We start from the raw sequence: 72089 nt of genomic DNA, 5'->3' as shown, positions 1-72089 counted from the left end.
ATATCAATATATTATTTCCCATCCGTTTTTCAATGAATTTCAGTTGAATTTTCAGGATCAATCACAAAATTCTTCTTGTTTTTGGAACCGCGGTCATCAATTATAAATTTACCGTAATTTTGAATTCATCGCGGGGAGTACTGAAGTAATCCCACTTGAAGAATCTGTAATCACTTTAATTTCTAGTCCATGGCTTGCGACAAATCAACTTTATGATTTAGCAAACCAAGTCTAACTAAAAATGGTTCGACCGTTTTAGGATGGCTTTACCACATGCTGGGTTGTTCCGAAGACCGGTTCACTGGTGGAAGTGGCCATTATATTGGCGAATCAGAAAACTTGGCTTGCGACATATCAATTTTCATGAATTTTCAAATTAAAAAGGTGGTTCAGATGTATTTGAATGACTTGACCACATGTCGGATTTTTTCGAATTCCCGGTTTCCTGGGGGAAATGGCCACTAAATTGTCGGTTCTGAAACTTAGCTGGTAACATCAAACTTCATAAGTTCCCAAACTTCATGAATTAGGAAATCAAGTCAAAATAAGAATAATTCAAGGGGTTTTGGATGACCTGGCCAAATACTGGGTTATTCTAGATAACTGGTCCTTCGGTGCAAGTGGCAAATATGTTGTCGGTTCTAAAACTTAATTTGTGATGATTTTGCAAACCAAGTCAAAAGAAATGTCAAATCGTGTGAAGATTTGTATCGTGAATTTTGAGTTGGATATTTACTCCGCTGAATAACCTTGAATTCGCCGACGAGTTTCTGTCAAGCCTGCAGCTGGAAGAGTCGATATAGGAATTTATTACATCTTATTTACTTTCTAACTTATTCATCCACTCTTTCTTTTACTAACTCCTACATTTTCTCATTATCACAAAAACAGAAAACTTTGCCTTCCGTCCCAAACCATAAAATCGTATATCTTCGCTTCCCCACACGTGGCTCCGTTTGGCACATCTAACTTGAGCCTTCATTAGGTGCCTTAATATAGTCTTGAGGATATACGTCCTCTACATTCGGTACAATATATACGTAAGAACGGTTATCTACAGCTGTATGCTTAGCACATAATTGGTCACTACTATCAGTGGGACTGTTATGCGTAGAAATTCACCGAAAACCTCGTAATTCTAGGCATAACAGTCCCACTATGAATTTCGCAGCTAAATTTACGTTTTTCCCATAACAAAAACTCTTGACTCTAATGAACATGCTATTCCTTATACTATTGTAAAGATTTTAATTTAATTTACGACACACCTGGTCAATACGAGGCCTTAATGTGTTAAAATCTTTAAACGCGTTTTTCTCGAATGCATATTTTGGAACATGGGACAGTGCAGCTTATACATAAAAACGACTGTTTCGCACAAACTTGATGTAGATTTTTTTTTCTGATAACAACGGTCTGGGGAGCACCGAGGCACCTGATGTTTAATTTTTGCTCTCGGTTTACGTTTTCCGTAATAAAAGATAAGTGAGAGGAAGCTATTCCGACTTTTGAACTGTACATCACAGCCGAACAGCCTTGATTTAGTTTGCATTGCGAAACTCCAGGCCTGTCGAGCGCATGGCCCCAGCAGAAGCAGCCGGAGATGGAATTTATGATTATTTTTATCGCTTTTGACAGCTTTTCTGAGCCATGTTCCGCAGATAATTGAGCCGTGTGAACAGCACAAATCGGGAAGCAGTTGCAGGCATGGCGAAACAATTCTCCAGTTTTCGTCTTCACCGCACGATTTTAGTTGTTTGTTTGCCTGTAAGACATCACGGTTTGTCTAAAACTGTTATAAAAGAAAAAAAAACCATCAATTCTGCACTCACCACCCGAATCATCTTAGTGAATTTGAAAAGGTTTCATCGAAGAAAATGAAAATAATAGTGATATTAAGGTTTTTAGACATTTCTATGTTTGTAAAAATTCCCGTACCTTGCATACTTCATCAGTCATGATCAAATTTAATATCTGTGAAGTTCACAAAATCACATTTTGTTATAATATCCTTGAGAATTGTGATATTATCTTCATAATTTCGACAAAGCCTTGGTCTTTATCAATGCATACAATAGATTTTTTATGAAATAATATTTATTTGACTTGAATATCAAAAAATTACATTGATCATCATGTAACAAAAATGTTTACGAATAATAAAACATCCTTGAAATTGGCCTCAAAATTTCAAATCAGTTCATCAATAGAACGTTTTTAAATTTACGGAGATGATGCTGGGCTACTATATCTTGTAAATGGTGGACTCGGGGATGATGAACATATTTTTCGTTGATTACGATTTCAGACACACCGTGACATAGGAACCTACATTTCCGAATAGACAAATAAAATAACAATAAAAGAAATTATATGCTATGTTTTGTCAACAGAGATCCAAACTAGAAGATAATTCGTAGTTGTAATTATGGTAATGAAAATACAAAAAAATCAAAGCAGAGGTCAAGTATTCGTAGCCACTCGAAGATGAGTTCGAACGGTTCAAGCCACTGTGATGTGTGCATGATTAAATCATTTAAATTTTAAACGAAGCGAAAATGAAGAAGCCTGTTGAGGTGATTCGAATCATGTGTTGAAGGTTAAAGTGAAGATGAATTGAAGCCAAACCTCAAATTTTCAAGAGCACAAATCTGGAGAACCGAACACCCGTTTGAGCTGAAAACTTAATCGATTGGTCACTGGCTGGTGGTGATCAATCGATTAGGTTTTCAGCTTAAACGGATGTTTGGTTCTCCAGATTTGTTCTCTTGAAAATTTGAGGTTTGGCTTCGATTCATCTTCACCTTAACAAAACTATGAATGGTTTGTCAGTAACGTAATCAATAAAACACGCTAATTTATTGCAAAAGCGAACGACCACGCTTTCTGGCGAATGGTAATGGTCTTGATAACAGATCAGAAAATAAATTCAACAATAAAAAAGTTACATCGTTCATTTATGCGAATAGACCATTTGGTAAATTGAAATGTGTTGGAGCTTTCAACTCCATGGCCCCGGGCCCCCACATTTTAGGGACCCCACAAATCTCGACAAACATATTTGTGATTAAACATTAACAAATGTCTAGAATAGGGTGATTCAAATTTTAAAAATGTTTGAAAATCCAATCACATATATGCTTCTTACCATTCTTATCATAAAAATAGTGTTCTGTGAAATTTTCACTTTTCTAGGTGGCCCAAAGACAATGTGGGTTTATATAGAAATACTATGGTGGAACATTTCTCAACATTTCTCCACGCTAGTACTGTAATGTAAGTAGAAACTTATCATCCCATTTTGAAAACTTATTCTTCAAACCTTAATGAAGGACGTTGATGAAGAAACAAATCCCTTTTGAGCTAATTTTGTTTGGGTTTTTTGTACATGTTTGCAGAGCTATAATCCCATATTAAGCTAAATAATAGCTAACAAACTCATGAATATCTCTTCGGATTGAATTTCAGCAAATTTCTTTATTATGGTTTGAAGAATGAGCTTTAACTATTGGATAATAAGTTTGTACTTACATTACAGTACTAGAGTGTTTGGAACATATCTCAAAATTTCTCTATAGTAAATTCCATATAAACTTATATTGTCTTTGGGACACCTTTAAATCATCGCCTAGAAAGCTGAAGATTTCACAGAACACTATTTTTTATGGTAAGGGTGGTGAGGAGCATATGGCAGATTGTACTCTCAAACATTTCTAAATTTTGAACCGCCCTAGTCTAGAATCAAAGCAATAGTACATACTTCTTTTTTAATCGCATCATATGATTTGAAATATTTTATTTTATTTAAAGAAATACGGAATGATGGGCGAAATTAATGTAAATAAACTCAAATGAAATTATTAAAACTAAAATTCAGAAAATTCAGAATTTGTTTTGTTGACTTCATGAAAAACAAGAAGATTAAGAACATTCAAAAATGATTTGGGTAAACAAGTAGAGTGCAAATTCCTAACGATTTTTCGTGACTTTTCCAACTGTAACGAAAGCTTTCTTAATAAATTTTAAGACTAGATTTGAATGCAATTTATGAATCTGCAGATCAAGTAATGGTTCTTAAATATTGAAATATCAATTTTAAAAATGACTATCGATCACACTGCAAGGCTAGTAGTTTTTAAGGTGAAGATGAATCGAAGCCGAAGTTCAAATTTTCAAGAGCACAAATCTGGAGAACCAAACATCCGTTTAAGCTGAAAACCTATTCGATTGATCACCACCAGCTAGTGACCAATCGATTAAGTTTTCAGCTCAAACGGATGTTTGGTTCTCCAGATCCGTGCTCTTGAAAATTTGAACTTTGGCTTCGATCTTAAGTGCCTTGAATATAGGAACTTTTGAGATATCTAGTTTGAAGAAAGAGATCAAGAAGAGACCAGACAGGAAACAACAAAATGACTAAAAATGCAGCAAACTGGAAACAGAAAAAAACCCTAACTAAATAGGAACCAAAAGATAAGAGTATGATTTTTCATCATACAATCATACCAGACATTTCTGTTTTTTTTTGTAATGCCTCATGACTTTACGACAGTATTACTCATTGTTTTTTTATGTTTTTCTCTAGGAAATTCGTGACAATTTAAGTATTTTCCTGAAGATTCAAAGATTATTTCGAAGATTTTTCAAGAAGTTCATAAAGTAATTATTTCCCGCGGAATTCCTCCAAGAGTTTTCATAAAGAATTCCTGCATGAATTTTATTTCGGTATCTCAAGGATAAAGCCTAGATTTGTCTAAGGATAACCATAAACATTACCATAGAGATTCCATCAGGAATTTATCCAAAGATTATTTTATAATTTTTCAAGGAAGTCCCAAGTCCCCAAGGAGTTTGATTTCCTTTGCATATCCTCGAAGATTTACTTGTAGAACATCGTCAAAAAAATATTTGGATCTCTAACAGTAACAACTCGAGAATTCAGTTGTAGGATTCATCTAAAAATATCTAGAGGAACTCCTAGTATAGTCTTTGGAATAAAAAAATGGAGTAACCTCTAGGAAAATCCCTGACGGTAGTATCGATGGAGTGCTCAAGGATTTCCTTGAGAAAATTGAGGGGAAAATCCTCTTATCATCCTTTGAAAAAAAGGTAAAAATCGATTTTTTAGTTAGATCCCTGTATGAGTCCCTGTAAGTATTCCAGATGAAATCTCTGGACAAATCACTAGAAGATTTATTGAAATTTTCATCGAGACATGTGAGACGAAGAACCTGCTGAATAGAAGCGTTAAAGTGTTTGAATTTTTCTCTAGAGCCTGTACAATTTTGCATTAGGATTCCTGAATGAAGAAAAAAATAGACAACTTTAGAGACGTAGATAACCGGGTATTTTGAGGTGTATTCTCAAAAACAACTTTATTCCGCAGTGCCAGGGAGGTAATTTAGTTTTGTACAGCTTCATAATTTTTTTAACCGTATTTTATTCTGAAAAATGACCCTTAGTTGATCCATAACTGTGGGGTGACTGTAGTATAAAGTTTTCTTTGAAATATGTGACAAAAAAACATACAAAACCACAAGAGCGATATTTCAAAAACCCGAAATACGTAAAATGAAGAAAGACTTAAAAAACATCATTTAAACGAAGGTACACCAAAAGTTTGTTATTTGTGAACAGATATTGGGTCTTGATTTTTGTTGAAAAAACTTCGATTATTTTTGAAATCATATCATGCTCATAGCATGGTTTTCTCTGTTATTCCACATATTCGCACGTTGACATGGATTACGGAAAGGCAAATTATCGTAAAGCTGGTAAAAGTTAGTGAGACTTTCTTCTATTGTTGTTGCAAATTAAATGTCAACAGTCACAAAATTTTGTTGAGAATATCACGGTAGAGGTTTTTACGATGTAAAATCAAAAAAAAAAAAAAATAGTAAGTGCAAATAACTTTCACTCATGGTACAACAATTTTTAAGCATATACTCTTGAAGTCTGACTTGATGGGTGGAACTAAAGCTAAGAAAAAAATGCAGGACTTTGAATTTTCCTAGTTTAGTTCATAAGGACTGTGTTATATTGTTTTATTTTGTTTAAAGTGAAACTAATTTGTATGACGCGTAAGGAATCTCAAACTCCCCTCCTCCCATAATCCCTTACGTTATTAATGAGTTACCCCTGAGGAGCGATTTATGAAGCAAGATAGAACATCTTAATATATCAAACGTCGTACTTCTTATATCCAGTGAAAACTAGATGGTTTTTGATATCAAGAAAGCTTATTTAACGTAATATCAGCTCTAGTCTGAACATAGCATAAGAACATATGAAAAACTAGTAAATCCGAATTAACAAGTATTGAGAATCCAGAAGAATATGATATCAAGAAAGTCTCCAAGGTATTTTATCTGTTCAATCTCATTAATCTAATAGCAAAAAAACAAGCAAACCTGTGTAAAAATACTATAGATTTATTAGTTGAACCTATTCCAACACGATAGACACTATGACGAGTTACAGGCAAACATTTTGTTATTTCCCAGTTTTCTCCAATGAGTCGACAAATTTATGAAAACTTAAAAAACTCTTTTAGATTACTTTTACTAAGTTTGATACCACCTTTTGAATATCGCATCGCCGCTGCAATCTGTAACAAGGCTGCAACCTATGCCGAAAAAATAACAACAAATCGAAGGCTCTTCCTCCTCGACGAGGGGAAAAGAGTTTTCCGTAATGCTGCCAACACGGAGCTCCCCCTAGTGGCAAAAGTTCACTGGCATGGAGCCAAAGATTGGCAAGTTCCAACCCTAAAAGTTGACAACTCGATCAAAAATCATTTTAGAGCGGGAGAAAACTCATCGAAACTTCATCAGACGGTCCTGAATCTCCTCAACACCAAATACCGTGACTATCAGCATAGATATACGGACGGATCCCTTTCCCGTTATGGAATCGGGATTGGAATTCACGACAGCGAATCGGACATGAGTCTTAGACTTCCAAATCAATGCTCGATTTTTTCTACTGAGGCAGCTGCCATTGTGATAGCCGTTACCACACCTTCTACTAAACCACTTCTTATTCTGTCCGATTCCGCAAGTGTCCTAGCAGCTATACAGTCACAAGCACCTAAGCATGCATGGATCCAAGAGATTATTCGCCGTTCCCCTCCAGACACAGTTTTCATGTGGGTTCCTGGCCACTGTGGCATCGCCGGAAACAGCATTGCCGATAATCTAGCTGGTATAGGACACTCTGGATTACTTCACACCAATAAAACACCTCTACCCGATGTTAAAAAGTGGATCGAAAAAGTTATTCTCAACAAATGGCAGCTCGACTGGAACAGAAATGAGCTACTCTTCACAAGGAAAATCAAACTAAACATTGGTTCTTGGAAAGATTTGGAACAGTTACGTGACCAGCAAGTAATCTCGCGGCTACGTACAGGTCATACTAGAGTCTCGCACAACATGGGTGGTTCTCCGTTTCATAAAATTTGCACTGTTTGCAGCATCCCTTTTTCGGTGGAGCATTTCTTATGCGTTTGCCCACAGTATTCGTTCCTCAGAGACCAGTACAACATCAGCGGCAGTATCAGAAACACGCTTGGAAACGATTCAACTTCCATCGAAGCTCTCATCAGTTTTCTAAAAGACGCCGACCAGTATCGTCACATCTGAATCCTTTTGAATTACCTCACAAACGCGAAATGCCTTATGCATTGAATCAATACAGTTAGTGTGTCTTACGAATATTGGATTACTTATACTACAGAAGAAACAAATTACCGATGTAAAATAATATTGTAAACCTCGACGAGAAAAAGCGGAATAGAGATGAACTAGCCTTCGGCTAAAAATCTCTTTAATAAAGAAAAAAAAAAAAAAAGTTTGATAAAAAAAATGAATAACACATATAGGCCAATTTCATTCATCAAGAAGAATATGTCAATAGAGGAAAATGTGACTTATAGTCTCGAAAACTTATTGCAAATGATGGATAATCATAGTTGACTAATAGAAATGGGCATGTTTATCATTCTATAAATACATATCAACATTGAACTTGAAATAACTTAAAAATGGATACTTCTGAAGAAGCGATCGTGATAATCATTACAGTTCAGAATAATTTGAAGATTCCTATATTGAGCTTGATTGGTCGCCCGTGGTTGCTACTTCAGTATCGCCAGATCAGTTGCATTTACACAAGGAACCAACTGGATCAATATTTGGGATTAACAGACACCCTCAATGTATAAGTGCTGGTGATCTTCTATTTCAGACAACAAAAGTCTCCATAGTGAAACTTTGTCACCTTAAAATAAACGATACTACACAGTACGAACGAAACTCCATCATATATGATAGATATTTAGGTGCGAGGTCAAAATTACACTGCTGCTAGTTTGAAAATAAGCTATAATTAGCTACCAAACTAGAAGAATATATATATATATATATATATATATATATATATATATATATATATATATATATATATATATATAAGTTAACGGCTTATCCATGTATCCGTGGGCTTCGTGGCCTTGCGTTTAGCGGCGTCAGTCGTCTAGGCGTATTGTGCCACGGGGTGTGGGTTCGATTCCCGCTCCAGTCGGTGGAAACTTTTCGTCAAACGAAAAAATTCATTGCTGGGCTACTGGGTGTTTCGTGTTGTCCGTTGCCTAATGTTAGTGATCGTTCAGTCTGTGCAGCTTATGTGCTGAAGACGGTGTAAATTGTCTTTTAAAGGATTACCGCAACTCATGTATCCTAGCATTAAATCATAAACAACCTAATGATTCACTTATGAAATGAAAGCAGATGCGTAATTGCGCAATCTGGAGATTGTCCGTAAACAAAACCATAAATAACTCATTATGCGCTTACGCGACACACTTTCAGTAAACATCCCAGATTCCTAGATCGAATTCCAGATCAAACCCATAAATAATCTACCATGTGACATATTACGAAGAAACATTCAAGAGGAATGGTAATCATCACAGGCAATATGGTTCACAACAATGATTGACACTTTATTTACACATTCGCAAGTCCCCGATCATCAAACCATCGATCCCAGCATAGAAAGACCGTGACCATGAATCATCATCGCAAGCGGATCAACAGGCAGATCAACAAGTGACGATAAAGAAAGTATTGTTCTTCGAGACGAAAAGCAGAACCGTTTGACGACTACGCGTGGGAAATTGCATCAGCAGAAACGACCCACCACATTAGTATGCTTTCAAGGTCAAAGGCCAGTTGAAGATTATAAAAACCATTTGCCAAATCAGGAATACAGACAGTTGTATCATAGAATTAGAAGTGTTTTAGTTTTTTAAAAAGAACTCCTTCCCGCTCGAGGAGTTAACTGGCGCAGTCGCGTAGTAACCGGTCAGTGTGGTGAAAGTGAAAGTGAAGAAAAAACTTAAGCGAAAATTAAGTATCAAATCGCTGGAGCTGCCACTAACGACAAACCAACTGAAGAAACCCCAACGAACATGGGACATTTTCTTCTACTTTTGTAAGTAATTTTGAATATTTAAATGTTACCCAACTAATTTCTAACAATCAAATATAATAAAAAAAGTGAATGTTTATTTTTATTAACGAAAGAAAAGTGATCTGTTAGTTGTGTGAATGAAAGAAAAGTGATATTTTTAAGAGAGAAAGAAAAGTGAATTTATTTAATTAAGCGAGAAAGTGAGTGAATTTTAAAAATTATGAAAGAAGAAAATTGGGATGATATGAACCAACCAGAATACATTCCAGATATCGAAAATAAAAGGATAATCCGTAAAACACCAGCCAATTTATCCAAAAAACAGAAAAAAGAATTCTATGCCCGTGAAACTGAACGGTGGGCTCGAATTAAACAAGAAGAAAAAATAAAAATAAATCGTGAGAACCAAAAATAATTTTGTATTTGAATAGTATTATAATTTTGTGTTTTGTGAATCAAGTGATTGTAAATCAACTTCGAATCTTGTGAAATTCAAAATGGCTCAAAACGGAGAAACACTTGATGCTGCAGAAACAGCCCAAATGTTTCAGCAAGCAGAAATAGTTTTAAAATCTATGCAAACTCCTCAAGCAATTAGAGATTTGCCAACATTTGATGGAAACCCCGTGAAACTTCATAATTTCATAAGATCAGTAGATAATTTATTTCCTTTCATATCTGCATTAGAAAATACTCCATTTTTTAATGTTTGGTTACAATCCATTCGTGCAAAAATTATTGGTGAAGCAGATCAGATACTTGAAATTTATGGAACTCCATTAATTTGGAATGATATCAAAGCAAATTTAATCGCTTACTACAACGATAAGCGAGACTGTGTAACTTTAACGCGTGAATTATTCCAGGTACAACAAATAACTACTATTGAAAAATTTTATGGACAGGTTCAAAATTTGCTTTCCCTTTTAATCAACAATACAAATATTTTAATTCAGGATAATGATTTGAAAACGGACAGAATTGCGACACATAAGGAAAATGCATTGCAAGTTTTTCTTGCTGGTTTAAAAGAGCCAATAGGTGGAAATGTTAGAGCAAGGAAACCATCTACTTTAAAAGAAGCTTTTGATGCATGTGTTGAAGAACGAAATTTTCAGGCCAAACAAGGATTAAAATCATCACCCTTCTATCCTTCTCTTCCTAAGCAAACAAATCAACCTACTTTTTCATATTCTCAACCACCAAATCCTAGAATGCCTATACAACAAACAAGAAATTTTAACGATAACATTCCCAAATTGCCTGTTCCCAACAGAAACGTTTTTGCCCCAAAACCTTTTCCCATATATCAACCTAAGCCTGCTCCAATGGAAGTAGATCGTTCAATACGAACTAAACAAGTAAATTATATGAATCGACCCAATTTAAATAATTTCAAACCATCATATCCACAACAAAATCGACAAAATTTTTTCCAACAAACTGGGCCTCCTAAATTTCATGTTGAAGAACTTCATAATACTGAAGATCCCTCAGAATATGAAACATATCATCAAAATAACGACGGATATTGGGATGATAATATTCCTTACGAACACTATTATAATAATGAAAATCCATATGAACAGTTTTATCGCTGTCACAATGATGAAAAACCTATTAAGAAAATTGAACAACCAACTAATAACACTTCAGAACAAACCTCAGATCAGAAACCAAATTTAGTTGATAATCTAAATTTTCGGACGGTACCCAATCAAGATTCAATAACTTGAATTGTATACTATACTTAAGATTGAAAACAATACAAGGATTCGACGTGAAATTACTTATTGACACTGGAGCCAATAAAAATTATCTTAGTCCTCGATTAGTCAATAGAACAGAACAACTTTCCTTTCCAGCACTTATAACAAATATTACAGGCAAACATGTAATAAACAATTATGTAAACTTTAATCCATTTCCCGAAGTCATTCAATCTACATTTATGTTTCATGTATTTGAATTTCATAAATTTTTTGATGGCCTAATTGGCTATGAAACACTACAACAAGTAGGAGCATTAATTGATGCACAAAATAACATATTGAATATTTCAGGCTTTCTATACATATTGTATAAAAAATATCCAGAACTTATTTCAATTGAAATTCCTGGTCAAAGCATATGTACTATTGAAGTCCCAATTACTGCTGAAAATGGAGACTTCTATATAGAATATGATTATGAAATTTTACCAAATTTATTCATCTGTGCAGGAGTTTATCGTGCGCATCAAAATAAAGCATTTATACAAGTCGAAAATAGATCCATTGCATCACAATACTTTTCATTAGACTTTCCATTGAAAGTAGAAATAAACAATTTTCAACAAATTGACATACATAATAACATGCATTTTTTAAATGGAAAAACTATTAGTAATAGATATAGGAAACTTATCGATCAATTGAGACTGGATCACTTGAATTCCGAAGAAAGAACAAAATTATTAGATATTATAGCAGAACATCAATCAGCATTTTACGTTGAAGGTGAAACATTATCAAACACTACTGAAGTTAAACATTCAATTTACACTAAAGACGATTTGCCCATATATCAAAAAAGTTATCGCTATCCCCATTGCCATAGAGAGGAAGTTAGCAATCAAATTAAAAAAATGTTAAAAGAACAAATTATTAGACCTTCAAGTTCCCCATGGAATTCTCCAGTATGGATAGTACCTAAGAAAATAGATGCTTCTGGTCAACAAAAATGGAGAATAGTTATAGATTACAGAAAATTAAATGCAAAAACAATTGATGATTAATTTCCAATACCAAACATCACAGATATTCTGGATAAATTAGGTCGAAGTACATATTTTACTACATTAGACCTTGCTTCAGGCTTTCATCAAATTGCAATGATTGAAAAAGACATACCAAAAACAGCATTTTCAACAGACGGTGGTCATTATGAATTTGTTAGAATGCCGTTTGGACTTAAAAATGCACCTGCAACTTTTCAACGACTTATGAATTCCGTTCTTAAAGGTTTAATTGGAGTAAATTGCCTTGTTTACATGGACGATATTATCGTCTATAGTGCAGGTTTACAGGAACATTACAATAATCTAGCTGCGGTATTAACAGCTCTTGAAAGAGCGAATTTAAAGGTTCAATTAGACAAAAGTGAATTTTTACAAAAAGAAGTTGCATTTTTGGGACATATTGTCAATGAAGATGGTGTTAAACCTAATCCAGATAAAATAGAAGCAATTAAGAATTGGCCCATTCCAAAAACCGAAAAAGAAATTAAATCATTTTTAGGAACATTAGGATACTACAGAAGATTTATAAAAGATTTTAGCCGACTTACAAAACCTTTGACTCAATGTTTGAGAAAAGATGAAAAGATCGTGCATACACGAGAATTTGTCGACTCCTTTGAAAAATGTAAGAAAATATTAACCAGTAGTTCTGTACTCCAATATTCTGATTTCAATAAACCATTTAACATAACAACTGACGCTTCAAAATATGCAATTGGCGCGGTTTTATCTCAAGGCCCAATAGGAAAAGATAGACCTATTGCATTTGCTTCTAGAACACTAAATAAACATGAAGAAAAATATTCAACTATTGAAAAAGAGTTACTTGCTATTTATTGGGCAACAAAATATTTTAGACCTTATCTTTTCGGCAAGAAATTTACACTGTTTACTGATCATAAACCATTGACAGGTGTCATGAACCTTAAGGATCCATCAACTAAAATTGCTAAATGGATGATTGCATTAATGGATTACTCCTATGATATTCAATACAAAGCCGGAAAACAAAATATTGTTGCAGATGGCTTATCGCGAATTCCACATGAAATAAATGCACATGATGATGTTGAAGACAACGAAATATCATCTAATTCAACTACACAACATTCAGCTGATACTGATGATTCAGAATACATTCCGTGTACAGAAAAACCTCTAAATGCTTTTTCAAACCAAATTATTTTAAAAATTGACCACAATGAAGATGAAAACTTTGAAGAAGTTTTTCCAAAAGTATTTCGTCATACTATAACAAAAATCAACTTTGGAATTCCTTGTTTGATAAGAATTTTCAAAACAAAACTTGATTATTCACGAGTTAATTGCATTTATTGTCCAGAAAATTTAATAAATACTTTACAAATAGTCTACAAAAATTATTTCAGTAGAAACAGAAAATTAAGAATTTTTATCTCTCAAAAGTTTTTAACCGATTTGAGATACTTTGAGGAACAAAATGAAGTAATTGATACTATTCACAATAGAGCACATAGAGGAATAGATGAAAATCTTGCGGAAATACAAAGAAACTATTATTTCCCTAAGATGAAAAATATAATTCGTCAATTTATTTTAGTATGCAAAGTATGTCAAAAAGCAAAATACGAACGACATCCTTATAAAATTATGTTCGCTGAAACCCCTATTCCTAAGAAACCTATGGACATAGTTCATATAGACATTTTTATTTGTCAGCCTAATATCTTTCTTTCTGCAGTTGATAAACTTTCTAAATTTGGAATGCTCATATCGATTAAATCACGATCCATACCGGATATCAGAAAAGGTATTATAAAACTCATTTCGACATATGGAAGTCCAAAATTAATTGTATGTGACAACGAACCAGCACTAAAATCACCTGAAATTCAAGGAATGCTATTAGATCTAGGAACCAACATGTACTTCACAGCATCAAATAAAAGCGAAATGAATGGAATAGTCGAAAGATTTCATTCGACCTTAAGTGAAATTTATAGATGCATTCAAGATAAATATGATGACATTACAAAAAAGGAACTATTTAGAATAGCTTTATCGCATTATAATAAAACAATTCATTCAAGTACAAATTTAAAACCTTCTGAAATATTTTTTGGAATTAAAGAAAATGAAGAAACACTTTTAAATATTGATGATATTATTACACAAAGAAATAAAATTTATGATGAAGCAATCGTTCGTTTAAAACAAAAACAGAACACAGATCTAACATATCATAATAGAACACGCGAAATTGAACCTAATCTTAAGCCAAATGATGAAATTTATGTCGCACGACAAGGTGTTAAAAGTAAAATTAAAAATCCATTCATTGAAGATAAAGTATTAAAAGATAGAACCAAGACATTCGAAGATATAAAACAGAGAAAATTACATAAAACAAAAATTAAAAGAAGAAGAAAACCATAATAAGTACGAAACAAATTAAAATATTAAGTTTATGAAAATGCATATCTCAAAGTATTTAATCAATTATCTTTATTTAGGTTAAAAAGAGGACATCATCAACGCAAATGATGATAATATAAAATATCATCAATGAAAATGATGATACATTATAATATAAAACATCATCAATGAAAATGATGATACATCGAAAATATTAATTAAACGTTTCAAAACAAATCATATTATAATAATTATTATAACAAATTAGTAACATTATTTCTCATTTTAGGTGTATCTAGTTAGCGATGGGAAGCTTAACTATCACTGACTTAACACGGCATTCTGGTATAGCTACGTTCAAAGAACGGAAAACAAAAATCATTAAATCATATCATTTTCATATTCATCAAATTGACATAGAGAAATTTCAAAGCAATATAAAAATGTTTACGCACACTTTGAAACTTCTCAAACAAAATGACACAACTACTGAATACAACGATATTCTCAACGCAAGAATGGCAAGCCTCTTAGAATCATTTCATAATTTGAAACCTATAAAACGAAATAAACGAGGAATTTTAAACCCTCTTGGAACACTCATAAAATCAATTACCGGAAATCTAGACGACAATGACTTAAAAGACATTCATCATTCATTGGACCAAACAAAGACTAAAATAAATGAACTGGTAAAAAATAATGAGAGGCAAATTGAAATTAATAAGGAATTTGAGAATAAAATGAATCAAATGATCGACAGAATTAATAATCACCAAACAGTAATTCTAAGAAAACTTTCAAAATTTAATAATTTGGAGGAAAAATCTAGAAACATTTATATAAAGCAACACATTCATGATACTTTATTTAATATGGAAACATTAGAAATGAAAATGAGAGATATATTTGAATCAATTCAATTTGCAAAAATAGGCATTTTATCAAAAATAATTCTTAATCCAAACGAGACTAATTTTGCATTAGAAAAGTTAGAATCACAAAATGTTACTATATCCACAATAGATGAAGTATATGAATTTTTAGAAATAGAAGTTTTTCATAAGAATTCAAAGATAATCTTTATAGTTAAAATACCTATATTTATACAAGGAAATTTCAATTATGTTTATTATGAAAGCATACCATATAAAAATCGATCAATCGCATCAAACTACAACATCGCCATTACGAGTGAAACATCAACATTCGTCACCAAAGAACATTGTCCAATCATCGAACAATATCGTATTTGCAATCAACAAACATTGATTAATATTACAAAAGATGAATGTATTCATAACACACTTTGGGGATATAATGCAAGTTGCCCATATACAAAATTGGAAGATTCTTTAAAAATTCGACGAATCAACACCAATACATTGTTAGTAATAAACGCTATGAATCCCATTAAGGTATATTCCAGTTGCGATACGGCAAACAGAACAATCTCAGGAACATTTTTAATAACATTCGACAACTGCGTGATAACAATCAATGATGAAAATTATGACTCCAGAAAAACTATTGGTTATGATGAAACAAAGTTAATTCCAACCATTGGAATCACTATCAATGAAACATCATTTTTCGATCATCCTGATATTTTACAACTTCATAAGTTCCATGTCAAAAATCGCAAACACATCGATGAAATACAATTTAATCAAAACATCATAAGGAACACAACAATTAGTGGATTTACAATATTAATAATAATATTATGCAGTTTAGGAGTCTGGATGTATTTCTCATCAAAGAAAAATAATGCTACAACAATAAAATTAAATATGAATGGCCTAAAAGAATCCCCAAAATCATCACATAACACTGAAAATGAAAAAAATCAACCGACGATTCGAGACGAATCTTTTCAAAGGGGGGAGAACTTAACGGCTTATCCATGTAAAGGATTACCGCAACTCATGTATCCTAGCATTAAATCATAAACAACCTAATGATTCACTTATGAAATGAAAGCAGATGCGTAATTGCGCAATCTGGAGATTGTCCGTAAACAAAACCATAAATAACTCATTATGCGCTTACGCGACACACTTTCAGTAAACATCCCAGATTCCTAGATCGAATTCCAGATCAAACCCATAAATAATCTACCATGTGACATATTACGAAGAAACATTCAAGAGGAATGGTAATCATCACAGGCAATATGGTTCACAACAATGATTGACACTTTATTTACACATTCGCAAGTCCCCGATCATCAAACCATCGATCCCAGCATAGAAAGACCGTGACCATGAATCATCATCGCAAGCGGATCAACAGGCAGATCAACAAGTGACGATAAAGAAAGTATTGTTCTTCGAGACGAAAAGCAGAACCGTTTGACGACTACGCGTGGGAAATTGCATCAGCAGAAACGACGCCACCACATTAGTATGCTTTCAAGGTCAAGGGCCAGTTGAAGATTATAAAAACCATTTGCCAAATCAGGAATACAGACAGTTGTATCATAGAATTAGAAGTGTTTTAGTTTTTTAAAAAGAACTCCTTCCCGCTCGAGGAGTTAACTTATATATATATATATATAAACCTACACGGGATTTGAACTCGCGACCTCTGGAGCAATAGTTGCACGCCCGGGCTCTCTCGGCGGTCTCACCGCTGACGAAAGGCTTAAAAATTTGATTATTCATATCCTTATTGTAGCAATAATTCCGCAAGATAGTTTTGTTTTTAACCTGTTTTCTGAAGAGTTTAAGAATAAAATAAAACACAACTTAGAAGAATATAACTAAGAATACCACTGACATTCCCAGTATTAACTAATGTAGTTTTTGTTTTTTTAGGAAATGGGTTGGTGATCAACACATAAATAAACCAACGTTAGGCAAATGGTAGTTTGGTCGAACCTGAATCCGGTTGGGGTTGAAACTGTGATTCAGGACGGGTTGCGCCAGTTCCAACCTAGGTTCAAAAACGAATTGGACATAAGCTACTGCTACAAGCGTAGCAAATCACAGTCATCGAAGCCAGTGAAACTCACGCCTATCGCAGCTTTAGGGGACGATTCAAATATGACGTCCATCGTTTTCTAGACCCCCTCTTCCCCTCTGTCACGCTTTTTCCAATACCTAATACATGCACTGTCACACCCTCCCCCCTCCCCCGAATGATGGACGTCATTTTTGGATGACCCCTAAGCTAAATTCCTTGAAAACAGCAAAACACTCGTCGCTAAGGGCGTAGTAGTTTTGAGACTGTAGATTTCCCGCTGCATTTTTCGCATTTACAGCCTTCAATGACGATACAGATTTAGAAAATTCATATACCCAACATAGGCTACTTGATGAGATTCACTATTTCAAACTAACTATGGACCGACGCATGAGTTCACTATTTGACGTTTGAGCGATGCCGTGTTATGTACGTGACCATGGCAACTAGTGAATTCGGCACCGCTCAAACGTCAAATTAGTAAACTCGTGCTTTGGTCCATGGACCGATGCACGGGTTCACTAATTTGACGTTTGAGCGGTGCCGAATTCACTGGTTTCCATGGTCACATAAATAACACGGCACCGCTGAAAAGCCAGATAATGAACTCGTGCATAGGTACATAGTGAGAGAAGCCACGTGATTTTCGCGAAATTCAAGCCTACTAGGGATGGTACACAAATTATGTCACGCTAAATTTCAACTTTCTCGACCAACCCCCCCCCCCCCCCTTTGTCACGTTTTTTGTATGAGTCCTTCGAAAATTTTGTAAGGCTTGTCACGCTTGGCTTGACCCCCCCCCCCCGTAAAGCGTGACGTAATTTGTGCATGACCCCCTACTAGGGAATGCTTGAAATTTCTGTGCTGTGCCCAGGCTTGGGAACTGTAATCACAATTTGCCACAGTTCATCGATTTTGCCAGTCAACCAAAACACAAAGCAACAGCAGTATCAATACCATCAGGCGTTGCGCTGCCAACGGTTCACACACTGCTTGACTGTTTTTGTCTCTCCACTATGATCGTTTTCGGGCAGCCATCTCGAGGTGAATGATTGAAAAAAATGTTAAATAATTCAATCGCTAATATTTCGCTTGTTTTTTTTCAACTAATTGACATCTATTAGCGCTAACAGCAAGAGCACAATCATTCCGTTGCGATACATATAAACAAGTTTGTAGTATTATAGAGTAAATTAGAAAATAAAAATAATTCTATCGTAAGGAAACAAAATCATTAAGTTTGTCGCTAAAAGAAAACTTTTCATATTTCAATCTCTAGAACATTTCGTTCAGTGTAATCGTAAGTTTTGCATTCGCTTCCAGCGCAAGTGAACAGAACACGAGAATGTATGCGAACGATGCGAAGAACGAGAACGGAAGCGGAGAGTCTCCGCTCCGAGACAGAGGGGTTGAGCTGAATGGATGCGGAAGAGGAATACGTCGATTGACGCTACCACTGGCACTGGTACTGAATGGAATGGAATGATGCGAAGTGAAGGAAGAAAAGAGACAGGGGTGTGTGACGCAGTAAGACTGGTCGATGTCGTTCGTCGAGGAGCATTCCTCAGTCTAATAACGATTTTTGACGCGGACAGTTTGAGTTCAGTTCGCGCGAGGTGAAAAAAAAAATATATTACTTGGTGACGCCATGAAAAAAGTGTTTGATTTTGAAAGAATACGACATGGCGCAGTCGGTAGTGTTGTGACTAACTTCAATCGGCAATATAATTGTGCACTATTTTATTGATTATTGTGTGAATTTCAAATGTGATTATTTTTCTACGAAAGGAATGCTATAAGATGGATGTGAAAAAAAGCAGAGGAAAAGATCGGATACATGGCGTTTGAAATGTTGAGGTAGGATGTTTAGTGAGAACGGTGGAGAAGTATTTGGCAATCAAAGGTAAAATTACAAAAGTTTGTCAAATTAATTTTATTTTATTTTGTTGGAAAAAAAAATCCTAAGATCTGAATTTTCACAAGGTAAAAGTGAACATGGCGGTTGAAATTTCGAGGTAAGATTTTCAGTGGGAAAAATGGAGAAGTATCAAGAAATCAAAGGTAAAATTGCAAAATTTTGCAAATGAATTTTTATTTACGAAATTTAAAATCTAAATTTTTACAAAGTTGAAGGATATTCGGGGTGGTCATGCCGCAGCTGAAACAGAAGCAAGATAAAATATTATTCTGCTTGTTCTTATATTTCTGCTGAAAAGACGGAATTGAATGTCATGAATCGTGATATATTTTATGAGAATATTCCGTTATAATCGTAAAATATAAAATACCAATCTCAAGCTGCCTATCGCTTTTGAATTCTTTGCATTATGTGAAAGGGCAGAAATATCATTGACGAAGAATATTTCAGCAATTTTTTTGAGAATGTCTTTGAGAAAATACTGTAAAAAAAAAATAAATAAATTTGTTAATAGCTTAAGCAAATGGGCTAATTCTAGCATTGCAAACGAGCAAATGTAGCATAAAGTGGAAAAAAGAGGTATCAAAACGTAATGGAAATGAGTGGGCTCTACTGCTAACGATGATGTTGAGATGAGTGGTTTCTTATACGCTGCTTGAAAAAAAGGACGAAAGTATCCTGGAAAATACTTTGTTAGAGAGCGAGAGTTGGAATGAATAATTGAATCAGCAGAGCGAGTGGGCTACTGCTAGCGCTGCAGATGAGCGGATTCCTGCATGATGCTTAATATGAAAGCGAGAGAGTTAAAATAAATAATTGAATCAGCAGAGCGAGTGGGCTACTGCTAGCACTGCAGATGAGCGGATTCCTGCATGATGCTTAATAATAGAGCGAAAGTTGGAATAAATAATTGAATCAGCAGAGCGAGTGGGCTACTGCTAGCGCTGCAGATGAGCGGATTCCTGCATGATGCTTAATATGAAAGCGAGAGAGTTAAAATAAATAATTGAATCAGCAAAGTCAGTAGGCTACTGTTAACATTTCAAATGAGGTGATTTCTGTATATGCTAGACGAAAAAAAAACATATGAGATTTGAAGGAAATAATTAAAATGCAAAGCGAGTGGGCTACTGCCACCAAAAAAGTAGATTTGGAGCGTTTGTAAGGATAACTATGAATGAAGAGAGAGGTTAAGACTCAAAAGAAAAAATGCGTGGGACTTTATTTTTTCAACTTGCTATTGTTCATTATATGGTGCCCTGCAAGAAAAACTACAGATAAATGAATCGCGCGTTACGGTAGACCATGTTACACTTGTTTGTTTTAAAAGTTGATTGGAAAGTTTATGGTTTTGCATTATGGATTTTCAAGAGGAGGGTTAACCGTATCAAAGAGAAGTGCTAGAAATCAGATAGTATGGCTTGATGAGATATAGAACATGCTAAATTCGTTTGTTGAGATATTGATTTGGAAGTTTTCTGATTTTGTTGACGGATCTAAGAGAAGTGATGAAAAACAGCTTGGATTATTTATTGAAAATTTTGAAATTGTTTTTTTTACGTAAATTGATTGTAATTTCTCTGGTTTTGTTACTTGACGGGTTTTTTCAAAATCCTGGTCAGCTCCATAAAAGAGAAGTGATCAAAATCAGCTAGTATTATGTATCCGGTAGAAATCAAGACCAACATTTATTTATAATTATTGTTTTCTCGGGCCCCGTGCGTCGCAGCTAATATGTGAATAGTGCGCTGTGTTCATTAAAATCGTAAGAATGCAGCGCCACACTAAAAAACTGATTTCAAAATCGCGCGAGTTGAGGCGCGTCGCGAGTCTCACTGGCGCGATCCGGTTTGGTGGCGGTGCGACAATATTATTTATTGAGATATAGGACATGTAAAATTTGTTCGTTGAAAAAAAAACAGGTAATTGGAAGTTTACTAGTTTTGTAACTTGACGGTATTTTTCAGAATTCTGGTCAGCTCCATCCAAGAGAAGTGATCTAAATCAGCTAGTATTACTTATATAGAACATATAAAATCCGTTTGAAGGGAAAATTGATTGAAAGTTTTCTGGTTTTGTTACTTAACGAATTTACTCAGGAGCCTGGTCAGCTCCATTCAAAAGAAGTGATGGAAATCGATATTTCTTTTGAAAAATAGAGCTTAAAATTTCGTTTGCTGCTAGATGGATTTTTCAGGTCTCCGGTCAGCTTCACACAAGAGAAGTGATGAAAACCACCCAGTATTGCCTATTAAAATATAGAACATGTAAAATTCGTTTGTTGAGAAAAATGATTAGAATTTTGTTCTGTTTTTTCAGGAGCCTGGTAAGCTCCATCCAAAGGAAGTGTTGAAAACCAGCTAGTAATTCCTATTTAAATATAGAACATGTAAAATTATTTGTTGAGAAAACTGATTAAAAAAAAACTTTTTGATTTTTTTACTTGGCGGAATTTTTCAGGAGCCTGGTGAGCTCCATCCAAAAGAAGTGATGAAAACCAGCAAGTATTACCTTTTAAATGTATAACATGTAAAATTTGTTTGTTGAGACAACTGATTAGAAATTTTCTGGTTTTGTTACTTGACGGAATTTTCAGGAGCCTGGTCAGCTCCATCCAGAGAAGTGGTGAAAACCAGCTAGTATTACCTATTTAAATATAGAACATGTAAAATCGTTTGTTGAGAAAACTGATCAGAAACTTTTTTGGTTTTATTACTTGACGGAATTTTTCAGGAGCCTGGTCAGCTCCATCCAAAAAAAGTGATGAAAACCAGATAGTATTACCTTTTTAAATGTATAACATGTAAAATTCGTTTGTTGAGACAATTGATTAGAAATTTTTTGGTTTTGTTACTTGACGGAATTTCTCAGGAGCCTGGTCAGCTCCATCCAAAAGAAGTGATGAAAACCAGATAGTAATACCTTTTAAATGTATAACATGTAAAATTCGTTTGTTGAGACAACTGGTTAGATTTTTTTTGGTTTTGTTACTTGACGGAATTTTTCAGGAGCCTGGTCAGCTCCATCCAGAGAAGTGATGAAAACCAGCTAGTATTACCTATTTAAATATAGAATTTTTCAGGAGCCTGGTCAGCTCCATCCAGAGAAGTGATGAAAACCAGCTAGTATTACCTATTTGAATATAGAACATGTAAAATCGTTTGTTGAGAAAACTGATCAGAAACTTTTTTGGTTTTATTACTTGACGGAATTTTTCAGGAGCCTGGTCAGCTCCATAAAAAAAAGTGATGAAAACCAGATAGTATTACCTTTTAAATGTATAACATGTAAAATTCGTTTGTTGAGACAACTGATTAGAATTTTTTTGGTTTTGTTACTTGACGGAATTTCTCAGGAGCCTGGTCAGCTCCATCCAAAAGAAGTGATGAAAACCAGCTAGTATTACCTATTTAAATATAGAACATGTAAAATCGTTTGTTGAGAAAACTGATCAAAAACTTTTTTGGTTTTATTACTTGACGGAATTTTTCAGGAGCCTGGTCAGCTCCATCCAGAAGAAGTGATGAAAACCAGATAGCATTACCTTTTCAAATGTATAACATGTAGAATTCGTTTGTTGAGACAACTGATTAGAATTTTTTTGGTTTTGTTACTTGACGGAATTTCTCAGGAGCCTGGTCAGCTCCATCCAAGAAAAGTGATGAAAACCAGCTAGTATTACCTATTAAAATATAGAACATGTAAAATCGTTTGTTGAGAAAACTGATCAATTTTTTTTTTGGTTTTATTACTTAACGGAATTTTTCAAGAGCCTGGTCAGCTCCATCTAAGAGAGGTGATGAAATCCAGCTAGTATTACTTATTGAGGTATAGAACATGTAACATATGTTTGTTGAGAAAGTTGATTGCAGGTTGTCTGGCTGTGTAACTGGATGGATTTTTTAGGAGCCTGGTTAGCTACATCCAAAAGAAGTGATCAAAATCAAACAGAACCTATTGAGAAATAGAACATAAAAAAAACCTTTTATCTAGAAAATTGATAAGTCAGTAAAAAAAAAATATGAAAATCAGCTAGTATTACCTCGAAATGTAGAACATGAAAAATTCGTTTGTTGTGAAACTAGGTTCGAAGTTTTCTGGTTATGTTACTTGATGGATATTTCGGGAGTCTGGTCAGCTCCATTCGAAAGAAGTAATGGAAATCAGCTAATTTGTGAGATTTAGAATATTTAAAACTCATTTGTTGCGAAAATTTATCATAAGTCAGGAGAAGTGATGAAAATCAGTTAGTAATACTTATTTGTATTTTGAACCTGTAAAATTTGTTGTTCTGGTTTGGTTACTAGACGGATTTTCAGGAGCGTGGTCAGCTCTATCTAAGAGAAGTGATGAAAACTAGCTAGTATTGTGATATAGAAAATGTTAAATTTGTATAAATTTGATAGTAAATTAACTGTTTTTTTACTGAATAGATTTTTGAGGGGCTTCTTAAGATATGGAACATGAAAATTCATTCAATGAGTAGGTTATTGGAAATTATCTGGCTTAGTTTTATTCGTAAATTTGATAATTAATATTAAAAAAATATATGACTAGAAATATGATACATATTATAAGAAGAGAAAATGTATTATGGAAATAAAAGGTGGGAAACTCTAAAATGTTTAATATGCATAAAAAAAATGGTTTTTGAACTTTTTCGGAAATCACAGTAATATTGAATAGCAAAAAAAAAAACGAATGTTTTAAAATTCGACGGTGATAAATTTAAGTGCTCAAAATTCATAAAGTGAATAAACTACTCCGATAATAATGTACCAGTGTTCGTTTAACAAAAACAAATGATTCCTCGAGGTTTAATCTGAATTTGAAACATATTATTACGATGTATAGAAATGTTGGTAAAAAAAAGTTGTTTTCATAAAAAACACTAAAGAAATTCTCATTAAAATATGTTATTGAAAACGTTCATTGTTAAGAACATTGAGATGAATCGAATTATGTAATAATCTAGTATTTATTGTGAAAATATTATCAAAGGTTAATTTGAGAATAAAAAATATACGAAGCATTAAAAACAACTCTATATATAAATACCTACATAGAAAATGAATCATGAATTTTTGATCTTTTCTTTAGCTATTGTGAACATGAGAATAATTACTAACTGGAAAACTTGTCTATGTAATTCTAAGATGTAAATCAACGATTTCAATATCAGATAACTGGTAATCAAATAAGAAATTCAACATTGAAGTCAAATGAAGCGTTTTTTTTTGTTATCAAAACTAAAGGTCAATGTTTACTACAGAGTTAAAACATTATACTGAATAATATAATATTTTGCATTTAAAAATTGAATAGTTATATTTATGCAGTTAATTTCAGTTACACAGGTACGAAAAAAAGCAACAGTTGTTTTCACAAAAATAGGAACTTGACCAAAATTGTAGGATAAAAAAAAATTATAAGCAAAACAGTGTTGTGTAACATAATATTAAATTGTTTTAAATTGTATTTCAATGATTTTCAGTCGATGAAAGATTGATTTAATTTGATGGTAGCAAATGCAAAAAAAAAAAAAAATACACGGAAAACACAATATAATGCGGAAGACGATATTATTTTGGCAATAATGGTTTTATAAGATGAACTAATGATGATACTTTTCGATGAGTATGTTTTGTTTAGTTGAATTTATATAATAACAAATAAAAGTCTGATATAAATACGACAGTTTTGCTGATGCATATTATGATGATCATGTATCTCATAGTATTTTCATCAAATATTCGAATAAATAATTATTAATGTAATCGATTTTTGCAGTTAAATAAATTATGAAACACAGTAATAAGGTATTACAATAGAATTAAATAAGTTCACGTAAGGACAGTTCCAAACATCAATAATGTCTATAAAATTAACAAATCTTGACAATAATAAAAGTCAAAGATGCAACAATTGACAAGATAAAACAAAGAGTTTAAGACTTATAATAGATACAAATAATTAGAATGAATGAATTTCAAATTTTATGTTCTGATTATACACGATTGAACAATTATTATCGTTCTCGCAATTTTTCTTGAAAATAGTAAAATCCATATGTATCCACATATTTTATGTATATATTTGGAGCAAGATTTTGAAACAAAACGTTGGGATACTGCGTGCGTTTCATTCGTATAGAATGATTGTTTTGTTAATTATTGTTTAAATCAAATAATAAGTTTAAAACTAAGGAGATATAAAAAAAATATATATATTAACACTTTTGTAGCAAAGATATATGACAGCAGTTCATGTATCGATCATATGAAGAGTATAGAAGAGAGCGAATGTAGTATTATAGAGTAAATTAGAAAATAAAAATAATTCTATCGTAAGGAAACAAAATCATTAAGTTTGTCGCTAAAAGAAAACTTTTCATATTTCAATCTCTAGAACATTTCGTTCAGTGTAATCGTAAGTTTTGCATTCGCTTCCAGCGCAAGTGAACAGAACACGAGAATGTATGCGAACGATGCGAAGAACGAGAACGGAAGCGGAGAGTCTCCGCTCCGAGACAGAGGGGTTGAGCTGAATGGATGCGGAAGAGGAATACGTCGATTGACGCTACCACTGGCACTGGTACTGAATGGAATGGAATGATGCGAAGTGAAGGAAGAAAAGAGACAGGGGTGTGTGACGCAGTAAGACTGGTCGATGTCGTTCGTCGAGGAGCATTCCTCAGTCTAATAACGATTTTTGACGCGGACAGTTTGAGTTCAGTTCGCGCGAGGTGAAAAAAAAAATATATTACTTGGTGACGCCATGAAAAAAGTGTTTGATTTTGAAAGAATACGACAAAGTTGAAATTCAACTGCCTTTATCGAGCAGAAATGCAATACCCCGAAAACCGGAAAAATCGTGTCACCACTGTGCCCGAGTCATTTTGCATTCGGGTTTGAAAAAACGTTGCGAAGAAGAAGATTACAGTTTTGAAGAGCCGTGACATTTTTTTGTTTTGAACGGTCATGGTTTGCTTTGGATGTTGATGGTCGTGTAGAAAAATGTAAATGTCGAGGTGGTAAATGTTTGCTACAGTACATCCCTGGCTGTGCCAAAAACATGCGTGTCACTCAGAAATTAATTGTGCGACTCCCATTCTTTACGAGTAAACTAAGAGCAAAGTGTAGGAGACAATTTGTTTTAGTGCGAGACAAAGCAAAGCACAATCTCTACTCTTTCAGTCTCTTTTGCGGAAGCACAAAAAGCACTCTAGAATATTTTCAACAAAGTATGCTTTTGAAAGCGGACAAGCTTAATAAGTGCTTTGAAAAAACTTATAGTTGTGGATTTTTATATATTTGGCAAAGTCAGAAACATAAGGTGGTGATGAATTATGTTCGTGTTTAAGAGTTTTGACCAGTCACATATTAATGAAATGAATTCAAGTGAATTTGTTTACGCATGTAGTAAGGCTTCGACTACCGAAGCGTTAACACGTCGTTTTGATAGCTCGTCAATCGGTGATATTAAGTGAAGTGTCGTTGGTGAACCACGTGCAAGTTGGCTTGGAATCCGGTGCCGGAAAATCGTTACACAGCGTGAGCATTTCGGACGACGGTTCGAGGATGAACAACCGCAAAATCCGCGAAAACACGTTCCGCGTGGAATTCGCGAAACTACCAAAAAATCCAACCTCGAAAGAGGTACACAAAATGGTCGGGCATCAGCTCGGCATCACACGGTCTCAGCTGGTGTGTATACAGTTGAGTCACACAGACGAATGTGCCTTTGTGAAGGTCACAGAACCAGCTATCGCTCAGCGGGTAGTGGACCAATACGACAACAAGCTCGATTACGACGTCAAGGGTGTCAAATATAAGCTACGGCTCCGTATGGCGGACGGATGCGTGGATGTGAGGCTCCACGATCTTTCAGAGAACACTACAAACGAACAGATCCGGAGGCATATGGAGGTTTACGGTGATGTTCTGTCCGTACAGGAACTGTTATGCAGTGACAAACACCACTTTCCAGGACTGTCATCAGGTATCCGCGTAGTGAGGATGGTTCTCAGAGAGCCAATAAAATCGTATATCACGATAGACGGAGAATCTACGCTGGTCACTTACCCCAGAAAAAGACAAACGTGTCGCCATTGTGGAGAATACCTCCACACAGGAATATCCTGTGTCCAAAATAAAAAACTTTTGGCACAGAAGGCCGGTTTGAACGATCGGCTCAAGAAAGCTTCGTATGCTGGAGCTGTGAGAGGCAACCCGGCTGAAGCAGCATCAACACATCAGGGAAACTATACAGCATTGATCTCAGCACAGGCTACCAATACATCGACGCAGGCTCCTTCTGTACAGGAAGCTTCAGGAGAGTCCGTTGGATTGAGAACAGACGTAGAAATAGAAACGGACAACACCAATAACGCTTCGGGCGAGAGCGCGGATGACCCAAGCAATCGCTCAAATCAAGCTCCAGACATCGACAACATCGCTCAGGCCAGCACGGTACCTGATGAGCATGGTACTGATACAGTGTCCGAATATGGATCTGTAGAAGGATCGGGTCCCTCTCATCAATCCGTTCCAGTACAGCAGCCAGAACCAGAGGCAGGTCCTTCGTCACCTGGTCGGGTTATGCAAGCGCTATTAAGTATCACATCGAACGAAAATGAGGCCCAGAAAGGTTAGCACAAACAGGAAGACGGTAGTACCAGTGAAGATTCTAGCGCATTCACTGTCATTGGTAAGCAGCGTGGTCGAGGTCGCTCAAAGAAACATAAACAGTAGAAAACATGACACTCGCGAATTTCTAAAATGGATTCCTCAAGCTACATCATAGGTACCGTTAATATTAACAACATTACTAACAAAACCAAATTAGAAGCTCTTCATTATTTTGTGAGATCACAAGATGTGGACATCCTACTTCTCCAAGAGGTGGAAAACAGTAGTATTTCAATTCAAGGATTTAACATTATTTTTAATGTGGATCATACTCGCAGAGGCACTGCGATCGCGCTAAAAAGTCACATAAAATACACTCACGTAGAACGAAGCTTAGATACAAGGCTGATCGCCGTTAGGATTCATGATAAAGTAACCATTATTAACATTTACGCTCCCTCTGGCACACAGAACAGGGCATCTCGAGAATCTTTTTTTAACACAACGTTAGCTTATTATCTGCGTCGTGCTACAGAGCAAGTGATTATTGGTGGGGATTTTAATGCGATAATACATCCAAAAGACGCTACTGGCGAAAGTAACTTCAGCCTCTCTCTCAAAAATACAGTACAACAAGCTCAGATTCATGATGTATGGGATCGCTTGCGCCGAAGGGTCACTCAGCACACATACATCACCCATAATTCAGCTTCCAGAATCGACCGTATATACGTGTCAACTGGATTGTTGGAACATCTGAGAAACGTAGATACACATGTGTGTTCATTTACGAACCACCATGCGTTGACAGTTAGACTATGCTTACCAAATCTTGGTAGAGCGACTGGCAGAGGATACTGGTCAATCAGACCACATGTTTTAACTGTTGAAAACATGGATGAGTTTCAATTAAAATGGGACTATTGGACACGTCGAAGGCACAATTATAATTCGTGGATGCACTGGTGGTTAACCTTTGCAAAACATAAGATAAGATCATTTTTTCGATGGAAAACCAAACTTAAGTATGATGAATTTCACGATCGATACCAGTATTTGTATTCGCAGCTTTGTGAAGCATACGACCGCTATTTTGGCGACCGCTCGGTACTTCCAACAATAAACCTTATCAAAGGTAAGATGCTACGTTTGCAAAGTGAGTTCAGCATAATGTTCGTACATGCAAATGAAAGCTTTGTATCTGGTGAGCCAATCTCAGCATTCCAGGTGGGAGAAAGTAAACGTAAAAGAACCATTATCAATCGACTCGATCTATCCGACACTGAATACATAGAAGATTCTACAGAGATAGAAAATCATGTCTACGAACACTTCCGAGAGATGTACTCTCAAAGAGAGGAAACTTTAAACACCGAATTTCACATGGTCAAATGTATTCCAGACGATAGTAGGGTGAATGCAAAGTGCATGGACCCTATTTCTACGGAGGAAATTTACTTTGCCATAAAAGGAAGCGCTTCTAAAAAGAGCGCTGGTCCAGATGGACTGCCGAAGGAGTTTTACGCTAAGGCCTTTGATATTATCCACGTTCATCTTAACCTCATACTAAACGAAGCACTAAGGGGTGAATTCACCTCTGATTTCACTAACGGTGTGATAATCCTTATTAAAAAGAAAGGCACCAATAACACACTCAAATCCTATCGGCCTATTTCTCTTTTAAACGTAGACTTCAAACTATTATCTCGAATCCTGAAAACTCGGGTAGAAAGAGTGATAACGCAACATTCGGTTTTCAGTAGCTCTCAAAAATGCTCCAATCACAAACGAAACATATACCAAGCCACATTGAGCTTGAAAGATCGCATAGCACACCTCCGAGAGAATAAACGTTGCGGTAAGCTAGTTTCATTCGACTTAGAGAGTGCATTCGATCGCGTCAACCGAACGTTTCTATTCGATACCATGAGCTCTCTTGGTTTTAATGCGAATCTTATAGAATTGCTTTCTAAGATAGGTACTCTTTCAAACTCCCGTATATTAGTAAACGGTCATCTCTCTCGTGAGTTCCCTGTGCAGAGGTCAGTTCGTCAGGGCGACCCGATTGCTATGCATTTATTTGCCATTTACCTACAACCACTGATAACAAAGCTAGAACATTGTCTCAACGACCCAGAGGATCTGTTGATTGTATACGCAGATGATGTAACCATAATAACCACTGATATAAACAAAATCGAGAGAGCCAGACTGCTGTTCGAGCAATTTGGTAATTCATTTGGAGCTTGCCTTAACATCTCCAAAACGATTTCGCTGGATATCGGTTTAATAAGCGATAACAATCGGTTGATAATATCGTGGTTATCGACAACGGACAGAGTCAAGATCCTTGGTATTGTGTTCACGAATTCGGTACGTCTGATGACCAATTTCAACTGGGATCCACTGATCTCCAAGTTCGCTCAGCAACTTTGGATGCACAAAATGCGTCTACTATCGTTGCATCAGAAAATCGTGTTACTAAACAGCTATGTTAGTTCCAAAATTTGGTATGTCGCATCCAATAGTGCAGGAAGCAGCTTATTTGCCAGAGCAATAAGAAAGTCATCCCTCACCAAAAAAGGTTATGTATGCATTTTTGAAAAAAGTCACTATTCCGAAAATCATGCAGAAACATCCAGAAGTTTGTTGGAAACAAGTTTGGTGTAGTATAGCATCTAAAACACTCAGCTCTGATGAGAGGAGCCTGTATTACATTCCAATTAACCAAAAAGTTATGCATCGTACTCTTCTGGTATCAATGCAACTGGCAGATACAGCTACATGCCTACATTGTAGTTCTGCTGATGAAGACTTAGAACATCTTTTTTCCAAATGTCAGAGAGTAAGAGATTCGTGGAGAATACTAACACAGATGATTGAGGCCGTAGTAGGTAGAGCTTATAGTTTCTCTGAATTGTTATTCTCAAACATAAATACTTCAAGAGAAAAAAAAGACAAAAATATGAAATTGTTCATAAACTATGTCAAGTTTATTAATAATGTTAATAATACTGTAGATGCTAGTGCAATCAAATTTCACATAGAAAACCTGTAGATTATAGTTTTTAATATGAATGTAATTATACCAATGACAAATAAACGATTTTTATAAAAAAAAAACGCATAGAGTGAAAATGAGACAACTTGATACCACGTATCCCAAAGCACATTGCCCATTGCACGGTGACGTCATCAGAAAATCGTTCTCTTTCCCCCTTCTGAAAACAACGGTGCCAGTTCCTGTCAAAGTTGACAGGTACTGGCACCATTGTTTTCAAGTTTTGTTGAAGAGCAAAAGAGAGAGAATTTCGCCGTTAAATGCCTAATTGCGAGTCTGCACTGACAGGGCGCAGTCTAGGAAAAAAAATACTCGTGCACGTCTCCTTCGAATTTGGGGTGCTATCACGAAGCAGCGCGTGTAGCCCTAGATACATACAAATGAGATTTATTCAAAATATGTGTTTTTTTGAGGAGATAAAATTTTGTAAATTTTGGTCTAGCATCTAACAATTTGAAGGATTCATCAAAATTCTCGTGCAGCTTTGCCCGTGTACAAAGCTTCCATCGCTGTTGTTATTATTTTCTCTCGAAATGCACACTTCCAGCTGAAGCAAAACACAAGAAGCCGGCAAGTGGCAATTTGCCAGCGTCGGTGGTGATTTAGATGATGGTGTGTCTATTTTTATTCAGAAACCCATCACTTTTGGACTCACGATGCGGTGCTCATATGCGCTAAATTTTTACCGTCTGATAATTGCATGTTGTGCGAGTTTAGTATCCTCTCGTTTTTATAGATTTCGTTTTCTGCATATTCTGCGGTGCATCACCTTCACTTCTTGAACTCTTCATCATACATATACCTACTTGCTTACTCGGCTCAGCTGGAGTGATTCGATTCGAGGTTCTGCTGAGTGCGTTGTGGTGAAATTGAAGTCTCTATTATGATGCCAATGGGTAATGATTTAATTAAGGGTTTTCTTTTTGAATAACTAGAAAGCAATCCGCGAGGAGGATTCTTCTTGCTTCTGGTGAAGCAGTAACCGGTTTAAAATATGGTGAAAACTAGCTGCGATAATTTGCAAAGACTGAGGTCGTCTTTGTTAACATGTAAAGTTTACGATTGCACTCATTTGTACATATTGCAGAACTTTACTGCAAGCCTATTGCCTATTACCTTCAACAATGTATCAAATTTGACGGTCATGATGTTCTGCAAAATTGAAGGTAAACTTAAAGATCTTCGTGTGCTGCCATAAATAATTCATATGTATGTCGATAGACGGTACCAATGTGAATTCAAATGAATCGTTATAAATCGCAATAAATTAGATGGAAAACTTGATCATTCAATACTGGTAGAGCGGTTAACAGCTACTAAATCGTATGAAGTATAAAACAACTTATTTAATATCTGGCAACAATGTATGTATAGTGGTATAGGGGGGCATCCTTAGCCGAGTGGTTAGAGTTCGCGACTACTAAGCAAAGCAATGCTGAAGGTGTCTGGGTTCGATTTCCGGTCTGTCCAGGATCTTTTCGTAATGGAAATTTCCTTGACTTCCCTGGGCATAGAGTATCATCGTACCTGCCTGCCACACGATATACGAATGCGAAATTGGCAAAGAAAGCTCTCAGGTTATAACTGTGGAAGTGCTCATAAGAACACTAAGCTGAGAAGTAGGATCTGTCCCGGTGAGGACGTTAATGCCAAGAAGAAGAAGGAAATGGTATAAGTATAAGGCAATCCAATCTGAAACCATCGCAGGGCGTCATATTAGAATGTTATGGAGATATTAAATGGCTATTGGCTACCATTTGCTAAAATGAAACCTAAAATAAACTCCATAAATATGCAACAGATATCCAACGATTCAAGTTGCAAGATGTGTTTTTTTAGGTCCCAAACGAACATCATCAGCGTCGATCTTATTTCATTAACATCTAAACACATAATATTCATTTATGTATGTACATCGAAATTACCCCCATCATGGCGTAATAACATCACAACAAGTAATTCAGCAAACAATTTCCACCAGTGCTGCAGCATAGAGAAACATCAAGCAACATTAGGCAGCCAACGAGTGCGATAATTGCATTTTCGCGAGACAAATTTGTTCACCCGTGGAGGGGGCATCCATAAAACACGTGGTCTGCGAGGGAGGTTTTCAAAAGACCAGACCGCGATTGGTATTGATTTTTATGGATAGGTGACTATGTGAGGTAATAGGAAAGAGTATCCCGGAAGCTTGGATTGCGTGTTCTATGGATGACCCCTTACCAGGGTACCTACATATCGGTCGTTGGGTCGGACATTTTTTCGCCTTTTGTTTTGATTCTCTCGTTTGTAGGTTTGTAAACCATGCAGAGAAGCATTTCGTTGCCACTGTCGCACAGTGAGCCTTCTAAGGTCATAAAACTAGCAAAAATGCAATGACTGATTTCTGAACATGGTACTGATTCACAGATTTCTTAATTAAGGAAACTTTCATTTTTTTCTTCTTCTTCTTTTTGGCAATTACGTCCTCACTGGGACAGAGCCTGCTTCTCAGCGTAGTGTTCTTATGAGCACTTCCACAGTTATTAACTGAGAGCTTTCTTTGTATATCGTGTGGCAGGTACGATGATACTCAATGCCCAGGGAAGTCAAGGAAATTTCCTTTACGAAAAGATCCTGGACCGACCGGGATTCGAACCCAGACACCTTCAGCATGGCTTTGCTTTGTAGCCTCGGACGCTTACCACTCGACTAAGAAAGACCCCTTTCGTATTTTACATTACGTAAATTCGATCATGCTTCAATTTGTATATAACTTTTTGTCCACATTTTCATCCATTTAGATAATTGAATTTCCCATCGCCCTCAAATGTTTCGGAAATAACAAAATTTTATACTCAAAAATTTAAAACATCTTTACTTCTTCGGTCGCTTAAATTCTCATAAAATTTTATTCTCTACATTATTCTATATTCCGTCCCACTGTGCACCGTGGGTCCTAATCAGATCGTTAAATTTTGTTATTCCATTCATTTTGACACCGCTCACTCACGATTCCGAAGGCAGCGTGTATCGTTCACTGGGTGAGAATGTGTGTCGTTTTTCTTCCACCTGCTTGAGTAGAAACACGTGGTCCATACGATGTCGACTCGCGGAAAACAAACGCAGCAGAAATGGTTTGCAATTATTATTATCAAACTGTAACAAATGATGGAGGCTGCGTATGGTAATCGTGGGCCACGGCAATCGAAATGCATACGGCGTTAGCATAATGAATAAGTAAATGATAAGGATCTTCTGTATTTCAACACTCCATTACTTGAAGGTTGACTGATTCGAATAGCAACACCATTTGGTGTGGGGCATTTAGGTGTGTTGCTTATTCGTTGACACATTTATGTTACTTAAGTTATTTAGGTTTGTTGTGTTTTTTTTTTATTTATGAAATAGAATTAATTTTTACGGGCGCTTTTGACACTTTGACAGCGCATTTCTACAGAGTCGGCTATGTTAATTTAAGCAATTTTATATCACAACACTTCATGTTTACCAAATCCTTAATAATTCATTATTTATGGGAATAATTGATGATGATATTCCAAGAAAATCGCTGGAATTTCCAAAGGTTTTTCCTAACATCTAACATTATTTCAACAAAATATGCAAATTGGTAAAAGATTGTGATGATATTTCAAAACTATCCTCAAAAATGTTCAGACTGATTCCATGTTCAAATTTTTGTTTAAATGAGAAGCTTTTGTAAGTCCGTCAATACCACATCGAACATAATTCTGGAATTTTATATTATTTTCAAAGAAATAAACATTCTTTATAACAAAAAACTTCACAATACATGTGGGAGGATCGGGTAGCCCCTCGGCAAAAAAGTCGAAGTCAGTTCTAACGATACCGCCGTACCGGTGAACACATGTTTGCGCGACATATTATATTTTTCTTGAATAAAATTGTTATTTCGATATGCTCTCAACTCTAAACTCTTCCGTCTTACATGGGGGCTCGTTTCGGGAAGGAGAGTTGTTGAGACAGTGTTCGCGATGTGTTAAAAGTTTGATTAAATCAATCGCAAAGTTGAACGACGCGAATCGGACGATTAAAGATAACGGACGACGTGGAGATTTTGTGCGAAACGTTGACCAAGTTCGGCATTCAACGCGAGTGCGAAAAACGAGGTTTGCCGACTACCGGCAATAAAAAAGGCTATGGCGAAACGAATTGTCGATCACGAAAAAACGACGACGGCTGAACAAGATGGCGTTCCTGAAACCAACGACGAGGAGCAGGATCGCAGTCAGCATGACGACGATGTGAAAGTTGATGACGATGAACGACGCGCCAACGACGACGGCTCTCTCGGTAAAGCTGATGACGACTCAAGTGACGACGCAGAAGATTGTAAAGATATTCTTGAAGGAATTCTGTATGGAATCATTGAAGGAATTCCTGTTGAAATCCCGAGAAGAACTCCTAGAACTAGAGCAACGACGGACAGAGTCCATGGATGAATTCCAGGTGGAATCTCTGAAATTTTCTTCTGATAGAATCCCTGGAGAAACTTCTGATGAACTCCCTAGTTGAGTTCTAGGTGCAATCCCTGAAAGAATTCCTGATCGAATCTCTGGAGGAATTCCAGATGGAATCCCTGAAAGAATTCCTGGTGGAATCCCTAGCCGAACAGCTGATGATACCCCCAGAAGAATTCTTGATAGTATTCCTAGAGGAACTAGAATCTCTAGAGCATGTCCTGATAAAAACCCTGAAGGAACTGCTACATGAAACCTTCGTGAAATTTACGATTGAATCTTAGAAGTTCTCCTGATGGAATGCCTGGATGAAATTGTGTTTAATTCCCTAGAATAACTCCTGATTCTAGAGACTTTCCTTAGCCGAGTGGTCAGAGTCCGCGACTACAAAGCAAAACCATGCTGAAGGTTTCTGGGTTAAATTTCCGGTCGGTCCAAAATCTTTTTCGTAATGGAAATTTCCTGGACATAGAGTATCATCGTACCTGCCTCACGATATATGAATGCGCAAATGACAACTTTGGCAAAGGAAGCTCTCAGTTAAAAATTGTAGAAACTCTAGAGTAGAACTTTAAGTTGAGAAGCAGGCTCTGTCCCAGGTAACGCCAAGAAGAAGAAGAACTCATCATTCTCAGAGGAATCACTGATGGAATCTTTGTAGGAACTCCTGATAGAATCCCATGAGGAATTTCAGTTAAATTTTCGGTAAGAATTTATAAAGGAATTCTAACAAAAATTTCTTGTTAAATCACTAGACATAATCTTGATTGGATTTCTGGAGGAACACCTGGTGGAATCATGAAGGAGTTTTGGAAGAATTCCTAAAGATATTACAAGAGAATTACCTGGAGAAATTCCTGGTAAAATTCTTGATGGAATCCCTGTAGTACAAATCCAAATACAATCCATGGATGGATTTTTTTGAATTACAGGTAAAACTGCTGATGGATTCTCTGAAGATATTTCAGGAGAAATTGGTTCAGGAATAATTAAAGAATCCTTGATGAATTTGCTAAAGAAAACGGTTAGAGATAGTTGGAAACGATATTTTACTATATATATAGAAACAACTCAAAAGCGCGCATTTGATAGATCACTATGGCACCGACGCTGCGTAAATTCACGCATTTTGACTTTCCACCCATCTGCATCGGTAGTTCATGGGACATCGAAGCTTCAATTTGACATGATGACGTCGATGTTCGTGCAACATCCCTACAGACGGTACGATCGGTTCGTCAAACATTTGGCTCCGCCCACCGGTGGTTTGAGCAAAATCAAACTCGTTTGATTTTGGCCGACCGATTCGTCAACCGTCAAATCGGTTTCACAAACTGTCAAATTGGTTCGTCAAACAGCATCACACACGGTCAAACATAGCACCAACATGAGCATCAGCCTGGGGGGCGGAGTCAATGTTGGTCAAACCGTCTGAGCGTCTGTGGGGTGCATCACACAAAGACGCTGACGACGGATCCGATGAATTCTTCATACCGGCGATGAATAGAAGGAGGACGACGCAGAGAACAACGTCGACGCCGAAGACTATCCCACTCACACAGGAGAGTGATTCCAAGCAACAGCACCAAAATTTGGTAAATTTTTTAATTCATTTTTTTCTATTGAGCTGAAACTTTGCACAGTTTTCCAGTTCCATCTAAATCGTCATTTTCCGATATCAAATCTTCAAGTTGAGTCACGACTAACTTTTCAAAAGGGTGTATGTGAAAATGGTTCAAAAATATTCAAAAAGCTGCACAGCAAAAACGGTTCGTTCGATTGTTAGACAACTAAAGAAACAAAGTTAGACAACTAAATAAAGATTCCAAAAAAAAATACACACAGTAAAAACATTTTTTTTTTTGCATTAAAAAACATAATTTTTGACACAAAAACTCAAATATCTCAAAACCCTATCGGAATACCAACGTAATGTATAAATGTATATGTATAAATATTATATGTATATGTATATATGTATAAATTAAAATGAATTAACAGATTACACGAAAATAATTTTTTTTTTACCAGTATATTTTTTTTTAGAGTATGATCGACGAGTTTCTAAATGTTATATATAAACTTTAAAAGTTTTGGATTTGGGTATGCGTTATGAGATCATGAAAACATTTTATTAATACTTATTTATTTATTTATTGTTATTCAATTTTTTTACAATATCGAACACTTTTGCATCATTATCAGTACAGTTCGAGTATAGTTTTGCTTTAATTTTATTTTCTGACAATGGAATGAAATAGTGAAATTTTTGGGTTCCTTGGATCGTTTTCGCGTTATTATATTGCTCGCTGAGCTCTGATGCCGTTAATTCGTACTCTTCAGTAGTAGTAAAACAAAATGATAATTTTGTTAAATCTTCTTTTCTGCGATTCGCCTAATCAAATAGTTCTTTTGCAGTTTTAATTGGATGCTCACGTTCTTTGGCTAAACTTGCTCTTGTGGCCATGCGCTTTATGGTTCCTCCAATAGCATCACAAGGACCTTTGCCATGTGACGTAGCAATGAAATGCCATTCTGCATCAATTCCGTACTTTGATTTAAATTGACATAGGCTCGAAAAATTCTTACGGTTTTTGTACTGCGATGCTGCTCCATCAGACATGAAATATATCTTTCTGATTTCTTTATCCTTATCAACGCGTAAAAAGTTAATCATTTTGGCAATGAACAAATTTACAGATACTGAGTCGTGTCTTAAATCTTCGGAAATTACAATAAAACTAGAATGTTCAATTCGCGTACTTCCATTGAAATAAATAACGAATGGATGAATTGTAGCTTGTTGTACGTTCCAGTGATGGGACTGCACTTCATCTTGCAATACAAAGCTATAGTTTTCAGAAAAATCACAAATGACTAAAAATTCACCATCTTGTTATGTATTTTTCGTTTTTTTTTTTAAAAGCGGGATTGCTCTGTTTTAATAAAGTCGTGAGGAATTAAACTTTCTAATTTCAAGCAAAAAAAATGACACAAACTCATCTACAGGTTTTACAATAGTTTCTAGGTCACACCTATCCGTGGTCACCCATTGCTCAAATGATAACTGATCAATATAAATTTCTTCAAACTCAGCGAATAAAGTATTTTCCAATGATGAAGAATCTGGACAATCCGAACAAGATCGTAGATAGCAATTTGATGTTGTATTTTCACACAAAAGACTACCAGTTAACATTTTAATATCCTTTGATAAATTGATTCTTTTCAAACTATGTAAGATTAGGTTAATATTTTCGTGTGTTGTGCACACACAAACATTATGTGTTCCTGAATTGGATAGAAGCTTGCATTGCCTTGGACGAAGGCTTGCAAATGAGGAAAAACCTACCTTAATATTTTCGTTAATTTCCTTGAAGCGTGTATACGCTTCTTTCAAAGTAGTCATCATTAATCGTTTTTGGATTGCTTGACGCTTTCCATCTTTTTTTACAGATACATAATCTTTTTGGCCAGGCATAGTTCTACTTACTTCATCGTCTTCAAAATATTGAATTATTTTTTCTTTTGTCTCATCTGTTAATGAAGTACTCGACCTAGCATTTTTGGTTGCAAGACAGTTATTTTTGAATTGTTTTGCCTCTTTTGCTGTATTTCTATTGGTTTTGAACTCATCAATGGCGTCTTGAATAGACCACGAGCTTGGCAGCATCGACAAAATCAATAATTTTTCTTTCCTTGTCGTGACTAGATTCGAGAACCTTTCCTTCATATTCATAATTACCTCATCGTAGTCTGTATTTTCCACATCCTCAGGTCCTAATTTGAAGAGGTTTCTTCGTACAGCTTCGTTGATTTCACGGTATTTTTTCTCGGGATAATTGACGTAACCCATCTTCGTCCATTTAATCGGAGTCACTTTTATTCCAGCTATCCCTTCGTTGATGCGTTCGATGTTGACCTTCTGGATGCACTCATCTTCTGATTGATTTGTTGAAACATATGTCGCTGATGGTACCGTGGCAAGACTATCTGCACTTGGTACTTCTGGTAACTCCTCAGTTGTTGTCGGTGCATCTAGTAATTCCTCAGTTGTTGTTATTTTCGAACTTCCTGCAACCTGATCCACCGATGATGTACAGATTGCCCGTTTGTCAACGTTTAAACGGCAGGACGTACAAATGCGTAAATTTGTATTCAATGTAGGCATTGGAGCATAACCAGCCGCTTTCAGTTTATCTATGGTGCTTTCGGTGAGATTTCGTAGCTCTTTCGAACACTTTTTTTCTGCAAACGGCCTGCAACAGTTGAGAAAGCGACTACTCATGTTGCTCGTTAGATTTTAATAAACAAAATCACTTTTAAGTTTTTACTGACTAGTTTGGTGTCGTTTGCTTGACTGAAGAAAAATTTTACAATTAAATCTTTTATAACCATAGTGGTAGTATATTTTTAGCTTTTTCGTGAGTATGTTCATGGTATGTACCTATCATGTTTTTGATGTTTTTGAAGTTACTCGCTTTCTCCCAAATATGATTAACAAAGTCTATTCTCTACCAAGGCGGCCCAGGTGTAATCAGATTTTAACTTTGTGGAGAAAACCAGCGCCGAGAAAACCGACCTGCTTTACGTATACTAGATCACCTGGGTATAGACCCGCCTTGTTCTCTACGAGGTAAACTTTTTGCAGGTAAACTAGTCATATACCTGTATAGAAAACTTTTTTTGTAGCTTTTGTCTTCAATATTAGATTTCTTATAGGTTTCTTTTATCAAAAGGTTTCAACACTATTGAGAGAATTTTTCTTCAGTTACGTACAATAAAAAATATGACACTATCAAGACTTTAGATCACAACACTGGATCGCGTCTAACTTTCTAATAGATGCTATAATAGTTATGAATAATTAAATAAAATATCATGAAAACAACTTGTTAACCTCATGTGGTACCCTTAACAAAAAATTCAGCAACAAACTGCGGTCCTAAAAAAAATTAACAATGAAAAAAAAAAAATTCACTAAGTGTCAAATTTGTGAAATATTTGAAATGTCATAACTTTTTTGTTTATTGGCTTACCATCACCAAATTTTTATGGTAGATAGCTAATATAATGGACCGTTTTCTCTCAAAAAATTACGTTGGTATTCCGATAGGGTTTTGAGATATTTGAGTTTTTGTGACAAAAATGATGTTTTTTAATGCAAAAAAAAAAATTTTTACTGTGTGTATTTTTTTTGGAATCTTTATTTAGTTGTCTAACTTTGTTTCTTTAGTTGTCTAACAATCGAACGAACCGTTTTTGCTGTGCAGCTTTTTGAATATTTTTGAACCATTTTCACATACACCCTTTTGAAAAGTTAGTCGTGACTCAACTTGAAGATTTGATATCGGAAAATGACGATTTGGATGGAACTGAAAAACTGTGCAAAGTTTCAGATATTTTTGAAATGGTCGATCAGAATCGACTTGCATGCCTCCGTGGAATCCCTCAGGAGCAACGTCCATATTTATTTAGTGTGTGGAGGATACAGTGAATCAATTGTCACCCAACACGCAGCAACAAAGACATTGTCACCTCCTTTTATTGTTGCAACAATTTTATTCCGCAACATGAGTTTATCATCACTTGAACAGAATATGACAAAGATCGATCACCACGTGCGCAGCGATTTTCTGGGCTTCGCATTGCAATTTTCGAGAACTTTCTCCGTCTTGGTAAACATTGACACATTATCAAACAGCATCCATAAAACAAATTTGGTTTTGTGTTTAAAATAACTGATTAATCGCGAGTTGAAAAGTTTGAAACAATGTTGCGTTCTGTGATTGTCATGACAATTTTGCTTTTGATTGTGTCTTTATCCGCAACAGGTATGACAAACGGTTGTGAGCGAGCTTGCTTTGTTGTTTGTTTTTCGTCTATTTTGATGATAATTTGATTCACTGGGAGGACAGCATCGAGACTTTTGGAGCAGACAAAGGTTAAGATGTGAAGATGTGGATGAACCAGTTAGAAGCGATTGGGAAAACAGCACTGTGGATCGACGAGCAGAAGATGATAATGTGCCGAAAAAAGTTAGTCAACACGGCACGGCGATTTGTGTTTTGCCAACGTGGATTGACAACATTCTCGAAGTTGAAGGATGCCCTTATTCGCGGGTTTTCCATTTCGTTCGGGCAAGCGACGTTCATCATGTCTCGAAAACTTATTCAAATAGTCTCAAATCAGAAAAGTGAACAAACTTACTTTATCGATCCTACGTGTTTCGCAGGCGGAATTCTACACGTTCCGCTCTGAATCAACTCGATTTTTCACTTTTAAAACGTTTAATTTCCGGATTTACAAAACGACGAAAGGAAGAATTTCAACTTTCGCAACCTAACCACTACTTTCGCCGCCCCGCTGTATGGAGAGACAAAGTGACTTAACCACCAATCAAAACAAAACACTACTTGAGCCGATTTTACACTGGTAGAAAAACGTCGAAAGTAACTGAATAAAACGGCTTATCATTTTCTTGTAATTATTTTTGTGGAAAATAATAGAAACTACCTAGTTTTAGACCGCGAGCTGAGTGTATGCAAAATTTGAGCGATGTACACGGCAAAAAAAATGTTAAAATGGTGATTCATTTTAAAACAGTTTTAGAATACAGGTTGTGATTTCTCAATTAATTTTCTCAAAACCGTATAATAGTTACTTAAGTCGATTTGAAAAATTAATCGAGATGTGTTGGCTGGACGCAAGAAAAAGCCGACGGAATCGACGCGGGATTATATCTACGAAATGCAACGAATTGCCCTCGGGATCGATCTTGACGAGCAAAATCGAGAAAAAGTTTGTTCGGCAAAGTTGTTTCTATGATCATTTGCTACAACTTTGCTGAACATACCAACTTACGATTCGTTAAAATAAAAAAAGTTGGCGTATACGTCACTCTTGCGATAACCGTAAAAAAAATTTGATCCGTACATTTTGTAGTACTGAAAATTCTGAACATATTCTCAGAAGAAACTATGGCTTTAAAATCAATAAATCTTGACGAAAACCTCATGTCCGCCTAAATTAGCTTCCTGGACCAGTGCAGGCTTCTTCGTCTACCGGAAATTCCAATGGGAAATCATCAGATGATATGTCTGCCTCTGATTTTAATTTTCTAACTGAACAATTGAATCTAATGATTGATGCAATGTTCAAAGCCACCACTATGACTGAAGCAGTCCAAGTAGGTGTAAAATTTACAAATCAAATTGTTATTGGATTACGTTTTTCTAATGGATCCAAATAATAATTTAAATATTTTAAATTGGAATGCTCGTTCTCTGAATGGTAAAGAGGACGAGCTGTTTAATTTTCTTACGGTTAATAACGTGCATATAGCAGTTATTACCGAAACGTATTTAAAACCTGGATCTAAACTCAAAAGAGATCCTAACTTTTTTGTTTATCGTAATGATCGACTTGATGGGGCATGTGGGGGAGTTGCAATCATCATTCATAGGCGTATAAAACATCAACTGTTTTCGTCATTTGAAACTAAAGTTTTTGAAACTTTAGGTGTTTCTGTTGAAACACAGTTTGGTAAATATACTTTCATAGCTGCCTATTTGCCTTTTCAATGCTCTAGACAGCAAGTTAATTTGCTCCAAACTGACTTGCGTAAATTGACTCGCAATAAGTCAAATTTTTTTGTCATTGGTGACTTAAATGCCAAACATCGGTCATGGAATAATTCTCAAAGTAATTCCAACGGCAGAATTTTATTTGATGAGTGTTCTTCAGGAAATTTCTCAATTCAATACCCTGATAGCCCTACATGTTTTTTCTCTTCTAGAAATCCTTCTACGATTGATTTGGTTTTAACCGACTCTAGTCATCTTTGTAGCCAACTAATTACTCATGCTGACTTTGATTCTGATCATGTCCCTGTTACATTTCAAATATCCCATGAAGCGATTCTTAATCCTATCAGCTCGACGTTCAATTATTTTCGAGCCGACTGGAATATAAGTGAAACATATATTGACTTTAATCTTGATGTTAACATTTTTTTACAAACAAAACTTGATATTGACAATGCTCTTGAAACTTTAACAAATTCTATTGTTGAAGCCAGGAGCATTGCAATTCCAAAATGTGAAGTAAAATTTGAATCCGTGATTATAGACGATGATCTTAAACTCTTGATCCGTCTTAAAAACGTGAGGAGAAGGCAATTTAAACGGAGTGCGCATCGCACCTTCGTGCTGTGCGTACCGTCGGACTTTTGATTCCGGGGGCTACTTTGGAGAGTCATCTTTTGTATTTATTTGCAGCGTAAATATTAATCTGAGCAATTTTGTGTCTTCAGCACTTTTATTAACCAATGTATGCTCTACCACAAGGCATGAAAATGTGTTGGACCAACATCAATAATAACAGGATAAACAAGAAAACATTTCAAAACAGTCCAAATAAATATTCACAAGGTATAAAACATTGGCTTTGCAAACATTGTTTGAATTTTTCCCATGTCGTGGAAAGTTATTGGGACCATCACAAAACTATCGAATCGTCATGTTCCATAAAAGTCTTGTGATTTGTTTTGCTTGAAATTGTTGTTTTATTAAAATAATTGATCAACGGACTTATTTTTACGACTTTTATTTTATTATATTGTTTTGGTTTGAATATTTTACAACATAAAAAAATTAAAATAAATATTTGTAAAAGTGAATGGACATTAAACTTACATATTTCAATACCAAATTCACAACACAATCTCGAAAAAAATATTTTCCGTCATATTTTACATGAATTTGCAGTACAAAACAATTGCATCTATCAATTGGTAAAATAAACTGCTCTAAACTGCTAAGAAGCTAAAAGGATATTACAAAAGCAAATTTTTACTTCTTTACGATCTTGTGAAACTTTACTTCATAAATTGCATTTTAAATGAAAATTACTTTTTAGTTACAGTTATTAATGTGATTCTTTTACATATCGTTCATATAACAGTAAGAATAGAAAAGGCAGTTTTTGTACATAACTCATTAATCATCGCGGTACCTAGTAGTTACATCGTTCGTTTATGACAACTTAAAAACCAAGCATTCGTAACTGATAGCTCCATTTAAAAGGAAGTTGAAAGTTTAAGTTTCATACTGCAAACTGAAAATAGTGAATAGCATGTTTCGCTGAAATTTGTTATATATGTGTAATTGTTTCGAATTTTGCAATTTTCGGAATTATGTTTATACATGAAAATACGTTCAATAACATCAAAATGGACGATAATCCATAGAATTAGTTTTAAATTTATAAGAAAATACCATTTCATTATCAAACTGTGGAAATTTCCAAAGTAACCCCTTTTTTGTCTTGAAGGACAATCTTTTTTCGCTATTCAAGCATTTTTGTTATTTCTTGATGGATTTGCCTCATATTTTGCATACTTGTTACATACATGTACAACTTAAATATATGCAAGAATTATCAATATATATCTTTAATTTTAAGAGTTACAAATATTCAAAGTTGAAGAATGTGGAAATAATGTCAAAAGAAGCCCCGTTTGACGGTACCGTAAAACGGGGTAACTTTGATAGTTTTTTCGAAGAAAACTTGAATATGTATGCATGCTGTTTCATAGAATTATTATTTATATTTTTAAAACAAGTACTGGTGTCCTAGCTATCGATTGCAGTCGATAAATTGCCAAAAGATTTATTTTGAATGGATATATAATTTTTCATATAATCGAAAGTTGGTTTTCTGTTTTGGGGTAACTTTGATAATGGAGCATAATTCAAACAAAATTGAATGAATTACGAACATTTGTAGGGCATTGCATACCTCTAGGCGTTTAACGTTATGTGGAAATTTCTGACTTAGATTACAAAAATGGTCCCAGTTTGTGAAAATGCTTTTCGCTAAGAGATTTGAGACCGTATTCAAGTTCTATGATAACTAGGCTATCAAAGATAAGTGGCCAACTATTCAAAACTACATCAAATAGTGATCGTAAAACAGATTGTTTGTAAGCGTTTCGAAAATGCTAAAATTGTGTAAATTATTAATATTCGTATAAAAAGCCTCAAATGTTCTTGACTCAAATGAAAACCGCTCTTACATGAAGTGTCATATTAATATACTTTAGTTTTGCATTCGTTTTGCTTAACTGATTAACAGAAATTAAGATATTTCGTTTAGTATGTGGTGGGTCTCGCACTATCAAAGTTACCCGCATTATCAAAGATACCCCGTTTTACGGTACTCAAATTCTCTCTGCTCTTGAAAGTTTTCTTAAAAACTACCCAAAGCAATAAAACAGTACTTTTCAGTGCTAAAATTTAAATCGGTATTTTTCAGTGCTACTAAAACAGTACTTTTCAGTACTATTTTTTCTACTATTGATCCCTTTACGATCCTTGTTTGGACCCGTGCCTTCGATTTTTCGTTGGACCCTTTGGCGAAAGCTAGCGGTGGTAATCATTCTTGGACACCGTCTTGGGAAAAAACCTCTCGAAGGTCACGTCTTCTTTCGTTTATTAACTAAACATGGTATCAACAACTAACAAAAGGAAGGGTGAATCTCTGAATTCACAACTTCTCTCCAAAAAAGTGGAATTTAAAACTGTCACTAAACGAGATTTTAGCATTTTTGAAACGCTTATAAACAACCTGTTCTACAATCACTATTTCATGAAATCATAATGAGTTCACCACTTACCCTTGACAGCCTAGTTGTAGTAGAACATGAATTCGGTCTCGACTCTCTTAGCGAAGACCATTTTCACAAACTGGGATCATTTTTGTAATCTAAGTCAGAAATTTCCATATAGCTTTAAACGTCTAGAGGTATGTAACGCCCTATAAATGTTCCGTAATTGATTCAATTTTGTTCGATTTATACTCTATTATCAAAGTTACCCCAAAACAGGAAATCGACATTTGATTATAAGAAAAATTATATATACATTCAGAATAAATCTTTATTTATTCTATCAACTGCAATCGATAGTTAAACAACCAGTACTTGTTTTGAAACTATGAATTATAATTCTTTGAAACAGCCTGCATAAATATTCAAGTTTTCTTCGAAAAAACTATCAAAGTTACCCCGTTTTAAGGTGCATGTAAACTTCAAAACGTCAAAACCTTATAACAGCAAGAAAAATGTGCTTTTTCAAGGAAAATAAAACACGACCTAGGGTGGTACCGTAATTTCGGGTGAAATTGATCATTTTTCACGGTTTTTTAGTCTGTTTTCTTTAATGTTAACAATGCCAAACAATCACTTGTCTATGCCATTATTGTTAGTTTTCAAACCAACTCTACATGATAAACTTGAGCTCCCTGAATCCGAATATGCTTGTCAAAGTCTTTACAATGCCATATTTATATAAATAACGAATAGTTAAATTTCAATAATTACGCGGAAAACGCCTAAATGTATGCAAATTCCTAAGGAAATCAATGATATCTAACAGAAATTCAATTATTTCAACCATTTGAGCTAATTGGTTTTGGTGATGAAATCTGGTTTGCGAATATATCTCAAGCATCCTCACAAACTTTCAGTTTTATACTATGTTCAAATCCTTGCTTAGAAATAGAAGTTTATAGGTGTTTGTCAATACTGCATCGTGCATGATTTTGAAATTTTACATTATTTTCATAGTAATAAACATTCTTCTACGCAAAAAACTTCACAACACACAATTCGACAATAGTTACGACAAACAACGTTCATTTACTGCAGCTTACATTGATATTTATGCTCCATTACGAAGAAATAAAATCGTGTGATACGATGATCAATTTCACCCTTCTGATCAATTACACCCGATTTTACGGTACTGGCGGTTCTTTATTGCTACCCCAACGTGTAGCTGGTTCTAAAATGTAAACAACCTTACAAAACTACGACCAAACAATGGTGAAGGCGTAATCAATTTTCGCGAAATCGTCTCTTTTATGAATTGAGCATAATTTTCTGATTAAATCGCCAGCAGCACATTGCAGTAACACGTCGCATTCAGCTGCTTGTAAACAATATCTTTCGAGCGCATTAATAAGCTGAAGTTTCGCGAATAAATATTTTTACTTTTCCGCGTTAAGCCTTAAAACTGGTTCTGGACTTAGGTTGGCGGCTTTTCAATTTTACTCCCAGTTGACGGCCGCCCTCCACCCTTGGACACGACTCAATATTTACCCATTTATCAATATTTTATTCATGAAAATCAAATGTTTTCATTATTGGAGTCGATTCGTAGAAAGATTTCCAATCGATTGGGGCAAGAATCTTGAAAATCTATCCGGGCGTTAGTAAGTTATCAACAGTCAAAATCTAACCACGTTTCGTGACGCGAGCGATTTTTCGTTTTTCGAAATTGTACCCCAGTATGTTCCCGTAAGACGTTATCCAATGTCAAAAAAGAAGCAACAAACTTGCCATCTCTGACTCTCTGAACTATTACGGGCAATTCAGTGGCAATGGAGCGGGCAATCTTGCGCGATACCGACAGGGAAGGTCGAAATGCGATCTGTTCGGGTTCAAGAGTGCTAAACCATTTTGACGATTCGATCCTCCTTTCACCTCTAGAGGTGGCATATCGATCGAATGAGATCAACGGAATACCCTCTTGCAGGGCTGGGCGCATAAAATGGTTAGAATAGTTATAGTGAATGACGGTTCTCAAATATTAAATCAAAACTAATCGTCTACGTTGATGCTATTGCTTCTCTGATTGGACTAAAAAACCGGTTTTCTACACAATACACAGAAATGTCACTTCTAATGAAGCTTGGCAGGGAAAATTTATAACTGATTTTCTAAAAGAATATCGAGTACTAGAATCGACTTTTCGACTAAGTCAATCCTAGTATACAACACTATAGACGGCCTTACAGTTTAGGTCGAAATACGCGTATCTGCCAAAGGATACAAACTCTAGCGGAATTAAATGGTATAGTACTAAATTCGGTTTTTCATTTTTTAAAGGTATTCCCTTAAACAGCCTGAAGAGTTAATGTCATTCTAATGATATTTTAGACATTTATTGATTGTTTTATGTAGAATCATTCTAAAATGTTATTACTATTCGAATTATTTTTGGTTTTTCATTCACGTCAGAATACTTTTTGAAAAAAAAAGTATTACCCAACTAAAATTGTTTAAATATCTATATAAATAAAAATGGAGTGGTGTTTGTATGTCACGAAATGGCTTGCGAACGGGCCACCAGATTTGGACAATTCTTTCACTAAAGTGTTCGTGAAGTGTTCCGACGTATTTGTGTGTATAAAAAGTGCAGAATATTCACCGGAAAAGTCGAAAACACGAGATTGAACGGAACTATAATTTTGTATGGGACGTTTCATGGCGTTTTTCAACAGCCTACTTGATGGCAAGACAAAGTTTGCCGGGACCACTAGTAATAAATATTATTTGACTTAATGGTGATTTTTTTCAATACTGATTGTCGAAATTTCCAGCCAACTGAAATCTTGAAACTATTTAGTTGTAAATTTTTCGAGTATTATTTGGTCAATTGATAAAAAAAAATTGAATAGCAGAAACTTAAAAGTAGATGGAGTACCGTGTACCTTTTAATTCCGCTCCTAAGGACGGTACTCCATCTACTTTTAAGTTTCTCTGTTTGAGTTTCTGCTCAGAGGATTCGAACATTCATTAAAGAGTTGGATAGCAGGTTCGACGTCTGTGAAACTACCTTTTTCCTCTGACCCATTCATGTTCAAATAATTGAGATTGCGAACTCGAAGTGAAAATTCTATAAGGTTGGTTTGCACCGATTTATATTTCTCAGTGATCTTTTATCAGAAAGGGTGACTGTAGTAGACCTTTAAGTGACTGACCTAAAATAAGTGACTATGTTACTAAAAACTGACTTCCTACCAGCCCTGCCCTCGTGAGTCAAATTTGATCACAGAGAACCTCTGCGTTGTTGCGGCAAAGGGTGATAAATGATTAATTGCCCTCAGAAGCGAAAATTTGTTTCGAAGTGCGCAATTATCAATGGCTTTTGACGGTGAACGGGTGTAAATATTCGCCGTCGTCGGCGTCGTCCATGACTAAGTTAATGATGATGGCGATGTTTATGCCCCCGATCACGCTCCGCTTTCAATTTAGTGAATGTGCATACCCCCATATATGAACGTGCGGTATTGTTTGGGAATAGAGTCATAAAGCATAAATGTTACTGATTCGAAAGAGAAGCCTCAATTCAGTTGGTGAACTTTTGAGCGCTCAAGAGCCGGTGGGCAGGCCCGGATTTGGGGGAGGTGACGAAAGGGGCAATTGCAACGGGCCCCGATTGGACCAGAGCTGCCAGATGATTTGATAGAAAATCTGTATCCACCAGGTTAGAAAATCTGTGTTCCATACAAAAAAATCTGTGTCCATACAAAAATTGTTAAAAGAAAATCTGTGTTCCATACAAATTAAACCTGTGTCAGAATAAAAAAATCTGTGTAGTACAGATAAATCTGTGCATGTGGCAGCCCTGGATTGGACGGAACTCCGAGAAACCAAAATGCCGAGTTTGTTTAACATATCGAACCGTTTAAAGAAGTTATTAATATGAGTGTCAGAAACCTTTATGGGAAAGGGCTGTTCGATATTTGGGAGAAAATAGCATTTCCCCGTTTGAATCAAAATTGTTATGTTACCGTTGCTCGAAATTCCAATTTAACAAAATTTAGAAAAACATGATTAATATTACAGCACTTTGTGCATTTGTCCTTCCTGACATAATTTTTAACTAAATATGGGCGAAACATCCCATTCCAAATTCAAGTTCAATTTGTTTATTGCTGAATCTTGTATTTAGGGCCTCCTTCAATCAATTTGACCCAGTCCCCCACGAAACCCAAATTCGGCACTGGCTGGATGGCGGGGTTAAAGTGAACGTTTATAAATGTCTTAACCTTCCAGGGTCGTTTTTCATCTTGAAGTGGAGTTCCTTACTTTGCGACCCGCGGGGAGATCCAGTATCGACCACCATAGCGAAGCGGAGATTGAATTATTGGTTTTCAAGCGGTTTGCCAAAATGTGCCTATTAGAGCTGTTTTTCGTTCATCATAATTGTCGATGTTTGTAAAAAGCATGACTCTTGAATGTATCGTCTTCACGGAGGCCAACAATCGAGAAGAGCCAAACAGTTTGTAGCCTTATGTATTATTATGCAGGCAGGTAGGTTACCGGGAATCGACAATTTCAAGTGGGTTGCCATGTGAGGTGAACTGCACGTCAAATTGCAACTTTGAAGAGGATCTTGAACATCCGATCAAGGCTTGTTCCTCTACGTATGGATGTGGCGTTGAAAGCTGTGCTACCTGTTGCAAATTATTGTGAGTGGCAAATTTAATCGGAACCTTGAGCTGTTATAATTTATATTAATAAATCAACGTCTAGAATTTGAAGCATCGGTATCACTATTCGCTTACAGATATGATGTTAATTATATCTATATAAGTTTGGTTGTTTCTTACACTGTTTATTCATTTAAAGCAATAGAGAATGGCATCTTTTTTAAAATTCAGGTTTATATTTAAAACAAACGATATTTTAAGAGAAAATTGACACAATTTCCATTATTTTGCGCTTATTTCAGTATTTTTTATTTATTTTAGTATTGTTAGATCACATGTGGTACACTTAACTTGGAGTATAAAAAGATTTGAAACAAAAGGATTTCATGAAAAATTTCCAAACTTTTGATGAAAACTCTAATTTATGAACTAGCAACACGTCCGGGCTAGCAACAAATTGCCCTGTTGTAATCCAACTCAACGATGTGAAAGTAGGCCTTTGCCAAAACGACCAATGAGAAGTGGTCTTTTTTGACAGGCAATTGGTTTCATTTTTGTACTTTGACCTGACACGTCTTATCTTAGTATCCAATATTGTATGAAAGTCATGGCCTACATAATCTAGCAAACTTTATAAAAGGAATCAACATATCTGTAGTCTAGCTTGTGGCTCTTGATAACTAATCAATAAGATCTAGTCAAACAAATGTTGAACTGCATAATTAGTATACCGTATATTCGGGCGACACAGCATCAATATATACAGCCTGTTCGTGGGGCTTCTTTAAAATATATCAGTTAATCAATTAGAGTAAGATGGGGAAAAAGTTCGACTATAGTGGAATAAATAATGCATAAGCATTGATGACCGTACAATCGTAGTTGCTATTCCGTGATTGACCAGAATAATCGAAGTTGCACAAGGAACCAAGAAATGTAGCTTGGGAGTAGCTTTCCATCTTCAATATGCATCAGGGAAGGCAAGGAATGTTAGTATGACATCCATTGTTACTAGAGAACGAGATCACCTCCTTTGCATCTCCATGGTCGTCATGGGAAGGAGTATTGTAATAGTTATACGATTCATGCAACCTTAGTTAAAATAATCACCTATCAGTACTCTAAAGACAACGTGAACATACGGTAAATAAGTCGACACTTTAAGCGTCGAACCATTTAAAGGTTATTTTTTATAATAATTAAAATAAGGTAGATTAAAGAAATGGGGTTTTTAATGTTTTTTTTTTTTTTTTTTTTTTTTTTTTTTTTTTTTTTTTTTTTTTTTTTTAATTTCTTTATTAGTATCATTCCAACCATTACATTCATTATTTCTTATATCTAGGTGTTCTGTGTTATTAGACAACACTATCATCCTAATTTGGTAAAACAAATCTAAGATTTTATTAACATTTTGTTAACAACATATTACATTTCATTTGCCGTAGCAGTTCAGATTTTTTACAGGTGAGTTGATTTCACCTGCTTATAAGAGAAAAAAAAAGGTTTTTAATATACTTAACCTAACTTAACCTAAACATATAACGCATTAATCGTGGCAATAGAAGATTGTAACGATTTTTGCCTGAAATTATTGATTATTTTATTTGACATTTGTTCCAATGTTTCAACATTGGATATCCTATGTAACTCATTGGTACTATACCAGGGAGGAAGCCTCAGAATCATTTTCAAAATTTTATTTTGAATTCTCTGCAGAGCTTTCTTCCTGGTATTACAACAGCTAGTCCATATTGGTACAGCATACAACATGGCTGGCCTGAAAATTTGTTTGAATATCAAAAGCTTGTTCTTAAGACAAAGTTTTGATTTTCTATTAATAAGGGGATAGAGACATTTTACATATTTGTTACATTTGGCTTGAATGCCCTCAATGTGATTTTTGAAAGTTAAATTCTTATCTAGCATGAGTCCTAGATACTTAACTTCATCTGACCAATTTATTGGAACCCCTCTCATCGTGACAACATGTCTACTTGAAGGTTTCAAATAAAGAGCTTTTGGTTTATGTGGGAATATTATTAGTTGAGTTTTGGAAGCATTAGGAGAAATCTTCCATTTTTGCAAGTATGAAGAAAAAATATCCAAACTTTTTTGCAATCGACTACAGATGACACGCAGGCTTCGTCCTTTGGCGGAGAGGCCTGTGTCATCCGCAAACAAAGATTTTTGACATCCCTGAGGTAACTCAGGTAAGTCAGATGTGAAAATATTGTATAATATTGGTCCCAAAATGCTGCCTTGAGGAACACCAGCTCTTACAGGAAGTCTTTCAGATCTGGAGTTCTGATAATTAACCTGAAGTGTACGATTTGACAGATAACTTTGAATTATTCTAACAATGTATGTTGGAAAATTAAAATTTTTCAATTTTACAATCAAACCTTCATGCCAAACACTGTCGAATGCTTTTTCTATGTCTAGAAGAGCAAGACCAGTAGAATAGCCTTCAGATTTGTTGGAACGGATCAAATTTGTTACACGTAAAAGTTGATGAGTGGTCGAATGTCCATGGCGGAATCCGAACTGTTCATTGGCAAAAATTGAATTCTCGTTGAATTCTCGTTGATGTGGGCCATCATTCTGTTCAAAATAACCTTTTCAAAAAGTTTACTGATGGAGGAAAGCAAACTGATTGGACGATAGCTAGAAGCTTCTGCAGGATTTTTGTCTGGTTTTAAAATTGGAACAACCTTAGCATTTTTCCATTTGTCAGGAAAATATGTTAATTGAAAACATTTGTTAAATATATCAACTAAAAATGATAAGCTACTTTCTGGAAGTTTCTTGATGAGGATGTAGAAAATTCCATCATCGCCAGGAGCTTTCATATTTTTGAATTTTTTAATAATAGTTCTCACTTCTTCCAAATCAGTCTCCCAGGCATTTTCGAAAACGTTCTCTTGATTGAGAATATTTTCGAACTCCTGAGTAACTTCATTTTCAATTGGACTAGTAAGTCCTAAATTAAAATTGTGCGCACTTTCAAACTGCATAGCAAGTTTTTGAGCTTTTTCGCAATTAGTTAGTAATAATTTGTTTTCCTCTTTCAATGCCGGTATAGGCTTCTGAGGTTTTTTCAAGATTTTAGATAATTTCCAAAAGGGCTTAGAGCCGGGGTCCAATTGAGAAATTTTATTTTCAAAATTTTTGTTTCTTAAATCTGCAAAACGTTTCTTGATTTCTTTCTGCAAATCCTGCCATATAATTTTCATAGCAGGATCACGAGTGCGTTGAAATTGCCTTCTCCTCACGTTTTTAAGACGGATCAAGAGTTTAAGATCATCGTCTATAATCACGGATTCAAATTTTACTTCACATTTTGGAATTGCAATGTTTCTGGCTTCAACAATGGAATTTGTTAAAGTTTCAAGAGCATTGTCAATATCAATTTTAGTTTCTAAAGAAATGTTAACATCAAGATTAGAGTCAACATACGTTTCATATATATTCCAGTCGGCTCGTAAATAATTGAAAGTGGAGCTGATAGGATTGAGAATCGCTTCATGCGATATTTGAAATGTAACAGGGACATGATCAGAATCAAAATCAGCATGAGTAACTAATTGGCTACAAAGATGACTAGAGTCGGTTAAGACCAAGTCAATCGTAGATGGATTTCTAGAAGAGGAAAAACATGTAGGGCTATCAGGGTATTGAATTGAGAAATATCCTGAAGAGCACTCATCAAATAAAATTCTGCCGTTGGAATTACTTTGAGAATTATTCCATGACCGATGTTTGGCATTAAAGTCACCAATGACAAAAAATTTTGACTTATTGCGAGTCAATTTTCGCAAGTCAGTTTGAAGCCAATTAACTTGCTGTCCAGAGCATTGAAAAGGCAAATAGGCAGCTATGAAAGTATATTTACCAAACTGTGTTTCAACAGAAACACCTAAAGTTTCAAAAACTTTAGTTTCAAATGACGAAAACAGTTGATGTTTTATACGCCTATGAATGATGATTGCAACTCCCCCACATGCCCCATCAAGTCGATCATTACGATAAACAAAAAAGTTAGGATCTTTTTTAAATTTGGATCCAGGTTTTAAATAAGTTTCGGTAATAACTGCTATATGCACGTTATTAGCTGTAAGAAAATTAAACAGCTCGTCCTCTTTACCATTCAGAGAACGAGCATTCCAATTTAAAATATTTAAATTATTATTTGGATCCATTAGAAAAACGTAATCCAATAACAATTTCATTTGTAAATTTTACACCTACTTGGACTGCTTCAGTCATAGTGGTGGCTTTGAACATTGCATCAATCATTAGATTCAATTGTTCAGTTAGAAAATTAAAATCAGAGGCAGACATATCATCTGATGATTTCCCATTGGAATTTTCGGTAGACGAAGAAGCGGGGTAGGAGTTACCTGTGGCGGTAGGGTTTTTTCCATTTGATTTGAAACAAGTAGAATGTGTACTCATGGAACGAACAGGGGAAGAGTTCAAATTACCTGCTACGATATCGGCAAAGGATTTACCGTGGGTAGATACATTCGAAATTGAAAGATTCGAACGGCTACCCGACGGATTAAAATTTGTTTGTGAATGAGCATGATTATGATCTTCCTGGTGGGTATGATTCCTAATCAAGCGATCGTTAACTGAAAAATGAGCATTGTTCGATACTCTACCAGGCAAATTCCGGAAACGACCGTTATCGTAACGGATATTATCCTTCATCTGCTTGGCACGAGCCTCAACGACTCTTTTGCGTGAAATGCATTCCCAAAAGTTAGCTTTGTGAGGGCCCTTGCAATTGGCGCATTGAAATTTTCTGGTATCTTCTTTCACAGGACAGTCGTCCTTAGCGTGAGAAGAACCTCCGCAAATCATGCATTTAGCATCCATGCGACAATTTTTTGTACCATGACCCCACTTTTGGCACCGACGGCACTGAGTGGGGTTCTGGTAATTTCCTCCAGGTTTCTGGAATTGTTCCCACGTCACACGGACATCGAACATAAGTTTAGCTTTTTCTAAAGCTTTAATATTATTTAGTTCTTTTTTGTTAAAGTGAACTGAATAATATTCTTGAGAAAGCCCTTTCAGAACAATGCCAGATTGGGTTCTCTTTTTCATAATGATTACTTGGACTGGGGAAAATCCAAGTAAATCATTTATTCCATTTTTGATCTCTTCAGGTGACTTATAGTCACTTGAGAGACCTTTCAAGACGACTTTGAACAAACGTTCAGTTTTGTCGTCATAAGTAAAAAAATTGTGCTTCTTCTCTTCAAGATATCTGAGAAGAAGTTCGCGATCTTTAAGAGTTTCCGGCAAAACGCGACAGTCTCCTTTCTTTGCGATTTGGAAGGAAACCTTGATTCCCCTAATGGAGTTCAAGATCTCCTGCCTAAATCCCCCAAATTCGGAACAACTGACCACGATAGGCGGCACTCTTTGCTTCCTCACTTGAATCAAAGAGCCTGGGCTAGAGGCTGCTTCGATTTGGTGTTCGGAAAATTTGTCTAGAGCATCGAACTGATTGCTCATTTCAATACAATTATTCATTTCACCCTTGGAAGAAACTTCGCATTCCGGGGAAGCGTCCTTTCTTCCATTCTTGCCACGTGTAGTGACAGTTTTAAAACCCACTTTTTTGGAAGGAAGTAGTGAATTCAGAGATTCACCCTTCCTTTTGTTAGTTGTTGATACCATGTTTAGTTAATAATCGAGAAAGACGTGACCTTCGAGAGGTTTTTTCCCTAGACGGTGTCCAAGAAGGATTACCACCGCTAGCTTTCGCCAACGGGTCCAACGAAAAATCGAAGGCACGGGTCCAAACAAGGATCGTAAAGGGATCAATAGTAGAAAAAATAGTACTGAAAAGTACTGTTTAAGTGGCACTGAAAAGTACCGTTTTTAATTTTAGCACTGAAAAGTACTGTTTGTGTAGCACTGAAAAGTACTGTTTTATTGCTTTAGGTAGTTTTTAAGAAAACTTCCAAGAGCAGAGAGAATTCGTGTACGCACAGCACGAAGGTACGATGCGCACTGGGTTTTTAATGTTAATGCACAAGAGTCTATGTCGACACTTACAGTGACGAACTGTTCATGTTTTGTTAAATCAAATAATTGAAGTAACATTTCCATCGTTGTCATACGTTTCAAAATATATTGTACTTTTAAAAGAAAAGCATGAAACGAGCTCACCAAATTGATCATCTATCCTTGATTGTGCAGCTTTAATCAGCATGCTCATATCACAAAAGCAAAATGTCACTCCGGCGCCGCAAAAACCCGAACTCGTGAACGCGTGCAAACTAAAATGAGAAAAAAAAACTTCGGCGACGATGCAAATAAAAAACGATCTTTCTGGTGAAGATAAAACGAAGCCAAAACTCGAATCATCAAGTCCACAAATCGAGAGAACCAGACAGTGGCTCAAACTTTATCGATTGGTTACCGATTAATAAAGTTTTGACAACATTACCGTTCCATTTAGGTACGGTTCGATTTTGGCAACACATTTTTTATTGTTCCAAAGTTTTACAAATGGATCATGGGTCATTCATCAGCACTGTCAACATAGGCGTAACTAAGATCGAAACATGAGGGAGGGGGCATGGCCCTTCTTTTACATATCAAACTACTAGTAGTATTAGGATTATATTTAAAAAATAGGAACACCTTTCACATAGAATTGAATGAGTTTAAGGTGATTATAAAACGAAGCCACACCTCAAACTTTCAAAAGCACAAGACATGAGAACCAAACAGCGGTCCGCTTTCAAAATTTATCCCATACCACCAGCATTTTGATTGATTTTCGACGCGAACTGTTGACAGATTCTCCAGTCCTGTGCTCTTGAAAATTCAAAGTTTGGCTTCGTTTTATAATCACTTGTAGATATTTGGCGTTAAGTCCTCTTTGATTTCTTTTTCTAAGATGTTCCCAGTTGCAAAAGAGACCTTCATTTTCAGAACTTTTTTTCATGACGATTGTCAAATAGTGATTCATCAATTTTTAATTGTGATTTTATGGCTTTCTCAGTCTAGGGAAATCGAACGTGTTGATTTCCCTAGACTGAGAAAGCCATAAAATCACAGTTAAAATCCTTCCAGTTGAGTATCCTAGATCAATTCTCGAAAACTTATTCAAATAGTCTCAAGTCAGAAAAGTGAACAAACTCACTTTATCGATCCTACGTGTTTCGCAGACGAATACACGTTCCGCTCATACTCAACTTGATTTTTCACTTTTAGAACGTTTAATACCGGAATTACAAAACGGCGAGAGTAAGAATGTCAAATTTCGCAACCCAACCGCTACTTTCACTGCTCCGTTGTATGGGGAGACAAAGTAACTTAACCACGAATCAAAACAAAACACTACTTGAGCCAATATTATACTGGTACAAAAACGTCGAAAGTAATTGAATGAAACGGCTTAACATTTTGTTATAACTTTTTTGTGGGAAATAATGGAAACTACCTAGTTTTTGAACGCGAACTGATTGTATGCAAAATGTAAGCGATGTACACGGTAAAAAAATGTTAAAAAAAATTTGGGGTGGGTAATGTCTATTACATTACCGCGGGGTTGACGTAGAACTACGATGATTAATAATTTGATTTGTCATGTGTATGAATTTGTAAGTGTACTAGTTTTGTGTTGTTATTGATCGGATGAAGTTTTCAGAAGTTAACTCTTTTTGGACTCATTTTGGTAGTCCTTTTTTTTTTTTTTTCTTCTAAGCAATGGGGGGATAATCTGCTCAACAGACGCCGTGTGGGGTTAGGGACCATTTACTACATGCAAGCAGTAAACAGGACTACACCCCCGACCCACTAAACCATTTCCATTGCCGCCAAACCCTTCGTCTCTCCGGGACCACCAAGAAGGCATTGCTTCGGAGAGGGGCTATTGCACATCGCATCCTCCAGGTTAGCTGCGTAGCCATGCAGCAACGAACATCGATGACACGCTTAGGGGGGTCCACCAAGGTAGCATGCTGGCGCTTTGCCAGCTTCCCAGGTGGTCCTCACCTCCCGTTGTCCGCTGAAGGCGGGCAGGGTCGACCACTACGCCCGCGCCCAGCTGCACCGCAGGTATCAAGAACTGATACTGCGGGCTTCGCAATTTGACCTACTGAAGGCTCAGGCCCTATCAGCTAGCACCAGCTGGGATTGCTGACGAAGGGGCCTCCACCTGCCCCGAACAACCAGAGGCTCGTATCCACCCAGTAGGCCGGCGCCACGACAGCAGCGCTACCAGGATGTTCTCCCCGCGGCCACTTAATCGCTGTAAGGGTCGATTTCGACCGTAGGGCACCGGTATGACCTACGTAACCGACTGCGAACCCTTGGACCACCTGTTGTTTAGCGTCTGCACTAGCCACTCCTCGAGTCCACTCGCCACCTCCTTTGCAGTTCCGAGACGATGTGGGTGATAGCCGATGAAACGGCATTCCAGCCAAACTCGTCTTCACACATCCTCTGGACCAAATTGTCCGGAGTCGTGTCCCGACCGCATGTGGCTAACATGCGGTCACACATTGTGCGGAAACGCGGGCACACGAACAAAACGTGTTCCGCCGTTTCCTCTAAACCTGCACAAACTGGACATTCGGGAGAACCCGCATGACCGAAACGGTGTAGATACTGTCTAAAGCAACCATGGCCCGAAAGGACCTGTGTCAGGTGGAATGTTAGTTCCCCATGGCGCCTATTGACCCAGATATCTAACCTCGGAATCAACCTGTGAGTCCACACTCCCTTGGTGGAACTGTCCCACGCACGCTGCCATTTGACCATGGAGGCCAGTCTGGCAGTCCTGCGTATGCCTCTTGTGCCGCGCATTTCGAAGCACTCTATGTCTTCCATGATAAGGATACCAATAGGCACCATACCGGTGATGACGCAGAGTGCATCGTGTGACACGGTACGGTACGCGCTCGCAACCCTCAGGCACATTAGCCTATAAGTACTCTCTAGCTTGCTACGGTAGCTCTTGGTACTTAAGGCCGTGCCCCAAGCCGGGCCACCATACCTCAGTATGGACGAGGCGACACTGGCCAGAAGCTTTCGCTTGCTGGCGTACACCGCAGAGCTATTGGACATCATCCGGGACAGTGCCACAATAGCTGTGGAGGCTCTCTTGCAGGCATAATCGACGTGGCTACCGAAGGTAAGCTTATCGTCGATCATCACTCCCAAGTGTTTGACGGAGCGCTTCGAAGTGATCGTGCAGTCGCCTACACTGATCACCGCTTGCTGCACCGACTTTCGGTTGTTGACAACAACCGCCTCAGTTTTGTGGTGAGCCAATTCCAGTTTCCTGGAGCTCATCCACTCCTCCACAATTGCGATCGAGTGGGCTGCAGTCAATTCCACTTCTTCGATCGATTCACCGTAGACCTCCAGCGTAATATCGTCGGCAAAGCCAACGATGACCACACCCGCCGGGAATTTTAATCTCAACACCTCGTCATACATGACATTCCATAACACCGGGCCCAGGATGGAACCTTGCGGGACTCCTGAGGTTATGTGAAAGCACTTCCGACCCACCTCTGTGTCATAGACTAATACCCGATTCTGGAAGTAACTTCCGAGAATCTTGTACAGGTACTCGGGTATCCCCAGACGCAGGAGCGCATCGGCAATAGCCGCCCAACTGGCACTATTAAATGCGTTCCTTACATCCAGAGTCACTACTGCGCAGTAGCGAATCCCCCTCCTCTTACGCTGGAGTGCTATCTCAGCGGTTTTCTTAACCGTCAGAATAGCGTCTACGGTGGACTTCCCTTTCCGGAAGCCGAACTGGTTGCTTGAGAGACCATTTACACTCTCAGTGTACCTCGACAGTCTGTTGAGGATGATCTTCTCGAGCACCTTCCCCGCCGTGTCAATCCAGCATATTGGTCTATACGCCGACGGGTCACCAGGTGGTTTCCCCGCCTTTGGCAATAGTACCAGGCTCTGCCTCTTCCACGCATCTGGAAATACTCCCTCGTCCAGGCATATCTGCATAGCAGATCTGAACATACCGGGAGCCTCCAAGATTGCGACTTTGAGGGCCAGGTTTGGAACTCCGTCCGGACCTGGTGCCTTCCCCATGCTTAGGGATTTTGCAATCCCTACAAGTTCCTCATCGGTTACTCTATCCTCATCGCCAGCCCCAATCCCCGGCTGTCCTACAAAAGGAGGCCATGGGCTAGGGTTGTGGCGCGGAAAGAGCCCCTCGATGATCCCCTCCAGCATCTGTGGAGATTGCTCCGTAGGAGCAATTGCACCTCTTGTCTTCGCCATAACGATCCTGTAGGCATCACCCCACGGGTTCACGTTGGCACTCTGACAGAGTCTCTCAAAGCAGGCCTTTTTGCTTGCCCTTATCTCGGACTTCAGCGCGACTTTGGCAGCGGTGAACACCGCCCGTCGTTCTTCACGCTCCTGCTCGGTACGTGCTCGCTGCATCCGCCTCCTGGCCCGTAGGCAGGCACGGCGCAGGTTCGCAATTGCTTGAGTCCACCAGTACGTCGGTGGTCTCCCATTTCTAGGGTGGACTTTCCTAGGCATGGTCGCATCGCACGCACGCGAAAGCACCGCTACCAGTTCGTCCCCGCTTAGGCCGAGTAGGTTACGCTCACGACGGAGCGCCTCCCTAAGTACTTCGTCATTGAAGTACGATGTCTTCCACCTACGAGGGCTTGGCCGTGACCTAGCCGCTTCCTCTACGCGCTGCCTGCTGTTGTTGTAGTCGATACTGTAGCGAACCGCCAGGTGGTCGCTGTGAGTGTAGGCATTGTCTACCCTCCAGTTCGAACTACTCGTTAGGCCAGGACTACAAAAAGTAACGTCGATAATCGACTCCGCTCCGTTTCGGCTGAAGGTACTTTTGGTACCAACATTAGCCAGATCGACATCTAGCACGGCCAGTGCCTCTAGCAGGATTTGACCTCGCTGGTTCGTGATGCGGCTTCCCCATTCCACGGCCCAGGCATTGAAGTCACCCGCTATTACTACTGGCCTTCGCCCTGTCAACACGGTCGTCATGCAGTCCAGCATCTGCGTGAACCGCTCGGTCGACCAACTCGGAGGCGCATAGCAGCTACAAAAGAGGACCCCGTTTACCTTGGCGATCACAAAGCCCTCGTAGGTAGTAGACACCAACTCCTGGACGGGGTATTTACCCGTCGTCCATATCGCCGCCATTTTTCCGGATCCATCCACGACCCAGTTGCCGTTGCCGGCGGGTACTCGGTATGGGTCCGATATGATGGCGATGTCCGTCCCCCACTCAGCAACTGCCTGGTACAGCAGTTGCTGAGCTGCGTCACAGTGGTTCAGGTTCAGCTGCGTTACCTGCACTGTGACTTTTCGTTAATGGCTCGTTTGAAGGTCGGGCACCTTGAGCCTCCCGTTGGATGATTGTTGTTCACGGACTTGCCGGAACAAATCAAGCACTTGGGAGGGTTCTTGCAGCCTAGTGCCTTATGACCTTCCTCACCACAACGCCTACACAACTTGGTCCTATCAGGGCCTTTACAGCCCCAGGACTTGTGTCCTGGTTCCCTACACCTAAAGCAGATCACCGGTTGCTCATGTATGTTCAGTGAGCATACTGACCAACCAACCTTGATCTTGCCTAGTCCTGAAAAGAACCATTTGTCGTTCTGTGGTTTGCGCAATTTCTAAGCCCAACTCATTATTGGCACATACCCATTTCCCAGATTGGTCGATCAGAAAGCGAAGAGCACAAAAGGGAGGAGCATCATCTGCTATTCTGAGGTTATAAAACATGCTTCCTTCGTCGGATTCAGTTTCATTCTAATTCCGCTTTCGAGCTGGTAAGAGCTCCTCCGAACTTGCTCAGCGAGAAATACCTCGCTGCTAGAAATCTGCTGAGCTGTCATTCTTCATGCTGCCTATCCAGCATCTGGTCTGTGAAATCGCTCAAGATTTCTAGGTTGACCGATCCGCGCTTCTAGATTTCGCCTCGTGGTAAACTCGTGGTCACAGCATCCAAGCTCAATCGGCCCTTTTCTGGGCCAACATACGTTCATAAAAGGGTTTATTGGATGATATTTACTGATTTATCTATAATGATCTAAATATCGCGGTATACTTTAATTTTTTTCACATAATTTACCCCACATAATTTACCCCACATAATTATATGAATTTGAGAATTTACCACTGCAGCGCCGTCGGACCGTAATAACATCATGCTACTCAGCATTGTATGGTATTGCTGTGTGCATTTGAAATGCAAATACCAAATGCGGGAACACCAAATGCGGTAAGATTTTCAACAAGGAAGGCGAAGTCAAAATTTGATTTTCTTTGCTAGGTTGGCGGTGATATGCATCATGGTTGCTAAGAATCCTTTGGTTACTTGGTGTTACCGCATTTTAAGTTCAGCTAGACTGGATTTGCACGTCAAACGCAAACAGCAATATTTCTAACAGCATCGTTGATTTATCATATAATGGGGGAACACTTCCTAAATTCTCGAGTATTATATTGGAAAATGTATTAAAATTGCGACAGAGTTTAAATACTGTTCAATAAACTGTTTCCTGACCAATTGTAATAAGCAACTATTGATCTGAAATTTTTCTACATGTTAGTCTATTGCGTTAATATGAGAAATAGGCTATATGAAATTGATGTCTTGGCAAGGGATGTACAAGATGAGCATTATGCATTAATTTTCCAATTTCCGTACTCGAGAATTTTAGAAGCGGGGGCCGTGATGCTCGGGATGGATTGTCCTCCATGACTGGTCCTGGCTGGAAATATTCGTGGGGAGAAACTCGACCCTTTGCTGCTGGAATTTCATTAACAACTTTTTGGTAAAGCAGAAATTTCTGATAAAAGTGAACTTTTTCAAAACAACTCTTATTGATTGGAATATTAATCAACAACTCTTTGTTAAGTAAAATCATCCTAAATAACTCTTTGCTCCATCGCCAAACCAAACCATTTCATTGAATTCATCAAGTACAAGAATATGAATGGTAAGGAGAGGCAGATGGTGTATATTTTGCTGGCGTTACTTTCCAACAGGTCGCCGGTTGGCGCTGACTACTAATCCGTCCACTGAATGATTTTCAGTTGTTGCTTTTGCTCTCTGGTTCCGTTCGCTACTCGCACACTGCTGTGGCTTTCACGCGCTCTTCTTTGCTGCTCCGCTGCTTGATCCGTTCGTTATGCCGTTCGATTTGTGAATGAGCTGGGAACAGAACAACCAGTGGTTTTATTTGCTCGAGCTCCGTTCACCGATGGCGAGTGGTGGGGCTCTCGCTTGGTTGTTTCGTCACTTCGTTCGCTACTCGCACGCGATTGGTTATTGCTTTCGCGCTATTTTCGTTGATGGTGTGATTCTTCGCTGAGAAATAAAAACTGCAACTCTTTTGATTTTTCATGCAAAACGACCAACTTTGATAAACTATATCTCAGTTATTTATGGACTGATTTGAATGAAATTTTAACAGAATATCAGACATAACTTAAATTTTACCATATGTTTTTGAGTGATTTTTCCAATCACACGTTGAAAAGCAATAACGGTTTGACTAAAAAGAATTTTTTGACGATTTTTTATGGTTGACATAACTAAACATATTGAAGGAATAGCTTCATGGAATCTTCAGAAACGTTGTAGATTTTGACGAGATGAATAAGTTTGTTGGAGACAGTTTTTGTGTAAGGCTATCAGATTTTAAGATAAAAAGTTTTGAATTTTTCGTCGAAAATTACAGTTTAGTCAAACCGTTATTACTTATAAACTTGTGATTGGAAAAAATTTCAAAAATATATGTTAAAATTCAAGTTACATCTGATGTTCTGTGAATGTTTCATTCGAAAATATTTCCATAAATAACTGAGATCTAACTTTCCAAAGTTGGTCATTTTGTATGGAAAATCAAAAAAGTTGCAAATGCATGCGAATAAGTTGGGGCCTTCCTTAGCCGAGTGGTTAGAGTCCGCGGCTACAAAGCAAAGTCATGCTGAAGGTGTCTGGGTTCGATTCCGGGTCGGTCCAGGATCTTTTCGTAATGGAAATTTTCTTTACTTCCCTGGGCATAGAGTATAATCGTACCTGCCACACGATATACGAATGCAAAAATGGAAACTTTGGCAAAGAAAGCTTTCAGTTAATAACTGTGGAAGTGTCATAAGAACACTAAGCTGAGAAGCAGGCTCTGTCCCAGTGAGGACGTTAATGCCAAGAAGAAGAAAAAATGTGAATAAGTTCTCAGTTTATTCGACAAACCAGCTAAATATTTCATGGGTGCACAACAGCAACAGGGTAGCGGATCACAGGGATTTAGTTGAAATCTGGAAACGTAGCTCAATTTTGAAATCTTGAGCGATTTCACAAACCAGATTCTGGATTAACAGCTCAGCAGGCTTCTAGCAGCGAGGTACTTCTCGCTAAGCAAGGAGCTCTTACCAGCTCGAAAGCGGAAATGGAATGAAACTGAATCCAACGAAGGCAGCATGTTTTATAACCTTGGAATAGCAGATGATGCTCCTCCCTTTTGTGCTCTTCGCTTTCTGATCGACCAATCTGGGAAATGGGTATGTGCCAATAATGTGTTTGGCTTGGAATTATTTGAAAATTGCGGAGAATACTAATACGTGAGAAATTGGTCGAACATGAATTGTTGGAATGATTGGCATTCCCTAAATATTCAATACGAGCTATTGATAATTAATAGTTTTCTTTATTATGACGGTAAATTTCTGATCCATGGGTGCCAAAATTATTACATTTGTTCAATGAGAATGTCTTTTCAAAAGCATTCTAAATATGTCGCAATTTTGTCACATGGGATAATTTCCTAATCAAAGTGTTCCCATAAAATATGGAACATAAAAGGCGCTGTTGGAAAAGCCACTCTATTTTGCAATCGTTGTGAAATGTTGTGCACTCACCCCGACAGCACTGCAGCAGCGTCCGCGAGTACAATCTCAAATGGTTGAGTCATAAATTATTCACGACAAATGAAATTTTGTATGAAGCCGTGAAATTGATTTAGGAATATTAGAAGTTATAAATAAAGTCGCAAATATTTCTCTTTTAACTCTTTTCCACAAATTTGATGGCTCTGAAAAGAACCGATGGCTTTGTTAGCTTCGATGTTGTTACGGATAAATAACACTGCTCGGACCAGCAAAACTCAGGGGGCTTCTGGTATTTGCTCCTAACGGGATTGCTTCTTGACCACCAATGATGATTTCATCACGAGTCGAAATTTTGAAGCGCGAGTCAACAGCTTCTCGGCCGATGAAATTTGCGGCGGCGATGACGATTGCTGGGTGAACGCAAACAAGCGGTGAAGCACAAAGCGAGAATGACTCGCCCGACCGTGTTCACAGTTCGACCGCAATTTCTCCTGTGGACTGCTTCCTCTTCTTCTTCTAGGCGGCGGCAGCGGTGATGGCTTTAGCTTCGGACGGCATCTTCTCTCGCTCGCTCGACAGTTTGATTTGAGCGAAGCAAGACAAACGGGGGCGTCCTTCGCTATCGATGTCTGTGCCTGAAAAGCACGCCCGGTCAGAGCAAGCCGATCTGTCGCCTGCTGAGATGCGAGCCAATCGGAGAGTGAAAAGCAAATGACGTCAAATTTTCTCTAACCACCCCTATTTATAGATTTGCTTGAAATCAACGTTCTCTTCTAAAACAGTTATTAAACTATTTAGACAGGTATGAGGGATTCAGTAAGTAAACGACATGAAGCTTTGATGTCTTGGCTTTCGATTGAGGTGCTAATCAAGAAATTCCGTTAAGCCAGTGCAAAGTTATAAACGTTTAAAATATTTCATGCCAACGTAACGCTCCTGGTTTTGAAATTCCAATTTCACTCCTGTATAGAGAAGAAAGACGTACTTCTACGTCAAAAATCAGCAAAAATTTGCTGATTTACAGCAATAAAAATTTGGTGTGTAGAGTCCTTCTCTGGAACTCGGAAGATGATCAGCCGCCCCTGACATGGGGAACAGACGATGTTGTGAGCCGCTCCTAACGTGGAGTACAAACGCTCAAGTTTGCAGAAGCAAAAGTAAAAGCAAACCTCCCTGTCAGCATTCGACCAAAGCTCCCACCGGGGTTGGTTACCCGATCTTCCCTAAGGTTACTCGTATCCCAGCCAGTACCGCGAGCAGGTAGGGATAGGAGTTGCTGGGCAAGAGGCTAAGGACCGCTCAGAGGGGTCTATTTTATTCCTTCAGGTACGCGAGGTACCAATGGTACGCCATGCCTAGCCATTTACCAACCACGTTCAAGATCATTTAAGGTGAATATTCAAGAGGTAAGGTATGGAACCATTAAAAATCGTTACAGTGTTATGTTACAATACATTAAATTGTTATTGAATTGATTATTCAATCGAGAATAATTGTGTTTCGGCATTCAATTACAATACGCTATATTTGTCATGTCTACCTATCTCAAGTTATATTAATTATTCTACCTTTTGACTTGGTACCTTTTATCTGTTTGTACCTACGATATTACTGAGCTATAAGTACTGGCTGCAGTTGACGAAGAGGAGAGACTTCCCGGACTGTGGACTGATTAACTTATTATTTTATTTTTTATTTGCAGGATATAAAAGTGGCGACGAGGATCATGGAAACGTGTGTTGAAGATAATCGATTTTCTTTGGGGTGGCGAAATGCCAATTGTATCTGTTTTTGAAAGTGTGGTGAAATTGCCGATTTGAGTTGAACCAAATTGTTCTTCAGAGCTGACGAAATTGTCGTTTATTGTGAACATGGTTGTTCTTTTGTGAAGCGATTGCTGTATTGAGATGAACGAATTTGTTCTTTAGTATTGACGAATTTGTCAAATGTAATGTTGAGCAGTAAAATCCAATGATTTGAATGTTTTGTTGTAGTCATGGAATTAGCAAATTTGCGTATTTAAGATAAGATCGTGGAATTCTTTGGATATATTTTCGGTTGTTCGTTGTTGCAACTTGTAAGTGGCTTTTTTTCTTTGGGGTGGCGAAATGCCAATTGTATCTGTTTTTGAAAGTGTGGTGAAATTGCCGATTTGAGTTGAACCAAATTGTTCTTCAGAGCTGACGAAATTGTCGTTTATTGTGAACATGGTTGTTCTTTTGTGAAGCGATTGCTGTATTGAGATGAACGAATTTGTTCTTTAGTATTGACGAATTTGTCAAATGTAATGTTGAGCAGTAAAATCCAATGATTTGAATGTTTTGTTGTAGTCATGGAATTAGCAAATTTGCGTATTTAAGATAAGATCGTGGAATTCTTTGGATATATTTTCGGTTGTTCGTTGTTGCAACTTGTAAGTGGCTTTTAAAGAGTTATTAGAAAGTTTCTAAAGGGGAAAGGACTGTCATGTCTACCTATCTCAAGTTATATTAATTATTCTACCATTTGACTTGGTACCTTTTATCTGTTTGTACCTACGATATTACTGAGCTATAAGTACTGGCTGCAGTTGACGAAGAGGAGAGACTTCCCGGACTGTGGACTGATTAACTTATTATTTTATTTTTTATTTGCAGGATATAAAAATATTGTATCCAATTAATAATATTGTACATTAAAGGTTTATTCCATTCACTGAATGGTACGTTTTTATTCGGGTAGAGTTTTGCCCCGATTACTGTCGGGGAGCATGCAATAACTGTGGAAGTGCTCATAAGAACACTAAGCTGAGAAGCAGGCTCTGTCCCAGTGGGGACGTAACGCCAGAAAGAAGAAGAAGAAGAAGTTGGTCCTAGAAGCAGTAAGAGGCGTCTTCTGGCTGTCGTATCAACATCGCTACTAAGATACGGTGCGCCAGCCTGGGGCGCGGCGCTACAGACCAAGCGGAATCGGGATGTTAAACAGCATATTCCGACTCATCACCATGCGAGTGGTGAGCGCGTACTGGGCTATATCGTCGGAGGCGGCATGCGTAATCGCTGGGATAATCCCGATCTGCATCATCCTGTCCGTAGACATCGACTGCTATCAGCGAAGAGAAACCAGGCAGCCGAGGAAGTTGGCAAGAATTCGTTCGCTGGCTAAGCGGCAGCAAGAATGGGATGCCTCCGAGAAAGGAAGGTGGACCCACATTCTCATCCCGAACAGAACATGTTGTCTTCGATTGCCCCAGGTTCAACATAATACGAAACACGGTGGTGGCTGTTTTTGGTAAGTATTTCAGCGTAGAACAGCGTGACCAACATGATGGTGCATATAATGTCTGGCTTACAGCGCAACTGGCGAGAAGAGCAGCGAAACGAGACGCAGAGAGCAGCGCTTGACGTCGGGACGTCGGGGCGCTGATGAACCGGAAGCCAACCTCCAACCGGAATTGTCGGAATTATGAGAGGAGTCCATCGGAGTAGGCTAGATCCTCCGCCGGGGACTAAACCGAGTAGAACGAGCGTAACGTACTATCGGTGATAATTCGTCGAGGCGCCTGTGAACCCAGTGAAGTCACCTTCCAACCGGAATTGCAGAACTGACCCTGACACTTGGCTGACCACCATCGAGTCAGAGTAGGCAATATCCTTCGCCGGGGAGTAGCTGAGTAGATCACGAAACAGCCCCGGAAAATGGTCGTCGGGCGCCTGTGAACCGGAAGTTTCCATCCACTGGAATCGCAGGATCGACCTCGGCATCTGCCCGGATAGCATTGGTTCGGAAGATTTTCCACCGCCGGGGAAATCTTCGTCGGAGTAGGATAGATCCACCGTCGGGGGCTATTCTGAGTAGTACGAGCGTATCACCGGCTTGGGTCATAGGAGCGCCAATGAACCGGAAGCCCTCCTTCATCCGGAATCTTGGGCCGACTTCGGCACTCTACTGGCCAACAACGGAGTTTGAACAACGCGTAACGTTACCGGTTAAGGTGAAGATGAATCGAAGCCAAACCTCAAATTTTCAAGAGCACAAATCTAGAGAACCGAACACCCGTTTGAGTTGAAAACTTAATCGATTGGTCTCCACCAGCTAGTGACCAATCGATTAAGTTTTCAGCTTAAACGGATGTTTGGTTCTCCAGATCCGTGCTTTTGAAAATTTGAGGTTTGGCTTCGATTCATCTTCACCTTAAGGAAGATATTCCTCCGTCGAGGTACTCTCCATCGGAGTAGGCTAGCTTCGCCGTCAGGAACTACGCCGAGTAGTATCGAGCACGACGAACCGCCGGCTTTGGGTCGTCGGAGCGCTTGCATCCGGTTCGCACCTCAACCTCTCAATCGGAATCGCAGGACCGACCTCGGCATCCAACCGGTCCACTCGTAAGTATGACGAGCAAAGACATGGAGTCAAGCGCACCAACAAAGCACAAAAAAGTCTCACATGGCCCAGTAGGGTGGGACTTATTTCCAAAAATCTTCCGTAGTCAGGATTTACAAAGTGGAAAATGATCATCGGTCCCAAAATAACATCCTGTGAAAAAATGAGAATTTTCGGTGAAGGTTTAGAGGTGGCGCAAAGGGCGTAAGTGCAATTTCCCCATTTTAGTGAACTCTGAAAAAATTTGGTATGCTTTTCAGCTTGTTTTGGTGAACCCTTAAGGACAAAAAATCACCTCAAAATTGCGATATCTCTACTCCTTTAGATGATATTTGACGAAATATATTTATGCATGCGATTTTTGGCCCTTGTATAGGTTACGCTGACTGATCACTATGAACCCGAATAAGCATATGATTAGCTGGGGAGAATTCCTATGCTAGTAAAATGGAGCGAAGAGCAAAGAAGAATGAGAGAAAGAACAAAGAACACAGAAGAATGTAAGGTGGGGTGGGTTAAACAGTTGGGAGGATGAAACTAGTGATGTGTTGAGTGTAACTGAGGAATCTTGTAAAATCTCGATTTTACGCAATGGAGAAAAGTTCCAGTAGAAAACGATGATTATTTTGACTTCTAATTAATATTACCTACTTCAGAAATATTTCGAGCAATGTTTCTTCAAGTAGGGTAAGAGCACCAATTTTTGACCCATCTCTAGTTCTCGACCCATGCATACGATTTTAAATTACTCTTATTAGAAAAATTAAAACGGCTAAAATGTCCTCAACTCCATGCGAAGTTTCATCATTATTCTCCTGGTAGGTATAGATAAATGCATGTCCACTTCACTGCTTTAGTTCAATAATCGTTCGGTGTGAAGCTTTAATTTTGTTTTAATTCGAGAGGTTTTCAACCTGAAGTGCTTTATCTCTTGCAACCTATAGAAGCTCGTGCAGTAATTTGAATTTTGACTACCGATTTTTTCCTTCTGTTGTTGTTTATATACATCGATTTCATATACCGATGTAGAACGATGTATTGAACTTCAACTGCTTTTTCGTTTGTCCGAAGTTATGTTGCAGGTGTTGTGGCAAAAGTGAAGTATTGGAAGCCCAAACCCAATGAATTGTTGAAATGGCATCATAATCCAGAAATTCATGTGGAAATTCTAAGAGGAAGTGTTACTGCTAGAAAGCAGAAAGGATATATCGTGCGGGATCAAAATCTGAACACCTATGAAATTAATCTAAACCCTTCCACTTCATATAAAACTCCTTCTATTTGTATGAAGTGTACGGATTTTGAGCCTGCATGGGTTTAGGCCCCTCTGTACTTTCTTTCAGATTATAAAAGCAATTGCTGGAGTTATATCAAACGGGCATTCTAAAATACAAATTTAGTGTTAAACTTGCATATAATCACATCTCATACATCCAACCAAGATATTTTCACGGTTCCGTAGTTCATTCTAATATAATATCATCAGTTACACCTTCCTTGTTTAACTCACCCCACCTTACATTCTTCTGTGTCCTTTGTTCTTTCTCTCGTTCTTCCTTGCTCTTTGTTCCTTTCTACTTGCATAGGAATCCTCCCCAGCTATTCATATGCTTATTCGGGTTCATAGTAATCAGTCAGCGTAACCTATACAAGGGCCAAAAATCGCATGTATAAATATATTTCGTCAAATATCATCTAAAAAAGTGGAGATATCGCAATTTTGAGGTGATCTTTTGCCCTTAAGGGTCCTAAAATCACCAAAACAAGCTGAAAAGCATACCAAATTTTTCAGTTTTCACTAAAATGGGGAAATTGCACTTGCGCCACCTCTAAACCTTCACCAAAAATC

This window comes from Aedes aegypti, chromosome 1 (genome assembly GCF_002204515.2).
Source record: "Aedes aegypti strain LVP_AGWG chromosome 1, AaegL5.0 Primary Assembly, whole genome shotgun sequence".
In the NCBI taxonomy this organism is placed as follows: Eukaryota; Metazoa; Arthropoda; class Insecta; order Diptera; family Culicidae; genus Aedes; species Aedes aegypti.
The sequence above is the reverse complement of the archived record's forward strand: the minus strand, read 5'-3'. Positions refer to the sequence as shown.